The sequence below is a fragment of the Lactuca saligna genome, chromosome 8 (assembly GCF_052625555.1).
Source record: "Lactuca saligna cultivar CGN05327 chromosome 8, ASM5262555v1, whole genome shotgun sequence".
In the NCBI taxonomy this organism is placed as follows: domain Eukaryota; kingdom Viridiplantae; phylum Streptophyta; class Magnoliopsida; order Asterales; family Asteraceae; genus Lactuca; species Lactuca saligna.
In genome coordinates this window covers 13,733,806-13,805,894 of record NC_136424.1, presented here as the reverse complement: position 1 = coordinate 13,805,894, position 72,089 = coordinate 13,733,806, and the positions used below count along the sequence as shown (strand labels likewise).

At 34.4% G+C, this 72,089-nt stretch overlaps 4 protein-coding genes across 4 annotated transcripts; 2 read left to right on the top strand and 2 right to left on the bottom strand.

The window, feature by feature from the left end:
* The first annotated feature begins 757 nt into the window (after nucleotides 1–757).
* Nucleotides 758–2,075, top strand: LOC145008788 (large ribosomal subunit protein eL33w-like). Its single transcript, XM_078967398.1, has 5 exons — nucleotides 758–903; nucleotides 1,007–1,042; nucleotides 1,126–1,354; nucleotides 1,443–1,485; nucleotides 1,861–2,075. Exons 1-4 carry the CDS (start codon nucleotides 872–874, stop codon nucleotides 1,482–1,484), a joined length of 339 nt encoding a protein of 112 aa, XP_078823524.1. The 5' UTR covers nucleotides 758–871; the 3' UTR covers nucleotide 1,485; nucleotides 1,861–2,075.
* Nucleotides 2,076–39,237: 37,162 nt separating this feature from the next.
* LOC145008786 (Nucleotide-sugar transporter family protein) lies at nucleotides 39,238–41,071 on the top strand. The gene is made up of 4 exons (XM_078967397.1): nucleotides 39,238–40,011; nucleotides 40,082–40,185; nucleotides 40,262–40,490; nucleotides 40,574–41,071. Exons 1-4 carry the CDS (start codon nucleotides 39,556–39,558, stop codon nucleotides 40,721–40,723), a joined length of 939 nt encoding a protein of 312 aa, XP_078823523.1. The 5' UTR covers nucleotides 39,238–39,555; the 3' UTR covers nucleotides 40,724–41,071.
* Nucleotides 41,072–41,560: 489 nt separating this feature from the next.
* Nucleotides 41,561–43,402, bottom strand: LOC145012885 (DNA sliding clamp PCNA-like). Its single transcript, XM_078971682.1, has 4 exons — nucleotides 42,987–43,402; nucleotides 42,486–42,638; nucleotides 42,293–42,390; nucleotides 41,561–42,212 (listed from the first exon to the last, which is right to left on the bottom strand). The coding sequence occupies exons 1-4, from the start codon at nucleotides 43,303–43,305 to the stop codon at nucleotides 41,733–41,735; spliced, it is 1,050 nt and encodes a 349-aa protein (XP_078827808.1). The 5' UTR covers nucleotides 43,306–43,402; the 3' UTR covers nucleotides 41,561–41,732.
* Nucleotides 43,403–59,875: 16,473 nt separating this feature from the next.
* On the bottom strand, nucleotides 59,876–62,005 carry LOC145011150 (LIM domain-containing protein WLIM2b-like). The gene is made up of 6 exons (XM_078969788.1): nucleotides 61,797–62,005; nucleotides 60,893–61,079; nucleotides 60,668–60,767; nucleotides 60,562–60,596; nucleotides 60,386–60,475; nucleotides 59,876–60,260 (listed from the first exon to the last, which is right to left on the bottom strand). Exons 2-6 carry the CDS (start codon nucleotides 61,025–61,027, stop codon nucleotides 60,021–60,023), a joined length of 600 nt encoding a protein of 199 aa, XP_078825914.1. The 5' UTR covers nucleotides 61,028–61,079; nucleotides 61,797–62,005; the 3' UTR covers nucleotides 59,876–60,020.
* Nucleotides 62,006–72,089: the final 10,084 nt, after the last annotated feature.

The following is a 72,089-nucleotide window of genomic DNA, read 5'->3' as shown; positions in this document are numbered from 1 at the left end:
TTATTCTGTTTTTTTGGACTATTCGGTTCTTACTTTATAAACTAAAACCAATCCGAAATCCAAAATAATAATTCGGTTTCGGTGAAAACTAATCAAAAAATCCGAATATCCGAACCAAATAGTCTAATCCAAATTATCCAATAGGACATTTCGGTTTTATCCAAATAGTGAACAATCCTAGCGGCGATGACGACTTTCAGGTGGTAGAGAACGATAGCGAGGGTAGGAGAAGTTATGAGGTGTTCGTTAGTCGATGACGGTGCAGAGAGGGAGAGAGAAGGGGAGATGTATTTTTATAGGTGATTGGAAAACGGCAGGGGAGGTGGCGGCGTCTGGCACGACGATAGAGACTTTTTCCTGTGGTGGAGGCTGAAAATGAGTTTCTTCGGAGAGAGAGAGTGAGCGAGAGGGAGAGAGGTGAGTCTTTTTTAATTTTAATTAATAAAAAATAAGATAAATAAATAAATAAAACAAATATAAGGAATATAATTATAAGAATCAAAATCGCTAAAAATATATGAAATTAGACCATGACACACTACTAAACCTTTTTTTTTTTTTTTTTTTTTTTTTTTTTTTTTTTTTTTTTTTTTTTTTTTTTTACCAAAACCATATAATTTATAATTTTGGAAACTATAGGAACTATTAATTTTGTCATGAATTATAAGTCCACTAAATTGTGATGTGGGCCAAGAAAAATAGAAACGTATCATCGTTCGACCCAAATCTCAAATCATAAATCAACAATCCCAGCCCATCTATCATCCATCAATATATCAAGAATCGTAACAGATGCAAGATTAGGGTTCGTAATCATCTTCTTCTTCTTCCTCTTCAGCGCAGACGTCGGCAACTCTTTGGTGAAGCAAAAATGGTGAAGGGTCGCCAGGGAGAACGTGTCAGGTATAATGTTCTCCAGGAATACCGACTCCTAATCCTTTGTGTTTAACAAAACTCCGCTTTTGCTAACATTTGTTTTTGTTTTTGTTTTTGTTTTCTTCTTCAGACTCTACACTAGAGGAACGGTTCTCGGGTACAAGAGGTAAAGTTCGGATCATCATTATTGTTATTGTTTGTGTTTCTATAACTTTGAAATCAGCTGATTTTTTTGACGATTTTGGGTAGGTCGAAGTCGAACCAGTACCCGAACACATCGTTGGTTCAAATCGAAGGAGTTAACACGAAAGAGGAGGTAGCCTGGTATCAAGGAAAGCGCTTGGCTTACATCTATAAAGCTAAGGTGAAGAGGGATGGATCACACTATCGATGCATTTGGGGAAAAGTAACCCGGCCTCATGGAAACACTGGTGTTGTTCGTGCAAAGTTCACTTCCAATCTTCCTCCTAAATCCATGGTAAGTATTCACCAGTAGATGGAATTTTTCATCATTTTGTTTGTGTTGCTAGCGAACTTCTCAAAATCTTTGCTTTTTCTATTTGCAGGGAGCTAGGGTTAGGGTGTTCATGTACCCAAGCAACATCTAAGGTAATACATTTATTGTTGTAACCTATATATATATATATATGTGTGTGTATATATATATATATATATATGTATATGTATATATGAAGGTATTGCTATGTCATACAAGAATCCATGTAGTTTATTAGGTTACGCATCATGGAATATGAGCATACATATATAGATTTGAAAGTCTTCTGATGAATGGAATTTGCTTTCTTTGTGACTTTTGAGACTTTATTTGCCATGTCTTTTACTCCCTAAAATTATGTTTGTTTGGGACCTTTTCTTTTGTTTGCTACATTAATTTTTGTGGTAAAATGCCATTTGAAATACCAATCTGATCATTCATATTAATTCTTGTAATATCTGAATTTTTTTTCACATTATTTGTTGCAGTTTATAGGAAGGGAGAAGAAGGAAAATGTTATTGGTGGTGTTTAACATGTTTTGACAGTTTTGTGATATTTTCTATTTGTTCAAGTTATTTGAATTTATGTTGGAATTGGTAACTGAGCAGACATTGGAATGAGTTTTAGTCTTTTAGAAAGCTTTGTCACCATGGTTGTCTTCTGTTTGTAGATTGTGAATCCGAAGCCTTTTATTTTTGGTAATTGTGGATCTGAAACCCTTCTTTGCCTATAAAGTTCACAGATTCATGTCCATTGATTTTAAATGGATCAAGTTTATGGATGGGTTTGAAGCTTAAGCATTCATTTAGAATATACAATACTCAAATACAGTGAGCAACAAGTCTTTTGTTTGGGCTTTTTTCTACTTCAAATGCTCCTTCATGGGCACATGAACTTCCATTTGCTATTTCTACCAAAATCATACCTTATAATGAAACAAATTGATTATGTAATCTGCTAGCAAACAATGCAAATTTGGTTCGTGCGGTATTCAAAAAACTGTGGATAGGATTTAAAAAGTTTCCGATTTGCATGAAAGTCCAAAATAAGGATTTTTTATGATTTTTGTCCAAAAAAACGTGAAAAGATGGTCATGCCTTTTAATTTTCTTTTTTTTCTTTTTATAATTATTTTAATATCATTTTGATTTAAAAGAAAAAACAGAAAGAATTTGCTACCAACCACCCCCACCATTCTCTCTCTTTACATCCTCACCAAAAAAGAACCATCTCAAGAAGAATCTCAAACAAAAAAAGTATTGCTAATTAGACTCCAAGTAGTGTTATTGATTTTGAAGAATTCTCCACTATTTTTCGATTGACTATCTTCTTGGAAGCGTAGAGCCAAATCATACATCAGCCAAGGAGGTGGCTACATATTTGGTGAACCATGATCATCTTGCCAGCAGCACCAATGAGCCACCTCCTAAGCCTAAAGCTACTATCCTCCAGCCAGATATCACAAAACATATAACATCCGAGATTCAGAGTGACCAAAATAACATATTTCAATGTCTCAAAGGTGGGATAAAACTCTAGTCGTTTCTCCATCAGCCTCATCTTTGAAGACACTCACAATGACTCGACCCGATCAACCTCTCTGCCTCTCTCTAAGAGCATTCAGCCAAGCTCAAAGATCTGCAAGAGCTCAAGGAGCTGCTTAATCCAAATCTCTAGGATCACAATTGATGCATCTAGATCTCTTACAATTTTTTAATATTTTAGTTCCAACTCCTTAATTGTGTTTTCCTATCTCTATACATCTTCATCTATTTGTTGAATTGGATGTCTCAGGAAAGAAAATTGGAATCGTATACTTCCAATGTTGATAATTCTAAATAAATAAATCAGAAAATGAAGAAGGAAAACAATGCACTCCAGGTGCTCGGTGAAACACCTGAAAGAAATGTACCTTTAGATATTTCAATATATGAAAGAAAAATACCTTTCTGAGGTTCTGGAAATGAAATACTTCTAAAATACAAACACATATTAGTAAAGAAAAGTGAAGGAATCAGGAATGAGTTCATTGTTCAGCTAAGAAGGAATCTGGAGTGAGAGCCACACATAAACAAGAATTTCAATGGATATTGCAGTCATCAAAAATAGATTAGAAGAAGTTTAGCCTTATTGAACCTGTTGAGAGGAATACAATTGGTTTTTGAAGCCGCGCAAAAAAAATTGAAGAATCTGGTTTTTTGGGTCTCTTTATGCGTATAAACTATTAGCAAAATAGTAAAAAATATGGTTTTTTCCCTGATTTGTAGATGATAGATGAAGAAGACAATGATGGAAGAAAGAGAGTGAGAGTATAGTGGGGTGGTAGGTAGCAAATTCTTTTATTTTTCATTTTTTTAATTCAAAATAGTATTAAAATAATTATAAAAAGAAAAAAAAAAGAAAACCAAAGGGTATAGCCGTCTTTTCAAGTTTTTTTAGACTAAAATCACAGAAAATTCTTGATTTTGGACCTGTAATGCAAGTCGGAAACTTTTTGGACCCTATCCAAAGTGTTTTGAATACCACATAGACCAAATTTGCAGTTTTGTCAAGATGAAAAATATCATTCTTGCTAGATCGTCCTATCTTACCAAATTGTAACATTTGTGGTTTTTGATATTGGAGTGTTTGTCTTTGGTTGGTTTGCACATGTAATCGTGATATCATGTATCGAAGTATTTCTGAGCATGTGTTGTTCTTTTTTAACTTTAGGTGTAAGTTTTTCTTCAATATAACTAGATATTTATAAGTAATTTGAAGGGTTAGGGTTGAAGTCATAAATTTTGAACTTAGATTTTGACCTTTCAATATTGGGGTTAAGATCCTTGAATTTGACATAACCTTTTTTTAACATATGTTAGAACTTGATTGTATAAATCTTTTATATTTGGGTTAAATTAGAAGTTAGGGAACTTGAATTCCTACAAAATCTCAACTAGGGTATACTTTGCAAAATACTCAAGTTGAGGGACTAGTCTTTTCAAAATTGGAAAGATTTAAAGACTTGTAGTTCAACTAACGATATTAAGAGTGGGAATAAAACGGGGGTGCTTCATCTTCCCAAGGAGAAATCGATTTGGTAAATATATATTCTTTATTATTTTCAATTTCTAGCATCATTTCAAGTAGCAAATCACTTAAGGTAATCTCCTTACTCCTTTGAAGCTTTAATAGGAGTTTTGAGTTGCCAACATTCATAGATCCACAACCCACATATCTCGAATTTTTGTGATTCAATGTGTTTGAAGATGGATTCTAGTGTTGCATGTCTAATTTATTGATGTAAATCTATCTTGGGTGATTAAATATGAAGTTTTGGGGCTTTGATTTGAATTTTGAGCCGCCATTTATTTCATCTAAGTTTCAAATTGATAACAGATTTGGTGATCTAATGTGGTTTGAGTGTTGATTCAAGTGTTCCACATTCAAGTTATTGAAGAAAATCCACTATAGTAGTTTGAAGTTTTGATTACTAAAAGTGACGATCTTTCTAATAGATGGATTAGTTTTGTCAATTATGTTGATTAGGATGCAATGATATGTTTAAACAAAAATTTAGATCATTCAAATTCATCCTAAGTCATTAGAATTCGAGTTTGAGGTGTTAAGATCTAGTTGTATAGCTTAGCGAAGTTTGTTTGTTTTTTGCTTATTTTTTTGGTGAGATTTTGCTCGTAATGAACCGGTAAGCCAATCGTTTTCAAATACCAACTATTTTGGTGTTAATCCTTTGTATAATTGGTTGCTTATGTAGGTTCCCATTAAACATGATCTGATATCACAGTATAAAAGAAGATGTTTAAGCTTTGTAAACCTAATTAAAAATTCCATGGTTAATTAGTGTTTTAAGACCATCTCCATTTTTTCCCTTATAAATGGAGTAAAAAATAGAGTAAATAGTGTTTCATCTCCAACCCTACTCCATTTTCTACCCCATTTTTTACCCAAAAAAGTATATTTCTAGAATATTCCAGTTTTATAACTTATATATATTGTCAAATACACCCCTCTACTAATTAAACTCTATATTTATGATTAATTAATATAAATTAGTATATAACATGATATTATAAATATTAAATATTGCATTTAAATTATAATTGGTAGATAAAATAAACTAGAAATATATAACATAAAAATGAGAAGGACTAAAATTGGCAACCAAACTTCACCTTAATTTTTGGAGATATGAATAATATGTTGGGTTTTGATATAATACAACATTCTATGGTGCACATACAACCCTAAATACATTGGATCTATGTTTTCACTAATTATACATGCAAATGGTTTCCAAGGCATTAAACCTATAACTAGCATGCATTTGACATAAACCATATAAGATACTAGTTACGGTAACATACCTTTCATGTGGCTTAAAGTCTTGATGTATTTGGCCTTAAGAGCTTAGCCCCAATAGTGTGGAAGCTTCAAGTGGAATCACAACACACCATAGACAAAGGTGGAACTTGAGAGAGAATTCCATGCACCTAAAAACACCAATGAACTCCAAGAACTTCATGTGTAACCACCAGTGGCGTTTTTAGGTCATGATGCATGTACTTATATGTGTGATATTTCAGAGTCATGGGTATAACCCAAATCCATACCCATAGGTTTTATGATCCATGGTTCATGTGGCCTAACACTTTATGTATCCATACATAAACTTGGTCCAACATGGATCATAAGCCCAACACATATAAATATAACTAATTAACATAATTAGTCCCCATAGATTTAGTTAGTCTCTTTTGATCACCAAAATAATTCTTGATCAATATTAATTAACTCATATGATTTCATATTAATATATTATGATATATAATATATTAATAAATCATATATAACATATTCTCTCAAAAGTCCATCCTAACAAATTGTCCTGATGATATGCAACCCAAATGGACCATGCTACTCTCGGGTCAAGTACATACCAATAATAGTTATGGGCTTACACATCTAATCCAACAGTCTCCCACTTGGATAAATCTAAAACTAGTATTGCAAGTATGACTTCATAACCCGACTAGCAATCGTAGCTCTTAAAGCCGCTCTCGAACTTTGAACAAATCAATGACGCGTCCATTAGATAAGGGATCATATATTCCTCCATTCTAGATATCATATGGACTGAGACATGGATTATAATCATTTTCTCTGTCCATTTGTTGTTTCCCGATTTTCGATTTATGACGACTGGCTGATTGAACAAACCAAATCAGTCCAGGCTTGGCCAAGCACTTAGGGCTGTCATCACTAAATCATCGAGGGGCCCATGGATATCGCTTTTATCCCGAAGGTAAAAGGAATGGATAAATTTCGACTCATATGGCTTGTTCTACTACTTGTTGAATCATACACAAATGCACGTTTTATAACATGGAGTTACCAATGCGTTTTCGTGCAATCAATGTATAACCAACTCATAGTAACAACTCATATCTCTAGGTTTGAAGAATATAAGATATTATCGTCTCATGATCACTCGTGATAAAATCCATGAAGCGATTCAAATGAGCGTGGGTTGAATCCAATACTCAGAACTTATGAGTACTCATGAGTGTTGTAGCAACTCTTGCTATGTCCAACATCTTAGACATCTACAAGCCAACTCATGACAGTCTTGATTCATATCTACTTCCAACATATGACCGGCTGTGGATGGTTTGAATAACTTAGTCATTCGGGAAGAATGACCTAGTTTATTCTGGAAGTCAAAACATGCAAAGTGAAACACAAGAATAATACTAATCCTATATGGCCCCCAACACTTTGAGCGTAAATAAAAACACCTTTTATCTAAGCACCATATTAATTACTCATTATTTATGTTTCGATTAATCAACTTAATACTTGAATACAAACAATGGCCATGCCATGCTCCAAGCATGCAAAATATGTTTCTCCAAGCAATAGATATGCTATACTCCAAGTATGCACACTATGTTTGTCTATGGTCCCTACTTTGTGAAATAGATCAATTGAACATGATTCCAATGATGCTCATATCACAATACCAATACTTCTTGTAAATGTAAGAATGCCAAACTCTTGCCATTACACTATACTTCCAATTGTCCATGAGCAACCAATCTTTGGTAGACCTCAGATTGTCCTCGACAATTGCTTAAGCAATTTAGTTATATGGGACACGAGTCATGATACAAAAAAAATTATTTTCCATGTTCTCACAAGTCGAATTATGAAGAGGTATGCCGTAATCATAATCAAAATTTGAGAACGCAGCATAAATAGAATTTCCTTATGTTGAACAATTCCAACATAACATTCATATATATCCTTGACTAAAGTGGATTAAAATATCAATCTAAGCTTTTAGAATTGAAATGAAGTATATCATCTCCCTTAATTATAGCAAAACAACTTTTCAAAACGAATCAAAACTTTTGTTTTCTGTAATTAACATTGCTAACTTGCAACACTTAGCATAATAATCATGCTCCCACTAGCACAATGATTATTATCTTACTAGCATAACACTTATGCTCCCACTAGCTTTGACATGTACCCAGAAATCAAATGAACTTCTAGAAATCAATACTTTATTGACTTCCTTACAAAAGTTCAGAATTCTGATACAAGATTGCTTTGACAAAACTTTATCAAAATCATACACCTTATCTTAGATAGCTCACAGGTTTGTCTAAACAATTTCAGATCTATGAAAAGGGATGTCGTAAGCATAGTCTCAATTGTTTAGACCTTTTTCATTTCTCATAAGTCTATGTTAGTGTGTCGGTTAACCACACACGCTCCACTAACAACTTTGAGAATGCAAAGATCACAATTGCTATCTACTTAAAATCTACTTAGTGAAAGTGTTTCCTCACCATCATTTTCATGAATCGGAGAGAAATCTTATGACACTTATATTTTATGGTGTATGTGTTCCTATTCATGTGAATTTATCAAAACCATAATCACAAAACTAGGTTAGTGACAAATCCTAACTCATATGAACTGAACTTGTACAATCTTAACTTCTTGCCACTTGGTAGCACAAGACCTACCATTGCTTCCAAGTAGTTATGCAAACAACTGAGAACATGTAGAACTCAAATGCATAGCCAAATTTAACTGGAATGGACACATAAATAAGAATATGTCAACACAATAGGTTATAAACCTCTAGTCGTGTGCTAGTGATGAAATACATGTTTTATTCTTGATTAGTTCTTGAAACTATTTCAGGATATTTTAGACTCCCATTGTTCTCTTGACATATAAGACTCTCTTGCCAAATATTTAAGAGATAGTGTGGATTCTAATCAAGACAAACACTTCACACAATTGGCATTAGTTGTCTTTGTTTTATCCAAAACAACAAAACTTACCAATTCCAAATGTACAAGAATAAGAAACATGTTACTCTACATTTGAAAAGTGTTATAAACCTTTATTAAAATCATGTCACTCAAGTTACAATCTTAGAGTACGACTCTAAGACTTGTTTTTTGGAACGATGTATGATTTATCTTTTGATTTAACCATTTCAACAATTCATTATTCCTCTCCTTAACCAAACAAATGCACTAAGGTGTCTTCTGAGGATCAATTGTGATATGGTTTTATAATCATTAAGATAATCATAAAACAAGATACTTAAAGTACTCTCCCATCTTTTCAGATTTGAGAAACTTTTATCTTTCTGCCTAATTTGATTCTTCTTATTCGTTCTGCCAATAATTAAAACTTTTCTAATGCTCAGAATTATACTTAAAGTTGTAAGCATAACTATATTTACTAAACATTAGTAAATCATAACAAATAATCATATTGACCTTTGTGGTGAACGTGATCAACGCACAACCAAGTGTACCCAATCCTTTAGTCCTTCACTCGACTCACACATACATGTGAACAAGGTCTTAGTCTTAATTTCCCAAAGATAAAAATTCTCATTCATCACACAATACAACTTGCATGATTCCAAGTTTCTATCCAACTGAAACTTGGGTGATGAGAATCTTTCCTTATTTGATAAATTATGACACTACCATAAATGAAAGAATCAAATTTTATTTTCCAATACTACTTTCAACTAGATTATAACCCGCGTTAAACGCGGGGTACGTATAAAAAAGATACAAATGTCTACAGATATTACATAATAATTATTAAAAAAAGTTATGGTTATTGGTATTCTTAAAATGTATAGATGATACAATGTAATCGATAAATATCTATAATCGTTGAAGGACATCTTTGTACACAACATTTTTTGTTTTATTAGTTGAACGACATTCTTCGTCACATATGAGTACCTTCAAAATCATATATAATTACATTAGTGTAATTTGAAGAAATATTGACGGGTAAAACATTAGGGACAAAACTTTTAGCGTTTTTTTCATAAAGAAGATGAATCGTCACCTGAATCCATCACTTTGTTTTAATGTTAATGTTGCTTATAAAAGTGTTATATATATATATATATATATATATATATATATATATATATATATATATATATACATATATATATATATATATATATAGGCATATTGGAAAGTTTTATTATTTTATATGAGGAAATTAATTATTATAATGGGGCAACACTATCTAAAAAACTAAATGCTTGAAATATGTTTGGAGGGATAAAATCGGGATCATTAAAAATTTTTATATAAGGCAATTATTGAAGAAAATTATTTTGGAGGTAATTATACTTTGTAAGGTATAATACTATGACAAAATTCGAAATATGTATATTTGTTGTGTAAATTTATAAATTTTTAATTTACTATATAAAGATAAAGCAAAGTAGGTTGATATGTTATATAAATAAAAAAAAATTAATCATGTTATTTTAGTGTTAATGTTGCTTATTAAATCGAAATATATGTGTATGTGTGTGTGTGTGTGTATATATATATATATATATATATATATATATATATATAGACATATTGGTAAGTTTTATTATTTTATATGAGGAAATTAATAATTATAATGGGGCAACACTATCTAAAAATAAATGTTTGATATATTTTTGGAGGGAAAAAATCGGGATCATTAAAAAATTTTATATAAGGCAAATACAAATTTAGAATGTGTGAAATTATGGATGAAATTATTGAAGAAAATTATTTTGGAGGGAAATGTACTTTGTAAGGTATAATACTAATTCGAAATATGTATATTTGTTGTGTAATTTATAAATTTTTAATTTACTATATAAAGATAAAGCAAAGTAGGTTGGTATGTTATATAAATAAAAAAATTAATCATGTTATTTTAGTGTTAATGTTGCTTATTAAATCGAAATATATGTGTATGTGTGTGTGTGTGTGTGTGTATATATATATATATATATATATATATATATGTGTGTGTGTGTGTGTAGGCATATTAGTAAGCTTTATTATTTTATATGAGGAAAGTAATAATTATAATGGGGAAACATTATCTAAAAATAAATACATGAAATATTTTTGGAGACAAAAAATTGGGATCATTAAAAAAAATTATATATGGAAAATACAAATTCAAATTAGGTGAAATTATGGATGAAGTTAATGACTATAAATTGGTAGGTTACGATTGAATCTGATTTTGAAAAGTTTAAATTTGATAAAGAAAACTTGTAAGTTATTAAAATAAATTTTTTTACGGATATAAGGGAAATACAAATTTAAATTTGATAATGGAACACATAAAAAATAAATGTTGGAAATATTTTTGGTGAGAAAAAATCTAGATCATTAACAAAATTTATATAGGGGAAATACAAATTTAAATTGGGTGAAATTATAGATGAAATTAATGACGATTAAATTGATAAGTTACGATCGGGATCCGATTTTGGAAAGTTTGAATTTGATAAAGGAAATGCGTAAGTCGTCAAAATATAAAATTTTAAACGCAGGAAAACATATTAAAAAATGCATATAAAGTTATGAAAAGTCGACACAGTAAAAAAAATCAACCCTAATAAATAAGAATCATTTTGCCACATGTCTTTTTCTCATTCATTTTATCACATATCAAATTTTGGTAATTTTGAATTAACTTTTTTTCACTTATCATTATTCTATGTTTTTCAATTATTTAAAAACGTTACTTAATTATATTGTTATATAAGCATAAACATTCTAATTAGACAGTTCCTTCCATAATAAGATTATTTAATTTAAACAACCAATGTATCAGTTTTTCATTGCATTAAATATTGACAACTATTTTATTTATTCAAATAAAATTATAGAGTATAATTTATGGAATGTTAAATGTTATATGAACTTAATTTTAGTATATAATCAATGTGGATTGTTTTCTAAATTATGATTGATTTATTTTAAATTGATTACAAATATAAGTGCTAACTTTTATGTTTGTTCTTATTTACTTGGTGTTCGCAAAAACTTTGCATTAGACTTGGCACAACTTTGAATAATTTTGGTATATCATCAATTTAATTTGATATATATCTTTTAGTTATACGAAATATCAAATAATGACATTTCATTATTATTATGATAATTTAGTTTATATATTACATTTTTACTAATATTAACGGTCTTATCTTTTTTTTTTTTTTTCTAAAAACCATAACGTTTTTACTAATTGTACTTTTTACAAATCTCCTAATATCTTATAATTTTTATCTTAATTTATAATTTTTCATAACTATGCTATTTTCAAGATTGACTGTGTTAAATAACAAACTTTATTCACTAATTTCGACTAAAAAGGGTTTATCATGACCGAGATATGACCTTTCAAGGATATTGACAAATTAGGGAAAAATGTTGAAATAAAAGCTTTGGCTTTTTAAATAAAAAAACACATATGCACTTTGCTATTAACTAAATATGTTAAAAACAAAATAGAAATTACAATGCACTTTGTATTCACTGAACACAATTACAACAACTCAAAAGAAATTTAGAAAAATTGCAATTCAAAACATCATAGATTAAAGTCAAAGTATATTTTTATTAACTAAATATGTTAAAAACCAAGAATTATGGACAAATATATCAAATTAATAGCAACATAATATTGATAATTAAAAACACTGAAGGATAAATGGTAGTTTTCAATCATCAACTACCGGGCAATCCAAACAATCTCAAAAAAAATTAAATACGTAAGACACACATACATACATGCAATTAATCAAAAGTCACTATGCTTTTCTCATGTGCATTTTTATCAAACAAGTAGAGTGCAACATCAAATGCAAGGTTAAAAAGAAAAAAATAAAAGATTGAAAAACTAATACTAACATTTATAATCAAGATTATTCATGCATTCAAAGATCACAGTCAAATACAACACTAATGAGAATCAAAAAATCAAATAAAATTAATAAAAATTAAGAACATCATATTAAAGAAGGAACCTGGATGACGAACGTGATGCTACAAAGGGTGATGTTGTTCGAACGTAAAACTGCAAAGGGTCTGAAGAAAACATAATGTACGAACAGCAGCACAAGATTTATACATAACTTTCAACAATGAATATGGAAAGGATATCAAATTTTGAATTCTTTGATTCTTTAAAATTGAGCAATGATATCCCGTAATCTTGTAGATACTTTTCATATAATAGATGTGAATTAAAAGAATATATGAAATGTGCCAGCTAAGAATATGATTTTAATTTGGAAGGAATGAAATTTACTTTCAAAAATTATGTTGAGGTTTAAATGAGTTGAATATATTCCTTTTATAAATTACATGATTTTAATTTGCAATTACACATTTACCCCTAATTATTATTATGATAATTTAGTTTATATATTACATTTTTACTAATATTAACGGTCTTATTTTTTTTTCTAAAAACCGTAACGTTTTTACTAATTGTACTTTTTACAAATCTCCTAATATCTTATAATTTTTATCTTAATTTATAATTTTTCATAACTATGCTATTTTCAAGATTAACTGTGTTAAATAAGAAACTTTATTCACTAATTTCGACCAAAAAAGGTTTATCATGACCGAGATATGACCTTTCAAGGATATGGACAAATTAGGGAAAAATGCTGAAATAAAAGCTTTGGCTTTTTAAATAAAAAAGCACATATGCACTTTGCTATTAACTAAATATGTTAAAAACAAAATAGAAATTACAATGCACTTTGTATTCACTGAACACAATTACAACAACTCAAAAGAAATTTAGAAAAATTGCAATTCAAAACATCATAGATTAAAGTCAAAGTACATTTTTATTAACTAAATTTGTTAAAAACCAAGAATTGTGGACCAATATATCAAATTAATAACAACATAATATTGATAATTAAAAACACTGAAGGATAAATGGTAGTTTTCAATCATCAACTACCGCGCAATCCAAACAATCTCAGAAAAATTTAAATACGTAAGACACACATACATACATGCAATTAATCAAAGTCACTATGCTTTTCTCATGTGCATTTTATCAAACATGTAGAGTGCAACATCAAATGCAAGGTTAAAAAGACAAAAATAAAAAAATTGAAAAACTAATACTAACATTTATAATCAAGATTATTCATGCATTTAAAGATCACAGTCAAATACAACACTAATGAGAATCATAAAATCAAATAAAATTAATAAAAATAAGAACATCATATTAAAGAAGGAACCTGGATGACGAACGTGATGCTACAAAGGGTGATGTTTTCGAACGTGATGCTGCAAAAGGTCTGAAGAAAACATAATGTACGAACAGCAGCACAAGATTTATACATAACTTTCAACAATGAATATGGAAAGGATATCAAATTTTGAATTCTTTGATTCTTTAAAATTGAACAACGATATCTCGTAATCTTGTAGATACTTTTTATATAATATATGTGAATTGAAAGAATATATAAAATGTGCCAGCTAAGAACATGATTTTAATTTGGAAGGAATGAAATTTACTTTCAAAAATTATGTTGAGGTTTAAATGAGTTGAATATATTCGTTTTATAAATTATGGTAACATTAAATCACTTTGTCAAACTTTCAAATTTAATCAATATTAATATTATTTTATTTTATTTTGGGATGACATCATTAAAATGATCAAAGGGTGGAAATTAATCAAGAAAACACAATGAATGACCTTGATTGTTGAAGGCAATATCATAAGGTTTCTCTTTTAGTCTATATAAAGATGGAAACATATAAATAACAATTTTTCACAAATGCTATTGTAAGGATACTTAAAATAAATAAATCAAAACTTTTGTTTTATTATTTTAAAACTTGCGGAAAAATCTTATCCTTACAATGCAAATACATATGAAAACTATGTTGATATCTATTCCTAAGCAATCTATCATAACTCTTAAGCAGGTGCCCAAAATTCTGATCACCGAACCAACTTCGCGATCAGAATCAACATACTCTTTCTTTAAGCTTCCTTTGATTCTCTAAAACATCAAAATGTAATTAGTTTACATTATGTATTAGGAATCTCCAAAGGATACTTAGAGTTAGATAATGAACTTTACCTGAAGTAGAGTCAAACTTTTGGCTTTTCCATATCTTTCAGGTAAATCTGGCAGCTGCGCAACCAATGCCCCCTTATTTTGGCAAAAGAAACATATAAACTCTTTGGAAATGGTACATAAGACTATCTCAGACTTATCTTTTCTCTTTACCATTAGGTCAAATGACTTGACCATGGTCGATCCCTTTCCATTGGGAAGAGAAAGCTTTTCTAAACTTTCAATGTTACCATTACCAATGTCCATGGAAGCGTGGGAAGTAGATCTTCCAATCAAATTTGATTTACCATTGCTCAAAATCATTGCTGATTTTGCAGCATCAAGCAAAGAGGTAAGATCATTAAGGGTCATGTCTTGATCTGTCATCAGGGTGTGATTGAAGAACCAAGTCAACAACCAGCTACCTCGAGACTTCGACACCCGACTCTCCCGGCTTTCTAATGGGGATTGAGTGACCTTGAACTTTTCAAGTATTTGATCTTGTGGGATAGAGAGAATAACTGGAGGAGGTGGAGGAAGTGAAGCATGATTTTCAGTCCCATTAATGCACAACAAAGGGATTAATCTTTCACCTTGATTGCCATGTGAGATATCATCTTCATCAGGAAAGCTTTTCCCTAAAGATTTGGGAAGACCATAGTTGTCTTAACTAGACATCTATAATGGGATAAATTGAATTTTACTTGATTTAAAGTCATTAATATAACACCCAATATGAAATATTAACGCTAGGACCCAACAACCTATTTATAACTGGAAGACGAATGTCGTAATCCATGTTATAAAATAGTTGAAGGTAGGTAAATGACTATTTACCAATTTCCACCATGAAAAACGAAATATAATTAAGTTTTAATTGGATTTGAAACTTCTAGATCTTTTGAGATACATTGAACTTTCAATGGCATGTTTGAATCTCGATTGTGCCTTCTCAAGTTTGTGACTGGGATGCCGAGGATCACAAACAAAGTGTAAATAACAAGGCAAATTAACTTGGTACCCATAACTTTATCACCTAATTGATGTGACGATTAACCACACACGCTCCACCAATCTATGATAAATTTAAGTTAACCTTTGCCACACATTGTCAGTCCTATGTTAGTGTGCCGGTTAATCACACACGCTCCACTAACGACTTAACAAAGGTGCAAAGTGCAATTTCATGGGTTAGCACCATTTCACATTTTCCTAAGTAAATAAGATTGGGAATTTATACGTGTTTAGATACTTAGTATTTATCATTAATACTTTTAATGAAGGGATAAATATGGTCCTGTCAAACCCGTTCGGCTAACGACCCTCCATCAGTCAAGGAAGCGGTGGGTGAGAGTGGACACCCATTAAACTGCCATTTTATAGGCAGTAACCTTATACCCCCCTTATAGACCGACTTCGTGAATGAGGCCTACTAACGGTAAGACCGACTTGATCTTATACATATATTTATTATTAACTTACAATACTATAAAGTATAAGGGTTGAATTTTAACTTTTTAAATTATAAGGGCTAATTTGGAATTAAAGTATTCATGGGGAAAAATGTACAAATTCCAAAACTTGAGGGCAAGTTTTGAAACTATTCAAAACTCTTAGATTTTCATAACTTATGAGTTTAATTAAAGTTTAAAAAACTTTTAATGAATAGACTCTTGAACATCCATAACTTGAGGACAAGTTATGGAGTTCATAAAACTATTTATGACAAAGATGACTCTTTAATTTTGTAACCTATGACACTTTTATGAGTTTTGAAATTCATAAATGTGACTTTTCATATAACTTGAGGACAAGTTAAAAAAAAAACATTTTATGAACTATTTCTAGATCAATTTGGATTGAAAACAAATAACAAACAAATTTTTTTCCATTAATCTAAATTAACTCATAAAACAAGGTAACACAAAAAAATAACTTTTGGATTTAATAACATATGGAGTTTAATGTTTGTTTTATGATGAAACTTTTCATGTTCCATAACTTAAGAACAAGTTATGGAATTCTTTAAAACATTAAGACCAAGTTGTGTAACTCCATAAAAAAATTTGAATCATTTTTTTAAAACCTTTTCATATCCATAACTTATGGAGGTTTCAAAAAACTCTTTAGATCAAACTTTTAAAACAAATAAAATAATCATATCATTCTATCTTTTAATAAATTGACATAATTCAACTCTTGTAGTAAACTGACTCAAATTTTACAAATAATTAGTTTTTCATAAAATCAAGTAATTATCTTAAAATTTTACAAACTTCATGTTTTTTTCTTTTTTTTCTTCAAGTTGAAAAAAAAATACATTTACATCAAATATAATAGAAAACAACCCATGGCTCTGATACCACTGTTGGGTTTTGGTATAATACAACATCCTATGGTGCACATACAACCCTAAATACCTTGGATCTATGTTTTCACTAATTATACACACAAATGTTTTCCAAGGCATTAAACCTATAACTAGCATGCATTTGACATAAACCATATAAGATACTAGTTAGGGTAACATACCTTTCATGTGGCTTGAAGTCTTGATTGTATTTGGCCATAAGAGCTTAGCCCCAATAGTGTGGAAGCCTCAAGTGGAATCACAACACACCATGGATAAAGGTGGAACTTGAGAGAGAATTCCATGCACCCAAAAACACCCACGAACTCCAAGAACTTCATGTGTAACCACCAATGGCATTTTTAGGTCATGATGCATGTACTTATATGTGTGATATTTCAAGAGTCATGGGTATAACCCAAATCCATACCCATAGGTTTTATGATCCATGGTTCATGTGGCTAACACTTTATGTATCCATACATAAACTTGGTCCAACATGGATCATAAGCCCAACACATATAAATATAACTAATTAACATAATTAGTCCCCATAGATTTCATTAGTCTCTTTCGATCACCAAAATAATTCTTGATCAATATTAATTAACTCATATGATTTCATATTAATATATTATGATTTATAATATATTAATAAATCATATATAACATCTTCTCTCAAAAGTCCATCCTAACAAATTTTCCTGATGATTTGCAACCCAAATGGACCATGCTACTCTCGGGTCAAGTACATACCAATAATAGTTATGGGCTTAGACATCTAATCCAACATAGTATTCCCCCACATATGGGGGATACTATTCATATCTCCAAAAATGGAGGTGAAAATGGGGTAGGGTTGGAGATGAATGGGGGAAGAAATGGAGTTTGGGGGTGGGTTGGAGATGCCCCAATATGGTTTAATAATATTCATATAAGTGATTCATAACCCCTTAATAGCTTAGACAAAAACTTGTTGGAAGATTGCTTACATACCGGAGGTAAGTACGTGAACATATGAATACATGCCCTCCTAAATAACAATGTACTTTGAAGTTTTCCTTTGTGTGAAATATTATATGCATATCTTGCTTTTCTACTATATATACAATGTGTTAGAATTTATGTTTTAAGACATGTTGAGTTTTAAATATTGTTCATGGCCATCTATACATTGGTAGAATTTTAATATTTTGGTTTAGAAACTTTTGAAGAACTTGGATGTCCAACCTTTTAGGCTTTGGAGTAGCTAGCCTTCACGGGTGTTGGGCCTTACAATGTAACGTCCGTAGATCCGGGCTAGTAATATTGAGATAATAGAGACTGAAAACGACTTTTCGACAAACGATTATTTAGAATAAATAATCTTAACAAAGTTGTAGAATATATCTCAAGGGTTCCGTACATATAAACAATGCCGAAATCCGAGTTATAACGAAGAAGTTATGACATGTCGAAATTTTAAGGTAAAACCGGCACGGCACCGGGAATTATAAAAAGTGAATTTACGATAAAATACTTTCTAGCCTTAGCAATCTAAACGAAATTCGTAGTATATGTTAAACCGAGAGTTTGCACAAAAAGAACGTCTAAATCTGACTTCGTATAAGGAAGTTATGAATTTTCTAAGATTTAGCATAGCAGTGCGCAACCCGGAAATTCAAATTTTAGATCGGTCGATTTTTAGCCAAAATAATCTAAAGCAGAAATGAAGATGTCGTTAATAGGAGTTAAACTATTAAATGAACGTTGAAAACGGAGCTCGTGTGCGAAAGATATGGACGAAACTTAGTCCTTATACCATTCGAGCGCTGTGAATTCGATACAGTTTTGTAAATCCGAGATAGAATGAGAATTAGTTGACGGGGTCTAAATGAAAGTCGTAGTACTCATAAATACCAACACATGGATATAAATAACGTCAAGAATAGAGTTTGTATGTTAAAGATATGGACGAAACTTAGTCTCTACTTTTCAAGAGCGTCGAATTCAAATATAGTTTTGTAAATCTGAGATAGAATGAGAATTAGCCGACAGGGGTCTAAATGAAAGTTCTAGTAATCGTAAATACCAATGTGTGGATATAAATAACATAGAAAATGGAGCTCGTACGTGGAAGATAACGACGAAGCTTAGGGGCTATTCTACGATAAAATCCTTATAAATAAGAGATGAACTTTTCATAATTTCTTCACACCATAAACCTTTCTTTCTCTCTCTAACTTCTCTCTAGCCTCCCTAAATCCCTCCTAAGTCTAGGGAACCTCCCTAGCATGAGAAGGAAAACCCGGAGCGCCCGATGGCTCCGAGAAGAAAAGTTTTCGGCTCGGAAATGTTGCTCCAGCGAAACCCGATTTTTTTTAATAAAAACTCGTTGTAAGTGAGCTACGCCTACACTATTTCTAATATAGATTTTATTTAAATATAGTAATGTTATTAGGAACTTATAATAATTATTTGGGCTATTAATATGTGTTATATAAGTGTCGTTATAATATCTTTTTAACCAATCACAGTACGGGGAATCTGGTTTAAAGGGTCGCATAGAGTTGTTGGATTTCAGAAGTGTTATATGCCAAAATGGTCCTGCCCTCCGGTGTTTTATGTCTGGCCCCTGTCTGTATATAGTGGTTGGAAAATATTATTTAAACGCTTATATAATAATAATAATGCTAAGACTAATAATTAGTTACAGTAAATATTAGACTAAAATCTAGTGGTAATAATATTAGGTTTCGTTGAAGGAAATTATATTATTAAGACGCGAAGCGTTGTACGGGTTTGGAATCATTGCTTTAACAAGTGAGTGCATAGTGACTTTCATATTACACATAGATATGAAGTATTTTATATAAACTATGTGCTATATGTGCATATTATCTGTATACTTGCTATTTATGTTGGATGGACGATTATATACAAGTTTTAAATAATTTAAACTGTATACGTATTTTATATCCACAAATATGTTGGGTATAACATAGGTAGATGAATGATGAGAGATAAAAGATGATATGAGTGAACATTGGCAGCTATGGACTTAGTGCCTATTGAATAAACGTTGGTAGCTATGAACTTAGTACCTGATTATTTAAATGTTGGTAGCTATGGACTTAGTACCTGATAGATAAACGTTGCTAGATATGGACTTAGTACCTGATAGATAAACGTTGGTAGCTATGGAATTAGTACCTAAACACTGGTAGCTATGGATTTAGTACCCGATGAATGAACTTTAGCAACTGTGGAATTAGTGCTTTACGAACGAGCATTGATAGCTATGGACTTAGTGCCAATCCTATAACCCTGGAAGCAAGGGACTTCGGAATGAACGAATGCAGGATAGATGAATCTTAGGGTAGACTCTTAAGAGTAAGGAAGATAATGGGGATGGGTAATTTGGTTGATTGTTTGATGTTTAAACATAATAATTATATTATTGTGTGTTGAAAACCCTGTGTACTCACCACATTTCCCAACCTGACCCACTCAAACTTATTTGTATCACAGGTGTCGATACGAAGCTACTTTACATTGAGAGATTAAAGAAATGTAGATAACTAGTGTAAATGAATGTAAGTTCTGTTTATGCTTATGTTTTTGTATTGACGATGACATCCCAAATGTTTTAAAAATGAATAAAATTACATTTCTTTAGAAATGCTTTGATAACGTATTTATCATGTTTTCTGGGAACAAATTCCGCAACATTTTATTAAAAGAGTACTCTAATTTTTATAAAGCACAAACAAAATCGGTCTTTTCTGGCCGTGAAAATGGATATATCACATACAAACTCTAACATGGTTCATTTATGATGATTCACATGTAACCTAGTATTATATTTTTGAAGTCGTGAAGTTGAAGCCGCTACATAATAATTTGGTATTATGTTATTTCATGTGTGTGTTTCAACTAACCATTTTCCTTCGAGAGCCTTAAGAGTCCCTTAAGAGTTAAAGGACATGACTTTGTGAGTTATAGACTTGGGGTTTGGAAATTATTCCATTTCACATATTATGTACTATATATGTTGTTGGCCTTTTTATGATTCTTTGAAGTTCTAAAGTTAATAACAATGTACTTTACTCATTGCAATGTTTTCCTCTATTAATGAATTTTTGGTTATATATTGGGGTTTTAAAGGAAATAAGGTTTTGATTATGATATATAGATGGTGTTTTTTATATTTTGCTTATACTTGTTTGAAACTGATATTACTTACTAGGCTTCACAAGTCTAGCCTACTATTTTGGCATGTATTCAATTTAGTAGCAATTATATATTGACATTGTGGATATCAAAGAGTTTATGATGGTTTTTAGAAGACTTTATGATATGTTTGAAATAGCTAAACTTGATATAGTTACCTAGTCTCTTGCATTAATTGATATGTTTTTGTAGCAATTTATTTGTTAAAAGATTTTAAAGTTTGGGACTTTTTCCTCACATTATTATTAAATGGTTTACAAACCCAATATTATGATGTTTTAAAAACTATCATATTTCCCATACAAGGGGTTTTTCAATTGATAAGAAGTTAGGTTTAAGTAAAGAAAATATTTAGAGTAATAGTTAGACTTAAACTACAAATGTTAGAGAATATGTAGATTTAAGTAAAAATGCATTTATGTTTTTACCTAGCATCGACTAGTAGGGTATTATATCTTTAATATCTTAATATATGATCTATTTTTTAGGATTAACATTTAAACTTCCACTAAATATGGTAAATATAAGAAGGCCCATGACAAACAAGTAAAAAAAGGTCCTTGTCGGTATTATAAGTTGTTATTTTTAAATAAAAATATATAATAAAAAAAATTGGCTCTGTGCGGCTGCCCACTTTGCCCTCCCTCAACACCCCCATGCTTGGAAGTATGATTGAGCTTGATCAATTTAGTTGTATACTTGAATGTGATTGGAATTATAATTTTTGATATCCTTGAAGGGAGCCCGCAAGGGTGCACGACCCCCTTGAACCCCCGTCGTTTGTCGTATCCGGATCAAATTCATCTTATACAAGTGTGTACAATGCACCATCTAACTTGTATTGTATCATAGTTTGGATTTTTTTTTTTTTTTTTCGCACTTATATAAACCACAATCACACCAGATGATTGGATGACACTAAAAACCATTAACAATTTCAATATGTTTTATTTATTAACTATTTGAGTTTTGGCTCTCTTTACCTTCAGATAAGTAAAATAAAAAAGGGAATGATCAAAAAAAATGTCTTGAAAGGCCTAATATTGTTTTGGTCAACCCTACACTAAAAATGCACACAACTCACAACTCCATTATTATATTTGAAAACTTTAGATTATAGTTTCAATAATTATATGGTACACATTAACACGTTCGACCCATTTGTTATTATTTTAACACTCACGATCTAACACTTACGTTAACTAGAAGTTATGGACTTATAGTTTACGTATGATTTTTCAAAAGGTTAAAGTTTTTCCTAATATGCATCAAGTGAACACTTTTCTTCGATAGAAAGGCAAACCACGCCCTTTGACTTTGATAAATTGCTACAAAATATGGGTTAAGTTAAAAGTGCACTAGTCCTCACGATCTATTAATTTTATTGTGTCAAACTTTTTATGCTCATGAAGAAATATTTCATCATATTAACAGCTATGTAATTAGCATATACGAGGGATTGTGATTATGTAAATGTTATAGCACAAATAGAGTTATCATTAATCATCTCAAAACATATTTAAATTCTACGATTAGAATTTTGCATTAAATTGAAATTGTTAAATGTACAATCGACAATTCATATAGTACAAGTATATTCAAACATGCATGTGCATATTGATTATTGAAAAGGTAAAGGGTTATTGTGATGGAAATATTCCACTTTTCCATGCAATGGCCAATTATAAAATTGATTGATGATTTCGTACACAAACATAAAAAGTTTTCAATTGAGTGAAACACAATGAGTTGCTATTAATTCTTTTAAAATGTTAAAAATTATATGATATTTATATTTATAAATAAGTCAAGTGATGTTTTTTTTCTTGAACGTTGGTGTTTATGGACAATAAAAAGTTACACAAAACAAGTAAACAATAGTGGTAAAGATGAAATAAAACGATCATGAAATTGGAATTTGTTATAAACAATCAAACGAAGCCATATCCATATATAATGCAATCCAACTTATATAGGTTTAAGTTTCCACAATATCAACGACCAAAGTAGTTCACCTCCATCGATAGCCAACTTAACATGTGAATATTGATTAGATCTAAAGGAAAACCTTAAAAAAAACTCAATGTATTTTCACCAAATGCTTAGAAAAAACCACTATATTATTTTTTACTACACTAAAACCCTTATGGTGCATTTAGTTGCGAAAAAATGGATCGTTTTTCGGATAAAAATTTCAAGAAAAATGAGAATTTTGAAAACGCGTTTAGTTCGTCTATTTTTCTAAATTTTTTACGGAAAATGAAAATTTTCCGTTTTCTAAAATTACAAAAAAGTCGGAAAATTTTGGAAAACCAATAATCATTGTTTTCCACATTTTTCTAATTCCATTTTTTTTAAATATAAACACATACTCACTCACATCTCATCCACCTCTATCTACCCTCACCTTAATACCCCCAACCCATCATACCCCTACGTACCTACACTCACTCCCAAACCCACCCCCACCCCCACAAACACACACACACACACATCCGCCCACACCCCCACAAAAACACACACAAACACCAACTGTAACACCAAAAATTTCAAACTAATTTAAACTTTATAAAACATGTCAAGTTCATCAAAACAAACACCCATCAAACTCTTGAGTCCTCAGTAAGAGTCTGGAATGCCTACCAGGCCCTCAGCTCATATCTGGAATACTCTAGGGTTTTTTGGCTACCGCATGAAGCAATACAACCTCAACCCAACCCACCTAACATATAACATAACTACTGAGCATGCAATAATCATGTAACATCACAGGTAGTCCTACAGATCTACCTACCTGGCGTAACCACTAGCATGCAACAATAACTCATACTCAACATTTAACACTACTAGGATAACATATCAATGGGCCGGCCTTGGTGACTTAGACCCCTTAGTATAGTGAGGATAACTCACGTCGTAGATTTCAACTCGGTAGATAAATCCCAACTCTCGGATCACTTGCCAAAGACTCCACCACCTATTACCATAGTACTGTTGGATTAGTGTCTAAGTCCATAACTATTTTGGTATGTACTTGACCCGATGGTGCATGGTCCTTTTGGGTTGCCTTCACAAAAGAAACTTGATAGGATGAATTATGGAGAGAAAGGATTGATTATGATTTATTAATATATTATGAGAATAATATATTAAAGGAGAAATCATATTGTTTAATTAATATTAGTCAAGAATTAATTGATAATTAATTTTGTGACTAAAAAAGATTAATTAAACTTAAGGGACTGGAACTGTAATTATAAGATAATTGCATTTGGGCTATGGATCACCTTGGAATAATAGGTTGGACGAATTCTATGGGGGAACCCATTAGAAATTGTCCAAGGGATATTCTAAAAGGGTTCATGGGTTGCTTAGGGCTTAAGCAGTCAGTTTAGGGTTTCCTAGTTGAAAACCCTAATAGCCTACATGTATATAAAGTACCCTTAAGCCCCAAAAATAGTAGGAAGAGTTCCACTAGGGTTTCTAGATGTTTTTGGGCAGCCTCCTCTCTCCTTATTCTTCATCCTCTTGCTCTTGGTGTTTGTGTTTGTGATCCATTAGAGGAGTGACAATTGTGACTCTAAGCTTTCTAAAGTCATTACAAGGAGGAATTGAGATTGTTATTACTACATAACAATCAAGGTAATATTTTAAACCTCATTCTTATGTTAATATGATTAATTGTATGCTAGAACTAGGGTTTAAAGTCTTGGATGAGTTGCATGTACAATAGAGAAACCTAGATCCAAGCATTAGGGTTTGCATGAGCACATAGGATGTTCTTATGGCTAAAACCCATCAGTGGTATCAGAGCCTTGATTGGTTTCTATTGTATTGATGCCTAGCATATTCATTCTTGTTAAAAAAAAATCGTTTTTTGGCCCTCTGACTGGTGAACTCGGTGAGTTCCAATGTGGACTCGGCGAGTAGGCCTCAACTCGGCGAGTCCATAGAGGAACTCGGCGAGTTCGAGCGTCAGAAGGAGGTAGTTTCGGGATTTCTTGCTGTTTTACTTGAGGATACTTGCCTTAACTGTTTTGGGTCATTAAAATCCAATTTTAAACATATTTTGAGTATATCCTTGATTAAACAAAAGATAATTACCAATGGATTAGATAATAACTTCCTTATATGATTAAAGTTTGATTATTTGTATTAATTGGGTAAATTATTTTGCAAGAAATTGATTTTAGGTCAAATTTAGATAATCATTAAATTAATTGTTTAATTTAAATTATTTGCTATTTGATCCGTTGTGTTTTGAAAAGTTTCAAAACTTGCCCTCAAGTTTTGGAATTTAAAAGTTGATTAAAAGTTTAATTTAGAAATGTTAAATTCTAAAACCCTAGTATTGTTTTGAAAAGTTCAAGTTACACCCTTATGGTTTTATTAATTAATTAAGGTGTATAATTAAAAGAGATTTAATAAACCCATAGAATTTTTGGTTTACATTTAATTAAATTAAAAGTATAATTTGTTAAATTAGACCAACTGGTATTTTAAAAGTTTAAAATATACCCTATACTATATGTAACATTGAAAGTCTAATATTATATATATATATATATGTATGAGTAAAAGTCAGTCTTACCGTTAGTAGGTCTCATTCACAAAGCTGGTCTATAAGGGGTGTTTAAGGAAATTGCCTATAAAATGGCGATTGAATGGGTATCCACTCTTACCCACCGCACTCTTGACTAGTGGAGGGTCGTTAGCCGAACGGGTAGGATAGGACAGAATCCTTTCCATTAAAAGTATAATGAAGTACAAAAGTAACTAAATGCTTTCACTAAATTCCCAATCTTAGTTACTTTAGGCAAAAGTGAATTGATGCAATTCCATGAAATTACACTTTGTGCCCTTGTGAAGACGTTAGTGGAGCGTGTGTGGTTAACCGGCACACTAAATCGTTCTAAGAAAAGGTAGCAAGGGGTGACTCAATGTTTTTCATAGTTTGGTGGAGCGTGTGTGGTTAACCGGCACATCAAATAGGTGACTGTAACATGTGGGGGCACCATGTAAGTTTGCATGGTTATTCACACCTTGTTTTGTGATCCTCGGCATCCCAGTCACAAATCGAGGGGCATATCGAGATTTAAACATGCCATTGAAAAGTTCAATGAATCTCAAAGGATCTTGGAGTTTTCAATACATTTAAAACTAAATCTGCTTCTTGTTTTTCATGGTGGAAAATTAGTGAATCGTTATTCACTTACCTTCAAATGTTCTGCAATTTGGGTTACGGCATCCCTCTCCCGAGTTGTGGAATATTGTGTTGGGTCCTAGCCTTAGTATCTCATTTGGGTGATTTACTAAGGACTCAATCAATCAACTAACTTGAATTTATTTTCTCCCGTTTTGTAGATGTCAAAATACGACAACTATGGTCTTCCCAAATCCCGTGGAACAAGCTTTCCACATGAAGATGATATTCCACGATTCGATCGAGGAACAAGAGATCATGCTTCACTTCCTCCACCTCCTCCAATTATTCTCCCTAACCCATAAGTTCGAAGGCTTGAAAAGTTCAAGCTCACTCAAGCCCTTTTGGCAAGTAAACATAAAGAAGGAAAGTCGGTGTGTGCACACATCCTAGAGATGAAGTCACACGTTGATAGGTTAAGGATGTTGGGATCCATTGTTTGTGAGGAGCTAGCTATTGACTGGGTTCTTCAGTCACTCCCTAACTCATATAGTGAGTTCGTAAGAGAGTACTATATGATGAACCATGATGTGACCCTCATCGATTTCACCTATATGCTTATTGATGTTGAATCAGCAATGATTTGGCGCACTAGAAAAGCAAAGTTGATTGGTGAATCTGCCTTCCAAACCTCTATGGATATAGGTAATGGCAACGAAAGGCATGCCATGATCGAAAAGTTTGATCATAAGAGAAAGGCAAATTCTGAAGTAGTTCCATGTGCTGTTCCAAAAGAGTCAATTTGCTTTTATTGCCAAGTGAAGGGGCATTGGAGACGAAACTGCCCTATTTACCTAAGAGATCTAAGATATGGGAGAGTCAAAACGTATGACTCCACTTTAGGTAAAATCCATTAACTAACTCTTTTAAGTTCCTATTCTAGATTCTTAATAAATGATGTGATAAGATTACATTTGATGTTTGTAGGATCGAAGAAAAGAAAGGAAGCTTAAGGGAAGAAGTGAGCTAAATCTAATCATGAAGAAATGGATTTCGATCGCATTGCTTGAAGATTAGAATTTCAAGCTACTACTTGGAGTTAGAATAAGATTGCTAAGAAATATGTATTAACATAGTTTTTCAATTGAATTACATTGTAAGGACAAATTATTCCACAATAAAATAAATTTTGATTTTATATTATTTATTTATCCTTGCAATGGCGCGTATGAAAAATTGATATTTGAATGTTTCTATTATTAGCAATAATGGATTTGATTCTTAAGTATGTTATTTGTGGAAATATCAAGAATTTACCAAATAGGGAGAGTTTCTCATCACCCAAGTTTCAATTGGACAAAAACTTGGAATCATGCAATGAGTATTGCATGATAAATGAGAAATTTCATATTTGGAAATTAGACTAATTCGTTGACAAAGTGTCAAGTGAAGGACTAGGAGATCGAGTACACAAAGTTGTGTGTTGATAAAGTCCACCACAAGAGTGATAAAGATATTTGTCATGATTTACTAAAGGTTTAGTAAATATGATTATACTTATAAGATTAAGTGTAATTCTGAATTGATTGAAAGAGTTTAAATCAATATTAGAACGAATAAGAAAAATCAAGTGGGCAGAAAGATAAAAATTTCTCTATTCTAAGAAGAAGGGAGAGTACCTTTTATTATGTTTTATGATAGGTCTTAATGATTAAGAACCATATCTCAATTGATCCTATAAGTGAGTCTTAGTGCAGTTGTATGTCTAAGAAGAGGAATCAAGAATTGAAGAAATGGTTAAATCAAAAAGTCAATCATACTTCGTTCCAAAACAAGTCTTAGAGTTAAGATTGTGACATTGAGTGACAAGTCTTAAGAAGGTTTATAACATTCATCAAATGTAGAATTTAGAAAAAGTTTTTCTTATTCTTGCACATTTGGAATTGGTAAGTTGTGATGTCTTGGAGAGGACAATGACCAACTAGGACCAATTTTATGAAGTGTTTTGTCTTGATAAAAGCTACACTTACTCTTGAATATTGTTTTGTCGAGAAATGTTTATTGACAAGAGAATATTCTATGTCAAGGAGTTAGTGGGAGTCTTAATGATCTCGAAAAGTTCAAGAACTAATCAAGAATAAACCTTGTCAATCATCACTAGCACACGAGTTGAGGTTTACGACCTATCGTGTTGACACTATCTTATTTCTGTGACCGTTCCAGTTGAGTTAATTATGCATGTGAGTTCTATGAGTTCTCATTTGAATGCATAAAAGGAGAGCACCTTGATCAATGAAAAGTACATTGATAGGAAAGGGTGAGCTGCTTAACTACTTGGAAGACATGGTGGGCACTCGTGCTACCATAAGACAAGAAATCAAGATTTAGAGTGTTCAGTCCATATGAGTTTGAATTTGTCGAAAACTTTGGTTTTGACAAATTCGCATGGATAGGAACACATACACCGTTAAAATCTAAGTGTCATAAGATTCCCTCCTTCATGAAAATGACTGTGAGGAAATGCTTTCGCTAAGAGAAATTTTAAGAAGATAGTGATTGTGAAATTGTATTCTCGAATTTGATTATGGTTACGGTATCCCTTTCCATGATTCGAATTGTGAGACTTGGAAATTAGTCTGAAGTTTTTAGACACACATATGAGTTATCTAAAAGAAAAGGTGTATAAGGTTAAGAAGCTTAGATAAAGGCTTATCGAAGCATCTGGTATTAGAAATCTGAAAGTTAAGCTGTTTTTTGAATACATGTCAAAGTTAGTGGGAGCATAAGTGTTATGCTTATATGATAATTATCATCATGATAGTGGGAGCATAAATGTTGTGCTTGTTTGATTATTAAGGCAAGTATTGCAAGTTAGCAATATTAATTATAGAAAACAAGAGTTATACTTTGCAAAGTTGTAAAGATTGAATAGTTGTTTTGCTATAATTCAGGGAGAGAATATTATGCTTCATTTCAAATCTAAAGGCTTAGGTTGTGGAATGTTAATAAATTTAGTCAAGGATACATAGTGTGTTCTTAAATTTCGATTATGATTATGGCATCCCTCTTCATAGTTCGAATTGTGAGAACGTGACACATAAAATATTATGGCAGAATATTGATAAAGAATCAAATCTTCATGTAAGACATTATGCATCGTGTCCCATATGCTTCGGGTAAAGGATCGATTGCAGATACTATAATATTTGACCATTCTAAAATTTTCCAAATGTTTGGCGCATTAAGAGGGAAAAAGCACAAGAATCGGTTTTTGACTAAGATAATTAAACAACTATCAAAGTACGATCCAAAGCTCGTTGAGGATTGGTCGCTTGTGAGTAGTTGGAAGTATGATATTGGATGGACCATATCGACATTATTATGAATAGATAAGATTCTATTAAGAATGAGTTGTCATATGGTAAGTATGGAAATGTTTCCATATTGGGAGTTGGATAGATTAGAAACTTTTATGCAAAAGGATGTTCAAAGGAATGTACTTTGAGTGAGAGACATCACATCTATGGAATTGTCTTGTAACAATATCCGATAGAGAACTTTGTAATTTCATTGGCAATAGTCATTGTAACTTTAGTGCAGTGACATTACGAAAGGATCATTGCATAAAATGTTAGAATCTAACATATTCTATAAGTGGCAAGAATTTGATATTCTTACACTTGTGATAAGGATTGGGAATTGTGAAATGAGTATGATTGGAAATGTGTTCATTTGATCTATTTCACAAAGTAAGGACCGTAGGTTAGCATTGTGTGCATGCTAAGAGCATGGAACAAGTGTAGTTGTAATTCAAGTAAAACGTTGATTACCCAAAACAACAAATAATGAGTAATCGATATGGTGATAAATAAAAGGTGTATTATTTATACTCAAAGGTTTGGGGCCATATGGGATTAGTATTATTCTTGTGTTTCACTTTGCATGTTTTGACTTCCTGAATAATTTAATTGGTTCAGAACAGTCAAATTATTCGAACGGGCCACATTCGTTCATATGTTGGAAGTAGGTATGAATGAAGACTGTCGTGAATTGGTGTGTGGATTGTCTAAAGTGTATTAGACATAAGCAAATGATTGCTGCAACGCTCATGAGTGCTTATGAATATGATTTGAGCATTAGATTAAACCCACGCTCACTTGGATCACTTCATGGATTTTATCACGGGTGATTAGTGAGACGATAACATTTTATATTCTTGAAACTGAGATGTGTGAGTTGTATCTTGCGAATCAGTTGCACATTGATAATATGTAAACGCACTAGTAACTTGGTGTTATAGAACATATTGTTGTGTTTGATTCAGTAAGTGAGTGCAAGCAAGCATTGAATCAAAGTTTATTCATTCCTTTTATTCAAAGTAGGAAAAAACGATATCTTTGGGCCACTCGATGATTTAGTGATGACACCTTAGCGCTTGGCCAAGCCGAGACTTGTTTGATGTGATCAATTATAGTCTGATGTCAGTCGTCATAAATCGGAAGTCGGGAAAGAGTATAGAGAGAATGATTAAAATTCATGACTCATATCTATACGATATCTAGAATGGAGGAATATATGATCCCTTATCTAAAGGACACGCGTATCTGATAAGATCAGAGTTGACAACGGTTTTTGAAAGCTACGATTGCCGATCAGGATCTGAAGTCATATGCAGAATAGTTGTTAGACTTATCCAAGTGGGAGACTCTTGGATTAGTGTCTAAGTCCATAACTATTTTGGTATGTACTTGACCCGATGATGCATGGTCCTTTTGGGTTGCCTTCACCAAAGCAACTTGATAGGATGAATTATGGAGAGAAAGGATTGATTATGATTTATTAATATATTATGAGAATAATATATTAAAAAAGAAATCATATTGTCTAATTAATATTAGTCAAGAATTAATTGATAATTAATTTTGTGACTAAAAGACATTAATTAAACTTCAGGGACTGGAACTGTAATTATAAGATAATTGCATTTGGGCTATGGATCACCTTGGAATAATAGGTTGGACGAATTCTATGGGGAAACCCATTAGAAATCGTCCAAGGGATATTCTAAAAGGATCCATGGGCTGCTTAGGGCTTAAGCACTCAGTTTAGGGTTTCCTAGTTGAAAACCCTAATAGCCTACATGTATATAAAGTACCCTTAAGCCCCAAAAATGGTAGGAAGAGTTCCACTAGGGTTTCTAGACGTTTTTGGGCAGCCTCCTCTCTCCTTATTCTTCATCCTCTTGCTCTTGGTGTTTGTGATCCATTAGAGGAGTGACAATTGTGACTCTAAGCTTTCTAAAGTCATTACAAGGAGGAATTGAGATTGTTATTACTACATAACAATCAAGGTAACATAGGATGTTCTTATGGCTAAAACCCATCAAGTACGAATATGCTCATAAGTCCTCATCCTCACAAAGTACTCCATAACCCAACTAGTTAACCCCCGGTCAAAGTCAAACTCCTCAGTCAAGGTCAACAATCCATGTTGACCTTAACTCGTCGAGTACCCTCGGCTACTCACCGAGTTCCTTGAAGTTCTTACCCACTCGCCGAGTCACCGGGGTGACTCATCGAGTTCTTACGATTTTCGATTTAAACCCTAAGGCCACCCGTCGAGTTTCCTTCTAGCAACACATCGATACACACGCGTTCCTAACTTGGGGAAAACTCATCTGACTCGCTGAGTTGTTCTTTCAACTCGTTGAGTCTATGGCAATCTTCATCGGACTCATCGAGTTGTTCCTCCAACTTGTCAAGGTCACGGCCATCTTCATGTGACTCACCGATTCGACCTTGCGACTCGCCGAGTTCCTTCAGTCCTTAAGCCATACAGACTCGTTTAAGCCATGCAATGGCTCCAAATTACAGATCCAAGCTTCCAAGGCGTGCCTTTCACGTAAAGTTGCAAACTTTACGTGCATGCATGGCTAAAAAGGTTCTTAATGCCAAATCTAAGCTCTTAATGGGGTTTCATGCACAAGGGGGGCCTCATCCACAACCAAGACAGAAACTTTATGACTCTAGAACTTGAGAAGGGTCCAGATATGAAGTTACAACTTCAGATTTAGCTCATATCTTGCAATATCACCTTATTCAAACCATAAAAACCCTAGATCTCCACCATATGAGGTCTAGAAGGAAAAGAGATAAAGATTTCGACTTGATACCTTCAATGGATGCTAACTGAGGTAGATCTCGGATTTCCACTCCTTCCTTGCTGCTATCCTCTTGTTCTCCAAGTTCTTCCTCCCACAAAGCTGTAACATCCATAAAATTTACGCCAAATTTAAACTTTAAAAAAAAAAAAAACCAAATAGTAATTGTTTACAAAACATTTCCAAATCAATAGTCATCAGAGTGTCCCAAAAACAGATCATAACATAAGGATGAGGAGCGGTACGGCCACGCCTTCGTCTTGCCATGATCTCCGGAAGTACCTGAAACATTTAACTGAAAACTGTAAGCCCGAAGGCTTAGTGAGCTACCCCCAAAATACCAATACCCCGCTGATAGTACCATATCAGCGACAACAATCACAACATGCATACTGAGCCATCGGCCTGACTGGACCGCCCTACAGGGCCTACAGTCTAACAGAATCTATACCGAGCCTTCGGCATGACTGGACCGCCACGTGGGCCTACAATCTCCCCGGACCGCTCATAGGGTATGTTGGCCTTCAGCACAAAGCAGGACCGCCTCAACCCAACCCACAAACAATTAACCATGTGCGCATAAATAACATATACTGGCATATACAAGTATCAACATATCTATCATACTGATCATCGATCATAGCATCCTCACAAAACTAGAGCACCGAGCTAACAGGTCACTAACATACCAATCCCTACGGATCATAAGAACATAACAAAATGACTATCCTGTCACCGATCTAACAGATCATAACCACATACATCTTACCATCATCCAGATAACAACTAAAGGGTCGGCCTTGGTGTCGTAGACCCTATCGATATAGTGAGGATAACTCACCTTGCAGATGTCAACTCGGAAGGTAACTCAAACTCTCGGATCACGCGACACAGGATCCACCACCTATCATCATAGTACAATATACTCATAAGTCCTTAACCTTATAAGGCACTCCATAACCCACTAGTCAACCCCTGATCAAGGTCAAAGTCCTCAGTCAAGGTCCACAGTCCATGTTGACCTCAACTCGTCGAGCACCCTCGGCTACTCGTCGAGTTCCTTGAAGTATATTCCAACTCATCGAGTCATTGGGGTGACTCGTCAAGTTCCTTCGATTATTGATCAAAGTTTAAGGCCACTCGTCGAGTTTCCTCCTTGCAACTCGACGGATACACACGCAAACATATCCTGGAGTAAACTCATCCGACTCGCCGAGTTGTTCTTCAACCCGTCGAGTCTTAAGGCAATCTTCATCGGACTCGCCGAGTTGTTCATCCAACTCGTCGAGTTCAGGGCCATCTTCATGTGATTCGTCGAGTCAACCTTACAACTCGCCGAGTCCATTCAGTCCTTTTTCCATACAAACCCATTTTTATCCATGCAACGGCTCCAAATCGTAGATCCAAGCTTCTAAGGCATGCTTATCACGTAAAGTTGCAAACTTTAAGTGCATGCATGGCTTTAAAGGCTCAAAATGCAAGTCCAAGCTCTTAATGGGACTTCATGCACAAGAGGGACCTCAATCACGACCAAAACTGTGACTTTATGCCTCTAGAATCCAAGGAGGGTCCAGATCTGAAGTTACAACTTCAGATCTAGCCCATAGCTCATCTTATCAACTTTATGTTCCACAAGGAACCCTAAAACTCAACCAATATCAGAGATTTATAAGGAGAATGACAATTTGAGTACCTCTGAAAGATGATAACCGAGATAGTGTTGATTCCCACACTCTAATTGCTCCAATCGCCTTCTCCTCCAAGTCTTCCCCCTCCAAAGATTCTCCTTTCAAGCTTCACACACACAAGGCACACACACATGAATAAGGACTCTTTAGAGCTGTAAAGGGGTCCAAGGGAGGCTAAGGTCCCTTTAAATAGGGGTGCAAACCCCGGGAATTAGGGTTTCACCTGCCAGCTCCTACTCGTCGAGTCTCGAAGGTGGACTCATCAAGTAGGTCACTTAACCCGCGATCTCACCCCGCTGCTACTTGACGAGTAGGGCAGCCAACTCGTCGAGTAGAGCTTAACACCATAAATCTTGTTTAAAACAATACCAGAGAATTGGGGCATTACAAAAGCCTTCTTTCCAAGCTTACAATACACAAGAATGAAACACTACACAGGTTAGGGTTTCTATGAGCTCTCAAGGACTGCAAGGAGGCCAAATGAGGCTTACGCTCCCTTCAATAGAGTGCAGAACCCCAGGATTTAGGGTTTCATCTGCCAGCTCCTACTCGTCGAGTCCCTTTATGGACTCGGCGAGTAGCTCACTAATTACACGATCCTGCCTCGCTGCTACTTGACGAGTAGGGAAACCTTAACTCGTCGAGTAGGGCTTGAATCTAAAGAAATTCTTAATTAAATCAATACCTGAGAATCGGGGCGTTACACCAACCCCCACAAACATCCACCCCCACCGCCCACCCCTACACACACATACACACCCACAAACACACACATACCCCACCAACATCCTTGTAAACACACACACACACACACAATACACCCACAAACTCACGCCCACACCCACACACACACACACCCACCCACCCAACACCACTACCACAATCACCGACCTACCATCACCATCACCATCACCACCACCACTGCCCATCACCATCACCACCACCACTGCTATAATTGTTGCCGCCACCACCACCGCCTATCATCACCACCACCGCTGTCACCGCCACCACCACCGCTACCGTTTCCATCATCGACACCACCACTACCCCCCGTCACTGCCACCATCCCCACACCCACCCTACCACCGCTACCATTTTCTAAAAATAAAAACCGATAGAAAAACACACATCTAAACATGTTTTCTAATTTCCTAAAACTGAAAATGAAAAATGAATAAGTTTTAACTAAGCTTAGGTACTAAACCTCATGAAAATACGTTGTTCTACTATATAAAGATTGCGGTTATGAGATTCACGATTAACAATTGAAGATGTAGATTCAAGATCGACACAATAGTTTTGATAAGGAAGCAAAGAATATTTATTATCTTAGATCTTTGTGACATTGGAAAAAAGTAATGTTCATTGAGGTGAAGTAATAAACGATAATGGTGGAAAGAAAATAAGGATGGTAAAACGATGATGGAGGAAAGAAATGTTATCGAGAATGATATATTTACCAAGTGAAAACTAAATCGGATATATTTACTAAGTTAAAACAACATATTTTATAGGTTTAGTACCCAAGCTTAGGTGGGGTTGTAATGTATATTTTATATATATATATATATATATATATATATATATATATATATATATATATATATATGCAACATCCTGTTTATTAAATAAATAGATAGATAAAATGGATGAACGAATAGTCGCCCTAAATCTATATTATTTAGTGGAGTGTTGGTTTTGGGGGGCCGAATGCTATAATTGGGATTATTCGGGGGTTAAAGTGTAACTTTTGGGACTTCATTTGAAGAGATGTTGGAGGCTTAGAGGCTGTTTGGTAAATTAAGGATTGAATTTGAGAGAAATTGTGGAAGCAGGGGTGTAATTGGTAAATATTATACCTGAATTGTAATGGATTTTAATGTTGAGGGCTGAAAGAGTAAATTAATGGGTTAGTTTTGAAAATGTTTCTGAAGGGAGGGGCCATTTGCATAATTATGGCAAAACATTAGGATGGAGGCGGGTATATAATTCGTCCATAACCCTAACCCTAGTTATGTTGTTCAGCCGCCACCATCTCACGACCATCCTCTAGACTACCGGACGCCACCATCTCACGACCATGTCGAGGACTACCGCTTCTATCTTTTAGTGGAGGCTGAAGACGGAGATCGATGGGGGTAGCGTCATTTCAGTCATGAGTATGGAGGAATGCACCACTGCCAGTCAAGTTCGAGTACCGCTATTACGACCTCATTGTCGGAGGTCAAGGGTAAACGGAAGACCGTCGTCAAGCTGAAAACCACCGATAAGGCATCGTTCTGTCGTGGATGTTGTCATTTTCTCGTGGATAACCTAATCGGAGGTGATGTCGTGTTCGTGTGGTGTCATCTCACCGTGAGTTGCTACCAAGTATTATGACCGTCGTCGTGTACCGCTGCAAGCCGCCGTGAAGGACAACTGGATTTGGTTTTCCCCATCGGGGGTGTGTGTTGGTTGCTGTTGTTAGTCAAGTTGCGTGTGTGTGTTTTCGGTTGGCCAGAAAACCCCGAGAAAACCACTATGGCTGCCAACCATGGTGGTTGTCGCGTCTATTTTTGTTCTGCCACCATGTATCACTGCCGACCACCACTAGGGTGGTTATATTTGTGTGTTTACGTTAGTGAGTGTGTGTGTTGTTGGGGTTGGTTTTGTAAACTGTAATAATGTCGGAATAATCAATAGAAAAACCCATAACCACCACCGTGAGGTGGTGGCTGCCGCTATCAGCCGCCATTTTGGGTGGTGGTGTGCCTCGTTTGCGTTTTGAATCGTTTGGAATGCTTGGACAAAATGGACCCAATAAAACCATAGTGGGCCCAATGAAACCCTAATGGGTCGAATGAAGCCCTAATTGACATTAAAGCCCAAACATGTGATTAATGGCCAAGTATTGGGTTGGAAATCCTAATTAGGGTTTGGAAAACCCTAATGTCATGAAACCCTAATTTTGGGGATTAATCGGGACCCGCACTGGAAATGATTAATAAACTTGAAATATTAATTAACAATCATTGGTAAATTAACCTAAGGCAATGTTGGACTTAATGGATTAAGTCCTTAATGGGTTAAGTAAAAACACTTAACCATAATCGTCGTTTTATGTGAAAACCCTAATTTCACTTCGGCCTTAAGTTGGGCCTTTCTATTGGGCTTTGGTGATTGGGCCAATAATAAGCCATTCAAGAACATCATTTGGACTAGAATAATTGGATGGGCTTTAGGGTAAGGCCTATATGAGGGGTTGGGCCCAAGAAATGCCAAATGATGGACTAGACTAAATGGTTGGGCCTTTGAATAAGATTATGTAAAGGTTTGGGCCTAATTTGGAAAATTGGGCCATATGTTGGGCTTTGGTCCATGGTTTGACTTTTGGGCCTTTGGATTGGGCCTTGGACTAAATAAAGCTAAGTTAGGGGTAAAGTAGTCTTTTACCCCAAGTATGGAGTTGTGGTTATGCAAGGAACCCAATTACTGATTGGGTGTTATTTTGATGATTGTGCTAGTTGACTCTGTGTTGCTTGCATGGAAGACCTCGGGGGGTGGAGGCTGTTGGATATAAGATCATGTTGGGGTTCCCATGGCATTCCAGGCTAAAACCATATAGGGGTTCCCATGGCATCCGGTGTAAGACCATGGAGGGTTTCCATGGCACCTTTATATGTTGTATGTATGGTGTATAGGGTTTGTATATGTGTACTGTTAATTGATTATGTGTTATGTTGATATGATATTTGTATGGAAGACCCGGGGGGTTCTTGAGGCAGTTGTATATAAGACCATGTGGGGGTTCCCATGGCAGTGGGCTAAGACCACGTGTGGGTTCTAGTGGCACCCGGTGTAAGACCTTGGAGGGTTTCCATGGCTTCTCTATATGTTTATATGCATGGCTTGTGTAGTTGATATGATTTATGTGAGTATGTGAATAAGACCTTGGAGGGTTTCCATGGCATCTTCATATGTGTATATGCATGCTTATGTGATTGTTATGGTTTATGTAGCAATTATAGCTGATATGGATTATGTGATTATGTGGATTATGTGGAGTGTGCTTTGGGGAACTTACTAAGCTTCGTGCTTACAGTTTTGTTTATGGTTTTAGGTATCATGGGTTTGGAAAGGAATGGTTCAGCTTGATCGCATTGCACACACCCATGTTTTCCGCAACGAATTATTTTGATATGAACTCTGATAAATGTTTTAATTAATAATGTTTTGGAATGTTTGGAATAAATATTATCTATGGTTGGGTTATATTAAAAATGAAATTTTAACCCTTATTTTTGGGTCGTTACAAATGTATATATAATCAAATTATAGGTGAGTAATTAACCATTTAACTATATTTTATATTTTATATAAACATACAAATGTATATATCTATAAGGTACAAAAGGCTATTAACTTTTTGTGATGCTATCCCTTGTTTCCACTCTTCTATGTTTGTATTTAGTTGTTGTGTCATGCTAATAAATATTCGATGATCAAGTACATGAAGAATCACATATATTTCTATTATGACATTAAAATGATATCTAGTTATCTAGTATACATAAATCTACACCATCAATTTGCCAAAACTTTGTACTAGTAGTACTTTCATTTTTTATAACATCCTTTAAATGGCTCGTCTTTAACATTAGATTTGCCTGTTTAGAGAAAGAGTTCTAGAATATGAAGTTGTCAAGACTGAACTTTTTCATTATCTAGAAACTACTTAAATAAAAGTTATTACATGTGGGATTTTAGATGAAATTTCGTAATTATTAAAGTACTTGTTATGTAAATTCGCCGGAGAAGAATTAATATTTACACTTTAGTGCACTATAAATATAAGTTAGCTCTTATTACACTCGTATATAAATTGCCTCCTCCCAAACCCCTTCTCTCTTCCCTGTGCAAGGAGACAGACTAACTAGTCGCCGGTCGTCGATCGTCGAGTGTCGATCGCCGGTGGTCCTCCTCAGAACGCGAGCGTCACCTCTCTTCTTCTCTATCTTCAATCTGGTAAACACGCGGTTTTGTTTCGATTCAGTTCATCCTCTGTCCAGATTCCGTAATGCTTCTTAGATCTCCCTCAGATCCAATGCAGTTCTTGTTCTAATTGTAGAAGCAGAGGGAGAAGAATCAATTATCATCAATCAGATTGAAAAAAATTGGTCCAGTTTCGATTTTGTTAAGAAATGTCGGCAATAAAGAGCCCGTCTCCCACCCGGTTCTTCACGATTGGGCTTGTAACGTCGTGGTACTCATCCAACATTGGGGTTTTATTGCTCAACAAATATTTGCTTAGCAATTACGGGTTCAAGTACCCGATCTTCCTCACTATGTGTCATATGACAGCTTGTGCTTTGCTAAGCTACATCGCTATCGCATGGCTAAAGATGGTTCCTATGCAGACTATCCGATCTCGTGTTCAGTTCTTTAAGATCTCTGCTCTGAGCTTAATCTTCTGTGGATCCGTTGTAAGTGGCAACATTTCGCTTAGGTATTTACCTGTATCGTTTAATCAAGCGATTGGTGCTACGACGCCGTTTTTCACTGCCGTGTTCGCGTATCTCATGACTTTGAAGAAGGAGGCTTGGCTTACTTATATCACCCTCATTCCTGTTGTAACTGGTGTTATTATCGCTAGTGGGGTATGCTTCTTTCAGATATTAGCTTCCAGTTTATGTTTCCTTTTTCTAATTATTCCTAATCTGGTTTTAGGGCGAGCCTAGTTTTCATCTGTTTGGGTTTATAATGTGCATTGGTGCTACTGCTGCAAGAGCATTAAAAACAGTTGTTCAAGGGATCTTGCTTTCTTCTGAAGGGTATGAAATCATTCGAGATTCACGATAGATTTCCATCATCTATTCAATTAACATTACATGTCATATTTTACTTCAGGGAGAAGTTGAACTCCATGAATCTCCTTCTATACATGGCTCCTATTGCTGTCGTATTCCTGCTTCCTGCAACATTATACATGGAAAGGAATGTCGTGGGTATAACAATAGCACTTGCAAGACAAGATTTTGGGATTGTTTGGCTATTGCTTTTCAACTCTGCGCTTGCATACTTCGTGAATTTGACAAACTTTTTGGTCACAAAACACACCAGCGCTCTTACACTTCAGGTATGTCTGTAGTATCTATTCAATCTCTAGCTTCAAAGAAAAACATGATCTTGTTTGTAACAAATTAGGGTTTGATATTTTAGGTTTTGGGAAACGCAAAGGGGGCAGTTGCAGTGGTTGTTTCGATACTAATTTTTAGAAATCCGGTGTCTGTGACTGGGATGGCTGGATACACATTGACAGTGATTGGAGTTATTCTTTATAGTGAAGCCAAGAAGCGTAGCAATAAATGAGACCCATAATTATTATTTATAACTTAATTAGTTAAAGATTACAAGCTCACCATGGACAACTTGAAGCAGGTTAGGCTTTATGTGCTGTTGCTTGTTGCTGCTGATCTTGCCCTCTAAATTCATATTTTTTATATATATATATTTTATGCTCATAAAAAAACCTTGAGCTTGGGGACATTGAAGCTGCATATGTGTAACAGCAACATGAAAAATCAAAAGTAAGCCATTAGTTACATCTGTGTTTAGGGTTCATAGTATAAGAATTGTAGAATTATTTTGCTATGAATTATGTTATATTCAAACTTCTTATAGATTATTTATTCAAGGCTATGCCCATTTATCCTTTCATTGTCCGACTTCTTACATTTTTAATAGGGTTAATGTCGATTAATAGCATTTAGTCGGTTATTGTAATTTTGGGACTCAATAGTTATTAAACTTTTTGACTTAATCTAAAAAGAACAACTTAATGGATTCAGCCACAAATAACACAGCTTTAATTATATTAAGACACTATATCTAATTATCTTTACTTATTTTTCCTCACAGCTTCTTTCAAGTTAAAACTGAAAAAAAAAGAAGAATATCTTGAATAATATTTCTTTGACTTTTAAGAGTAATACAGTAATTTAGTTTTACTCAGACTGTTTGTTTGGTTTAAAAAATAAACAAACATGTTATATAGCAGTTTATTTAGTCTTAAAAATATTATAAGTTACACAGTTCTTTATCTAGACAAATATCTTTACCCATTCAACCACTTTATGAAAGACTTAATGACAGGTTTATGAAGCCAAAATTAGGACTATGAACTTAATTAGTCAATGTGAGTAGCTATTTAGTGGCATTAACCCTTTTGGATAAAATGATTTAGTTAATGTTAAAACAAGACACCAATGCTCTCGTTTCTACTTGAAAACACTACTCAAGGGTTTACATACATACTTTCATATTGCATAAACAAAATTAACCCCAACAACTTAACTTCATAAGACTTTTCATCACTAACCTACTCAACATCCATTACTTCAACCTCTGTTTTTGGCTCAATAACACCAGTTCCAGCCTTAACATCCAAAACTTCAACATAATCACCATTAACACCATTCTCACTTCCAGAATTCTTCACAACCTGTGGTTTAGTTTCCTCTTCTTCTTCTTCATCAAGATCGACCTTCAAGACACGTCGTTTAGGAGCCCCTTCTCCATTTGATTTAGGCTCAGTCTTTGGCTTCTTCTCTGGTTGTTTCTTGGGCTCAGCCTGATGACCACCACCCATCTCCTCATCTTCTTCGATCTTTGGAGCCAAATAGAATCTCAGATAACCCATTTCTGCAATTTTGTATTCCACCACTACTGGCAGCTCAGAAGACAAACTCACTGTCACTTGGCTTGCTAATGGAGTCGCCTTTGTGAAGGAGTTCATGTACCTTAAAGCAAATGTTAAGGAAACTGGTGTCTCCATTTCGATTATAGTTGCTTCTTCTGGCTGCATAAGTTTTACACAAAAAAAGTAAGTAAAATTTCATATCATTTGTTTTCAAAAAGGTATGTAGTTAGTCTACATACCTTGTCAACAGAAGTATTTTGTCTTAAGACGATGTTTGCAGTCCCAATGTCACCTCTGGTGGAAAATTTTACGCCTTCTTTGGTGACAGATATCACAACTACAAACACCAAATTGATCATGAATTAGCACTAGATTTTGAAAAGTAAATAGAAGTGGAGTGTTTTAACCATAATGAAAAAAAAAAAAGAATACCAGTGTCTCCTATGGTGCTAAGATCTTTGCAGATTCTTGCAAACTCTGCAGATGGCATTCGGACAATGGCTTCATATTCTGCTTCTGGTATTCCAAGATGTTCACTATCGATATCCATCAGCTTCATCTCAAAATCAGCAATCTTATCTTGATCTGAAACATTTCAATCGATTAATTCAGTATCATAAGCACATACAAGTAGCAAATTTAAAAAAGAAACAGAGGATGAGCGGGGAATCATCATAAAAATGTAGCATATAACTGTAATAGATTTATCAATTAGATGTAACGACCGAAATACCAAACGACAATCCTATATTTAATTTTGATATGCACATATAACTAATAGTCTCCTGTAAATTCAACAAAAAGCATTTAAAAAACCCTAAAAGCGCATTATTGATGCAGATCTTTGTTAAATTCAAAAAAATCTAAAATCGCCTTCAAAAAACCCTAAATTCACATTAATGAAAGGTAGAAACTAGAGAACAGAAGTATTACTAGGGCTTTCAAACATGAAGGTGACGCAATCGCCGCCGTCGTCAGCCTTGACGGTGACAATGTCGTCATTGCCGGCGCATTTGAGCATTTTTGCCATGTTACCGAGATTCATTCCCATTGAGAGGTTACGATCACATCGGTAGTGCTCGAAACCCTCGGATCTGAGTAGGAGTGAGACAAGCGCTACATGGCTTGAATCCATGGCCTGCAGTGAGAATCCCGTCGCCGAACAGTCAAAGTTGGCGTCGTTCACCAGATCCTTTATGGATTCCATCACTTTCTTCAAAAGACTGCCCTGAACCAACCTTAGTTCCAACATTTTCTCGTCTGTGAGAGAAACTGATGTTGATTCTTGCGAGAGAGAGAGAGAGAGAGAGAGAGATGGAGGTGTACAGAAGCTATGCCGAGTGAAGAAGAGGGGTAGAAGATAATGGGGTTTTGGCGGGAAAAACTTGTAATCCCGCCAGAAGTTGTCGTCAAAACACAAACGGCGTCCTTTTCCGCTTAATGGGATTTTTAAAATTCAAAGTTTATTAAAATTGCAACAAGCTTTTGATTTGTTTATTGTTATAACATTAACAACCAATAATAATTCATTAGGTTGTTTATTTTTTTAATTGTATTTAGTAGGTTATTAATGTTTTTAATTCTTATTACATAATTTGAAAATATTTCAATAAAGTAAACAAAGTAAACTGTCCACTATGACAGTCAATAGTACAAACGGTACATTTAGGTCGACTTAACGTTAATATTGTGACAAATGTGGCATCCGATATTAGCAACAATACTCGGTTGAAATGCACTATAATGTTGTAGAGAAAAACAGAAAAATGTTTACTAACCTATAGAATACAATCAAAAATTTAATGATAAAATATAAAGGGTAAATTACACGAATGGTAACCTATAGAACACAATCAAAGATTTAATGATAAAATATAAAGGGTAAATTACACGAATGGTCACTGTGGTTTGGGTAATTTGCATTCTTTGTGTGTAACTTTATTTCTAGAAAAATGAAACATTAGTTTTATGATGTTTTTCATGTTTGTTATTCAGTCTTTTAATTATTTTTCGTGTTTTATGAGGGAACAAAATAGTTTTGGGAATAAGACTAATTAAGGTAATTAACTTTTCGGTTTGTTCGCATGTACGTAACTATCTTTTTTTTGTACACATGTAGGTAACAAACCTTTTGAAACTGTTCACATATGACCATTATGACCTGCTGTAGCAGGTTACATCCGACTACAGTAGATCATAATGGTTACATGTGAACACTTTCAACAAGTTGTTACCTAGATGTATACAAAAGAAAAATAGTTACCTAAATATGAACAAAACCAAAAGTAATAGTAAATTACACGAATGGTCCCTGTGGTTTGGGGGAATTTATGCGTTTGGTCCCTAACTTATTTTTTTAATTCGGATGGTCCCTACTGTTTTGTTTTGTTGCGTTTGGTCCATGTCTTACCTAAAAAAAACTAGTGTGTCCTTATTAATTTAATTCTTTTAATTAATATTTTTTATTTATGTATTTTTTTATATGTTTAAAAAAACTAATAGACCTCACATATTTGTATCTCCTCACCATCCCATCTTTCATCATCTTCAACTTCTATTTCTTTTTCATCTTTAATGACAACGAAGTCTTCACCATTTATTCTTTTTCGGTCCTTCAACTCCAGCGAACCAACACCACAACCCAATAAAGTGAATAGATAGTGGGTTATGGTGTTTGTTCGTCAGAGTTGAAGGACCAAAAAAAAAGGATGGTGAAGACTTCCATGTCACTAAATATTGAAAGAAAATAGAGGTTGAAGAGGATGCAAGATGGGATGGTGACCGGTGGGACCCAAATTAAATTTCTCAAATGTGGTTTCAGGTTTACAATGAGGAGATATAGATATGTGGGGTCTATTAATTTTTTTAAACATATTAAAAAAACATAAATAAGAAAATTAATTAAAAAAATTAATTAATAAGGGAATAATAGTCTTTTTAGCTAAGACAGGGACTAAGTGCGCAGCAAAAATAAACACTAGGGACCATCCGAGTTAAAAAAAATAAGTTAGGGACCAAATGCACAAATTCCCCCAAACCATAGGGACCATTCATGTAATTTACTCTTACTTTTGGTTTTGTTCATATTTAGGTAACTATTTTTCTTTGTACACATGTAGGTAACGAACTTGATGAAACTGTTAACATATAACCATTATGACCTGCTGTAGCTGGATGTAACCTGCTACAGCAGGTCATAATGGTCATATGTGAACAGTTCAAAAAAGTTTGTTACTTAGATGTGTACAAAAAAAAGATAGTTACCTATATGTGAACAACCCGAAAAGTTAATTACCTTAACAAGTCTTATTCCCAATAGTTTTTGACATGTTCATATGGTTATCTAACCTAATACAACCAGTTTACTATACATATGACAATTTGTTTTTTATTGGCATGTCCATCTCCTTTAGCTTAATACCCTACGTGCCTTTCAAACCATGAATTCTACTATTCACATCTCCTCACCCGATTGGCTCTCATCTAAACACCCTCCACTGACATGAAGGTCCGCATGCAACGTTTTAGTTTCCACTAATCACTTCTCTTTCATCGTCCAATATTTGTCATCACACTTGGCCCATCCGTTTCTTTACATATGTTCGCCTAGTCTATCCTCCAACAAACGTCCGTCGTGTTAAAACAAATTCTAAAAATACTCCTCGAATAAGGTGTTGGTTTGTTGTAATTTTGACCGAAAAATGAACGGTTTGGATGGTTGTTTTATTGCAAGGCATGCAGGAGGTGGTGGGATGTACGACGTGTCGAAGGTGGTGGGGATAATGTTAAAGTATCAGTCGATGTTGGGTCAGGTTTATGTGGTCCCACGACAGAGAACAATGATAGGTACGTTAAGTGTGGAAGAGGTAAGAGATAGTATGTTAAGGTTAACGATAACAAAATAATTCGAAGCTACGCAATAGTGAAAACAAAAAGGTGACGTCGTCGTTCTATCAATCGCCTCCATCTACCAGAGAAGATAAGGTTATGACACTTTTTTTTGTCGGAGACTCCAGATCAAAAACAGAACTCTTCACCGGTTACAAGTTTTATAGATTTGTTATGGTCAACCCAAATAAAGATGTGTAGTTGCAATAACAATAAGAAATCAACATTGACATCGTTTGGTTAGGCTTTGACAACAAAAACCCATTTTATATTCGTATATCTCACAATAGTTCTTGTTCTTTCACTCAATTTCTTGATTAGTGTGTCTGCTAGTGAATAATCTAATGACATTCATGAACTTATTGCATTAGACCAAGAAAAAGAAGAAGATGAATGCAAAACCTACCACCCAAAAACTGTTATCTGAGGTGGAGGTGTTGACTAAGGCCCAACAAATAGTTCTTGAACTCAACAATGATAATACTCAAAAGGGCTATTGATGGAAATGAGTTTGTTTTGCTTCTCTTCGTCAATGTCACATCTCCACCTTAAACGGGTGGATTTTCCACGTAAAATTTCGTTTCAATGTTAGGTTTTTACGATATTTGGTACTTGTTGACTGTAATAAAGAAATTACATTTTGAATTATGGAAGAAATTATGATTTGAGTGAGGAATAAAGATACAATTCATATGGTATATGTAACGTCTTGTTCCGAATAGTTTCCTAATACGTGATGGTGACCCAAAGACCGAGTATCATCGGTCTTAGGGCCTTTGAGGAAAATAAATTTAGACCCATCTGTTGTGGGTAATGTAATTTGGATGGTTCGGGAGTTTGGTTTGTGTGTTGGAGCCAATAAGTATTTCGGTAAAGTGTCTGTTCGGGCTTTTATGGCAATTTGGATTTTTGATCGGTGAGTTTTAAGGCAAGTATGAGTTAATAGAAGCGTAGAGATTCTCATTACCTCTCCGTGGATATAAGGATCGTCGGAATCGAACTTACAACGAAGAAGTTATTGCCTTCAGAAGATTCATAGTGTTAGGGTTAAAGCAAGTACGTGGGCGTACACATATGTACACATGGTGTACTAGTGCTAAGGCAATACACGGGGTGTACTATGGTGTACGTTGGGCGTACTAAGCAATTTGGTCGCGAAGTACTCCAGTTATACCCAGACCTATTTTAGGGTCTTGGACCCTATTCAAGCTCCTTATCTCATCACCTAACCATAATATCTTCAGCCTCCATCCCTCTAAACCCTATAATTGAAACCCTAACCCCCCATTTGAGTGGTTTTTGAGATTTTGATGGTATTTCATGCTTTTTCGTGTTCATAGAAGAATGAGTAACTTCTTGGAGAAATGTGGGATTGCTTGAAGCTTTTAGATCCAGGGTTGTTGCATCTTGATCTACATTTTGAAGGTATAAAGCTTTTATCGTGATGATCTTATATGTTAGTTCTAGTTTATGGATTATTTTGTGCATTTTGGAGTCTTTTGTGATAAAGATGGGTTTTGATCTACTCCATAAGCAATGAGTGTTAAATCTTAGCTTCATTCAGTCCCAAGGTTTATAAAAATGCAAGCTTTATGGTGTATAAAGGTTCATGCAAACATCAAGACCTTTTTTAAGTCCTTATTGAGCTTTTGAGTCCCTTTTTGCCATGCCAACACATAAAGTTACCAACTTTACGTGATAAGTAGTCTTATAGAATCAGATATGAGAGTTTGGCACTTTGTCTTAACTGGTTAAGGGCTTATTGGAGTGAAAAGGTGGTTGGAGGAGTATGTGGGGTGTACTTAAGAGTACGCTCAACGTAATGTTGAGTTTGTGCATTATGGACCTGTACAGTATGCTTCGAGAGCGAATAAGCGGGGCGTACTCCTCAGTTTGTATTTTGGGCTTTTTGAAGATCTGGGCCTTGTTGGGCTGCTGGGCTTCTGTTTATGGGCTATGGTTATGATGATGATATTCTTGGTATTAGTCTCATGCGAATTTTTAGTCCCAATCAAGAAGGTGGGCCATATTGGGCTTAGGTTGCCATATTGGGCTTTTTTATGCATTTTGGGTTGGGCCTTGATTATAGAACAAGTTGTTGGATTAATGTCTAAGTCCATAACTATAATTGGTAAGACTTGACCCGACCCGGCATGGTCCATTTGGGTTGCATACCATCATGCACTTGGATAGACTAAATGAGAGAAATAAGACATTTATGGTTATTAATATATTATAAGTTCTAGTATATTAATAATAAGAATAATGAGATTATTTAATTAGTATTGATCAAGAATTAATCTAGCATTAATTGAGTGATCAAAAGAAGACTAATTAAATATATGGGTTGATTGTATAAATCATCCATACTTGTATAGTGGGCTAATGCTCCATGGATTATCTAGTTGGGCCAAAACCCATATGATGCTCCATGGATGCTCCATGGTGTATTTGAACCCATGGATCCAAGGAAATGGAAAGTCATGACAATTAGGGTTTACCCTAATTGTATAACTATATAAGCATCTTATTCTTGAGGAAAAATCGGCCACTAGTGAGAGTAAGAAAGGGCTAGCCGATTTCATGAAGTGTAGAATTCTCTCTAAGTTATTCTAAGTGTTTTGATGATTGTGAACCATTTGAGGTGTCACACTTGGGGCACTAGGCACTCAAGCTTCATGAAGACATTCTACATCAAAGAGGTATGTATTCTATCTTGTTATATTGATAGTTTTGTATGCTAGATTAGGCTAATACCTTGGATGTTCATATTTGCATGTATAATAGAGAAAACATAGATCCAAGGTATTTATGGTTGCATGTACACTTAGGAGTGTTAGAATGCTCATAACCCAACAGTGGTATCAGAGCCTAGGCTTGTTTTCTTGTTATACTTGCAAATGGAGCTGAAAAATCGAGTTTTGATGCTGTCAGCCCAGCAGACTCGCCGAGTCCATGAAGGGACTCGACGAGTCCAAGGCAAAATGCATCCAACTCGCCGAGTTTTGTTCATGCACTCGACGAGTTGGACCCTATACATCATATTTTCGAGGTTTTTGGCTAGAAATGGACTAGGAACATTACCCTAAGTTGTTTTGAACTTATAAACTTGTTTTTTTTAATGTGGTAATGTTCATGCTAATCCATTTTCAAAGATAATTGTCAATAGATTCATGTTTTGTATTAGTTTAAAGGTTAGACTAATTACATGAAAATTTTGATTTGAATTATCTTGTTCTTATGAGTTGCTTAGATTAATAGAAAAGTTAATTGAAATAGTTGTTTTCAATCCATTTTAATCTAAGAGTTGAGTATAAAATGTGTTTGTGTAACTTGTCCTCAAGTTACCTGAAGAGTCACATTAAAGACTCATAAAACTCATAAAATTGGCAAAGGTTACAAAAAAATGAAGAGTCTATTTCTAATTAATTGGAGTTATGACTCCATAAGTTGTCCTCAAGTTATGGAGGACCAAGAGTCTCTTCATTAAATAAAAAAAAATAAAAAAAATAATGTAACCTTAATTAATTCCATAAGTTATAAAAAAAAAATAAAGGAAAAAATTAATTATTTTATTAGTTTAAAGTCTTCCATAAGTTATGGAACTTGAAGAGTTTTTGGATTAAAACTACTTTAAACACATAAGTTATGGAATTAATTAGTTTTGAAAAGTTTCAAAACTTGCCCTCAAGTTTTGGAATTTGTAAAGTTTTCTCATATGAATACTTTAATTCCAAGTTAGCCCTTAGAATTTTAAAAGTTAAAATTCAACCCTTATACTTTATAATATTATAAGTTAATAATATATATATGTATAAGAGTAAAGTTAGTCTTACCGCTAGCACGCCTCATTCACGAAGCCGGTCTATAAGGTGGGTATAAGGTTGTTGCCTATAAAATGACAACTTAATGGGTGTCCACTCTCACCCACCGCTTGCTTGACTGGTGGAGGGTCGTTAGCCGAACTGGTTTGACAGGACTATAATTCTCCCTTCATTAAAAGTATTAATGATAAATACTAAGTAACTAAACTCTTAATAATTCCCAATCTTAGTTACTTAGGAAAATGTGAATAAGGTGCTAATCCACGAAATTACACTTTACATTTTGTCTAAGTCGTTAGTGGAGCGTGTGTGGTTAACCGGCACACTAACTTGGACTTAACAAGGTAGGTAAAGGGTGACTCAATGTTTATCATAGTATCGATGGAGCGTGTGTGGTTAACCGGCACATCGATTGAGGGGTAATTTATTAAGGGTACCAAGTAATTTGCATGGTTACTTCACACCTTGTTTTGTGATCCTCGGCATCCCAGTCACAAAACCTGAAGGGCACACTCGAGATTGAAACATGTCATTAAACAGTTCAATGAATCTCAAAAAGATCTAGGAGTTTCAAAACCAATTAAAACCTAATAATACATTTCGTTTATCTTGGTGGAAATTGGTGAATCATCATTCACCTACCTTCAAATTGTTTTATAGCTTGGATTACGGCATACCTCTTCTAAGTTATAAAATAGTCTGTTGGGTCCTAGCCTTAATATTTCATATTGGGTGTCATATTAAGGACTTTAAGATCAACTATCTTGAATATCTCCCAAAACATGTCTGGTTTAGACATTTATGATCTTCCCAAATCTCTTGAAACTAGCTTTCCTAAATGAAGATGATGTTCCAATGGAAATCATACTTCACCTCCTCCAATTATTCCCCCTAACCCACAAGTTCTGAAAAGTTTAAGGTCACTCAAGCCCTATTGGCAAGGCAAGGTCTAGGTGTGATCACATCTTGGAGATGTAGTCACATATTGACAAGCCGGGAGAGTTGGGTGTCAAAGTCTTGAGAAAGTTGGTGGTTCAATCACTTTCTAAGTCACATAGTGAGTTCTTTTGGAACACCTATGAAACAGACTATGACAAGACCCTTAATGATCTTATCTATTTGCTAAGATCAACTTTCTGAAACTTTATGGACATTGACAATGGTGACACTGGAAATACAGAAAAAAAAAACATTCTCTTCCCAAGGAAAGGGATTGACCATAGTCAACTAGGTTGACCAAATGGTAAAGAGAAAAAGGTTAAGTCTGTAATAGTCCTGTGTACCATTATCAAAGGGTCCATATGTTTATATTGCCAAAGTAAGGGTCATTAGTTGCGAAGCTGCCAAATTTACCTAAGGATGTTAAAGTCAATAAGATTGACTCTACTTCAGGTAAAGTCCACTAATCTAACTCTGTTAAGTTTCTATTCTGAGATTCCTGATACATGATGTGACTGGGTCACATGGTAATGTTTTAAGAATCAAAGAAAAGTAAAGGAACTTAAAGAAAGAATATGCTGAATCTGATCGCATAGATGGATTTCTATCGCGTAGTTTGAAAATCGGATTCTTGAGCTACTTCTTAGGAGTTATGAGATATTGCTTAGGAATAGATAACAACAAGTTTTCATATGGAATTGTAAGGATAAGTTTTTCCGCATAGTTTTAAAAATAAAAGAATGTTTTTTTTTATTTTATTTATTTTAAGATATCCTTACAATGGCATTTGAGGAAAAATTGTTGCTTATATGATTCCATTAATAGCAAGAGTGGAAATATGAAATTGATTCCTTCATTTGTGGTAATGTCTAAATTTACCAAATAAGGAAAGATTCTCATCACCAAGTCTCAATTGGACCGGAACTTGGAATCATGCAAGGTGTATAGCATGATGAATGAGAACTTTCAAGTATTGGAAAAATTAAGACTAATTACTTGTTCACATGGATGTGTGAGTCAAGTAATGGACTAAGGGATCGAGCACATAGTCATGTGCACTGATTAAGTCCACCACAAAAGATGTAAGGCTATTCGTCATAGTTTACTAAAGCTCAGTAAATATGATTATACTTACAAGATTAAGTGTAACTCTGAGACATTGGAAAAGGTTTCAATGCATAGCAGAGCGAATAAGAAGAATCAAATTAGGCAGAAGGATAAAAGTTTCTCAAATCTGAAAAGATGGGAGAGTACTTTAGTATCAGCTTTGTGATCATCTTAATGATTAAGAAACCATATCAAAATTTGTTCTCTAAGGAAGTCTTAGTGCATTCTTATGACTAAGAAGAAGGGATCTTGAAATTGTTGAAATGGTTAAATCAAGAAGATGAGTCATACTTCGTTCCAATACAAGTCTTAGAGTCATACTCCAAGACTGTAATATGAGTGACATGTCTCAAAGAAGGTTTAAGAACACTTATCAAATGTAAGAGTAAAAGTTTTCTACTCTTGTACATTTGAAATTGGTAAGTTGTGATGTTTTGGATAAAACAAAGACCAACTTAGGCCAATTGTGTGAAGTGTTTGTCTTGGTTAGAATCCACACTATCTCTTGGATGTTTGAAAAGGGAGTCTTATAGGTCACGAGGACAGTGGGAGTCTTAAAGGTCTTGAAAGTCTCAAGAACTAATCAAGAATAAAACCTGAAGTTCTTCACTAGCACACGACTTGGGGTTTATAACCTATCGTGTTGACATATTCTGTCCCCATTCCAATCAAAGTTGGCTTTGCATATGAGTTCTTAGAGTTCTCAATTGGTTGCACAACAACTTGGAAGCAATGGCAGGCCCTTGAGCTGCCAGGTGGCAAGAAGTTAAGATTGACTTCAATCCATATGAGTTTGGATTTGTCATAATTCTTGTCTTGTGACTATGGTTATGACAATTCACATGGATAAGAACTCATACACCATTAAATCTAAGTGTCATAAGGTTTCTCTCCGATTCATGAAAATGATGGTGAGGAAACACTTTCACTAAGTAGATTTTAGCTAGATAGCAATTGTGATGTTTGCATTCTCAAAGTCGTTAGTGGAGCGTGTGTGGTTTACCGGCACACTAACCTGGACTTGTGAGAAGTGGCAAAAAGGTCTAAGCATTATGATTACGGCATCCCTCTTCATAATTGTTTAGACACACAAGTGTGCTATCTAAGGGAAGGTGTATGTTTTTGATAAAGTCTTATCAAAACAATCTAGTATCAGAAATCTGAACTTTGGTAAGAAAGTCAATGAAGTATTGATTTCTAGAAGTCCAGCTGATTTCTGAGTACATATCAAAGCTAGTGGGAGCATAAGTGTTATGCTAATATTCATTATGTTAGTGGGAGCATGATAATTATGATAAGTATTGCAAGTTAGCAATGTTAATTATAGAAAACAAAAGGTTTCAATTGGGAAAAAGTTGTTTTGCTATAATTAAGGGAGAGGAAATTATACTTCATCTCAAATCTATAAGCTTAGATCATGAGGTTTTAATCATTTAGTCAAGGATATATATGAATTTCATGTTGGAATGGCTCAACATAAGGAAATTCTGTATATGGGTCCATTATTTGCGTTCTAAAATTCGATTATGATTACGGCATCCCTTTTCATAATCTGAATTATGAGAACTTGGCAAATAGAAATGGAAATGTTATAGCAAAAGACTGGTTTAGTCTTTATGTGAGACATCATGAATCGTGTCCCATATGCTTCGGATATAGGATCGATTACATGTGCTATAGTTATCTGCTCTAAAAGTTTCCAAATGCCTAGGGCATTAAGAGGGGAAAAGGTTTAGAACTGGATATGACTAAAAGGATTAAACAATTGTCGAAGACAATCTAAGGTTTACCAAAGATTGGTTGCTCAAGGATAGTTGGAAGTATAGTGATAATTCTGGAAGGACCATATTGACATAATCTGTAAGGAGGCAACTCTTGTTCAGAAGTGATAGTCAAAATGGAATCTGGAAATGTTTCAAAGTCAGAAATTTCAATCTGTGTAAGATTAAGGAAACTTAATGCAAGAAGGATGTTTCCAAGGAATTGATCTCCTTTGGAATACTCTGTAATGATTGTTGCCAAGTCTTTGTGAATTTGTGCATAATCGTTACAAGAGGATCAATGCATATAAGTTTAGAATCTAACAGATTTCAGTAAATGGCATGAATTTGGAATTCTTGCATTTGCAGTAAGGATTTGGGAGTGTGAAAAGAGAATCATTGAAGTTATGTTCAATTGATCTAGTTCACAAAGTTAAGATAATAGACAAACATAGTATGCATACTTGGTGTATGGCATGACTAGTGTTTAGAAAAACATAGTGTACATGCTTGGAGCATGGGACAACTATTGTTTTAAATTCAAGAATAATGTTGATAGCTGAAACAGTATACAATGAATAATGTGTAATCATATGGTGATAAATAAAAAGTGTTTTATTTATATTCATAAGTTCTGAGACCATATTGGATTCAATTATTATTGTGTTTCATTTTGCATGTTTTGACTTCCCGAATAAACTAGGTTATTCTTCCGGAATGACTAGGTTATTCAAACCATCCACAGTCGGTCATATGTTGGAAGTAGATATGAATTAAGACTGTCATGGGTTGGCTTGTAGAGGTCTAAGGTGTTGGACAAATGGCTGCAACACTCATGAGTGCTCATAAGTTCTGAGTATTGGATTCAACCCGCGCTCATTGGAATCACTTCATGGATTTTATCACGAGTGATCATGAGACGATAATATCGTATATTCTTCAAACCTAGAGATATGAGTTGTTACTATGAGTTGATAGTACATTGATTGCACGAAAACGTATTGGTAACTCGATGTTATAAAACGTGTCTTTGTGTATGATTCAACAAGTAGTAGAACAAGCCATATGATTCGAAGTTTATCCATTCCTTTTACCTTCGGGATAAAAGCAATATCTGTGGGCCCCTCGATGATTTGATGATGACAAGTGGAAGTGCTCGGCCGGGCCAGGACTGATTTGATTTGTTCAATTAGTCAGTCGTCATAAATCGGAAATCGGGAAACAACAAATGGACAGAGAGTGATTATAATCCATGTCTCAGTCCATATGATATCTAGAATGGAGGAATATATGATCCCTTATCTAATGGACAAGTCATTGACAAGATCAGAGTTCATCTACAAGGTCAGAGTTCGACAGAAGCTTTTGAGAGCTACGATTGCCAGTTGGTTCCTGAAGTCATACGCAATAATAGTTTTAGACTTATCCAAGTGGGAGACTGTTGGATTAATGTCTAAGTCCATAACTATAATTGGTAAGACTTGACCCGACCCGGCATGGTCCATTTGGGTTGCATACCATCATGCACTTGGATAGACTAAATGAGAGAAATAAGACATTTATGGTTATTAATATATTATAAGTTCTAGTATATTAATAATAAGAATAATGAGATTATTTAATTAGTATTGATCAAGAATTAATCTAGCATTAATTGAGTGATCAAAAGAAGACTAATTAAATATATGGGTTGATTGTATAAATCATCCATACTTGTATAGTGGGCTAATGCTCCATGGATTATCTAGTTGGGCCAAAACCCATATGATGCTCCATGGTGTATTTGAACCCATGGATCCAAGGAAATGGAAAGTCATGACAGTTAGGGTTTACCCTAATTGTATAACTATATAAGCATCTTATTCTTGAGGAAAAATCGGCCACTAGTGAGAGTAAGAAAGGGCTAGCCGATTTCATGAAGTGTAGAATTCTCTCTAAGTTATTCTAAGTGTTTTGATGATTGTGAACCATTTGAGGTGTCACACTTGGGGCACTAGGCACTCAAGCTTCATGAAGACATTCTACATCAAAGAGGTATGTATTCTATCTTGTTATATTGATAGTTTTGTATGCTAGATTAGGCTAATACCTTGGATGTTCATATTTGCATGTATAATAGAGAAAACATAGATCCAAGGTATTTATGGTTGCATGTACACTTAGGAGTGTTAGAATGCTCATAACCCAACACAAGTAACAAAAGGGTAAATGGTATTTTACCCTTTAGGGAGTTGGTTTGTGCAGGGGGGCTCACATTTTGGGTTATCGGGTTAATTATTGATTAAGATTATATTTACTGTTAGTTAGCGCGAGGCTATCCGGTTCAGCGGTCCAAACAGTTATTTTATTATCAACTGATTGATGCGAGTCTTCTCACCATATCCATGGGTCGAAGACACCAATGCCGACCCATTACTTGTCATGTGGAATGTTAGTTGTCTTTGTGATACTTGTTTGGAAAACCCCGGGTAACCCGTGGCATTTATATGGAAGACCATGGGGGTAGCTCATGGCACTTGGATGTCAGACCATGGGACAACCCTTGGAATTTCAAGGAAATACCATGGGGTAGCCCATGACACTTGGATGTCAAACCATGGGGGCAACCCATGGTATTTCAGGGAAAATACCATAGGGGTAGCCCATGGCAAATGTATGTAAAATATGTGGTATTGGGGGGAATTCACTGATCTTTGTGCTTTCGGTTTTTATGGTTATGGTTTCAGGTACTTCCGGTTCGAAAGGGAAGGTCCACGCTTGATCGCAGCGCATCCACCCATGTTTCCGCATCATGAGGATTTTGGGATTGTACTATGATAATTGTTTTCTTATAAAAGTACTTTTGAGTATTTGTACAAGCAATTATTGAATGTTGACTGAAATATAAATAATGTTTTGGTTGAAGTAAAAATGAAATTTGACCTCAAAATTTTAGGATGTTACAAGTTGGTATTAGTGTCTTGGTTTAAAGGACTCATGCACACTTTCAGGTGTGACTGGACTCAAACTGAGAAATTGGTAATTTTTCCTAAAAGGAAAACAAGTTTTAACAGATTTTTGTAAAAGGAAGGAAAATTCTAAAAGGATTCTTGTAAAGACAAAGGGGGTGTGATGTGGGCAACCGGCCAAGCTCAAGTAAGTGATTCCCAGAATATTCATACAAGTTTTTTTATGATTATATGTTATGAGAATTGCATGGTAGGATGAGGCTGGGGATACTTTCAGATATTGCATGATAGATTTGCCTGATATATGATGCCTTGTAGCCTAGGAAGCATTGGATGTTATGCTAGATTGGGAATATGTATCGGTATCAATAATTGCTAAGTGTATGCTTTAAAAACTATATACGGTTAGGATCATATAGCCCTGGAATGATCAATTTGGCTTTATTTTCTATTTCTCGTTTAGTTATGGTCATATGGTAGGTTCTTTTAGTTGAGAGTCTATTTAATCACGTATTGAATATAACTTGCATGCATAAGGCAACCGGTAGTGAGAGTGAAAGTTCATATCATGAGTTGTAGTACGTGAGCTTGAATGTTTTTTGGTTCCTAGAAGACCATAAAGTGTTACAAGTGGTAGAAGGGGTGAACTGGGTCATGGGTTTTGAGGAGAAACTAGGGGTCAAGTCAAAAGAGGTGGGGGTTTTCAAGGTTAAAATCTATGTGGCAAAGGGGAACCGGGTTACCTCCTCAAGTTGTTCAAAGTGATCAAATAGACACATAAAAAAAAACAAGTTTATTCCCTCATAAAACACAAAAATAAGTCAAGGGACTAAATGTGCAAATGTGCACTATATTGTAGGGTTTACTTTAACCTCAACCCTATACCCACCTCTCGTCATCCTCTTTATGTCTCATTAAGTAACATTGATACCTACATCCCATCCTTCTCTTACTAGGACAATCACTCAAAACCCACCGATTTACTTTCGTCGACAACCTCTAATAACTACATCCTTTCATAGGCACTGCCGATTAGAGCTTCATCAAAATCGTAGTTGCTTGGAAACCATTATCAAAAAATCCTAAGACTAAAGATGCCAAAGCCATGATTGAAATGTGTTCTTGAATAATCGAATGGAATCAAGGAAAAAGGAAGATGACAACACTCTTACTTCAACGTATCCATCATGTAACCCTTCTATCCATATTTCTATCTTCTATTAGAAGAAAATATAACCCATCACGACATTTGCAACTCTAATGGCTCAACCACACCATCGCCGACTTGCCGCTGACTCCGCATATTAAAACAAAGGCTAAATTTTTTGTTGGGTGGCAGTAGTGTTGGACAGTAGTAGATGGTAGATTATAGAAGAAGAAAATAAAATGGGGTAGATATGTATGGTGAGACCTTTCTTAATTTAATAATGAGTTTTTTTAACATGTGTTATCAGGATACAAATAAGAACATTAATTGTGAGAAATATTATCATAATACAATGTGAAATGCATTAATTAAATGTAAAATACATTAGTCATAGATAATATTTCTATATAATTAAGGGGTTTTCTAATATATGTCTAAGGATATATATTAGAAACATTAATTAGGACAAATATTATCATAATTAAATATTAAATGCATTTATTATTAAGATTATTAATGCATTTCACATTTAATTGTGTCAATGTTCCTTATAAGTTATAACAAATGAATTTCACATTTAATTATTGTAATATTTGTGATAATTAATACTTCTTATATGTGTTGATAATGCATATATTAAAAAATCTTTATAATTAATGTATTTTATATTTAATTATGGTAATATTTTCCATAATTATGATTGTTATATGTGTCCTTATGACACATGTTAGAGGACTTTTTAATAACAATATAAATATTAATATAAAATTATATATATATATATATATATATATATATATATATATATATATATATATATATATATATGGAAATGAATCTTAGAAACAGTAAAGTTCCTAAGATGTTGACATAAATGGTCCATGAACTATAAACGTACGTTTGTCACAGTTTTTAGTTGATTTCCAGTTTCGTCAATCTTAGATCGATTAAAAGGGCTTACCAACAAAGATAAAAAAAATAAAAAATATTTCATATTTAATTATGATAAACATCCATGTAACGAAAAAAAACATTAGAGATAAAACCAAAAATCTAAAAAAAAAAAAGAAGACAAAAAACACATAGATCATTTATGTAGTTTTTTCTATTATTGATTATGAAAAAGTGTGACAAAAATACACACCATCCATTCTTTGATGACAACCGTATATATGTTGCCACATGATTTAAATTTGTAATCACAATAAAAAAAATCATTAAGTTATATTTTAGTTATTTTTATATATGTTCAATTGTGTTTAATTAAATTACTATATTATATGTTCGTTTATATTCATGTATGTTTATTTATCTACATTCGTGTATGTTTGTTTGATATTTTTAGGAACATTGGACTCATTTTCTCATTGAGCGAAGGGTACGAAATAAATCAGATTGATTAAAAACACTATGTGAAATATTCGTTTTTTTCCTCTTCCTCTATCCCATAGATATAATGTTTGAATCAATTAAGAACCTTTATGAATCAATATTATTCCATTTCAATTCCTTCCTGATAAATCTCAAGGAAAATCTCAAATTTGATCCTAAATTGACGGGTTAGTGTGAGCTTATCCATGCAGTTATACACTCTTCGAATAGGAATCCATTTTTTGAAAGATTCTGACTTTCGTGCTTTGGTGGGTCTCCGAGATCCTTTCGATGACCTATGTTGTGTTGAAGGGATATCTATATAATACAAACAAATGAACATAAACAATATAATTTGTTAAATGAACAAACATGAATAATAAAACACATTTGTTTATTTGGTCGTATTCGTTTTTTATTTGTTCGGTTAGTTTAAACAAACAAACATGAACATGCTTTTGTTCGTGTTCGTTCGATTCGTTTACGATCTTGATGCTTTGATACCAAATAAATTGAAAAAAATTATAACATACCCTGATTAAAATACGAATGCAAATTGATTACTTGTTTATTTCGCCTTTTTGTGAGACAATCATGTATGCAATATCGATTACTCTCTAGTTTCTTTCTCATCCAAGATCAAAGACTCCTTACAAAATAACATCAACATGCCTTTATAGTCCCTTTGGTGACGTTATGAAACTGTCACGACTGCCACAAACTGCTCACGAGCAGTTATAAAACTGTCAAAAGATTGACAACAGTTAATAATTTTGTAGTCGGGTCCGGGTCAAGAATTCCCTACAATTGCGTCTACCAGAAATGCACAAAATACATCTTTGGAAAATACAGTCATTCGTAAATATAATCAAACGAGTTTCCCACCGAAATCGATCATCAACGATTGCCAAACGAAAAACAAAATAAAAACAAATCAATCGTCTATTTGTAAGATCATAGATTTCAAAATCCTATTTCAACTTTCAAGCTTCAGGAACAGCGGTGGCTGCTACGGCCGCTGCAGCTGTAGCTGCGGCAGAGCGTTTGACGGAGGCGGACTTAATAAGATGATTGTAGCTGCCCTTCTCCTTGAATAACTGCGAGAAATGGTGTTTGCAGTATAGAATCCCTTCTAGCGCTGCGTAATTTGATGGAGATAACGAGCATCCCCCATGGGAGCACTTGAAACAGGACTTATGGTACGCTTCGTTCTCCACTGTCACCTGAACCCAAAACCCTAATTATTCCATCACTTTTTAACACGGTTAGGTTCGATTCGTACCTGAACCCAAAACCCTAATAAATCTATCACTTCAATTTTAACACGATTTGGTTCTTCGATTCATACCTTTTCAAGAGGATAAGCTGTTTTGCCACAAGTCGCACATTTCTCTTGGGTGCCGGAAAACATCCCAGCAGCTTTACTTGGTGATTTCGTCTACAAAAACGGGAACAAACATTCATGACTTTAGGTCCATCTTCGCTACATATCCAAATCAAACACGAATTTGTGCGAAAACTTACCAGATGTGGTGTTAAATTCTCAGCAAACCTTGCAGCTGTCAGTAGTTTCAAAATTTATCAGAAACTAACAAGCAAAAAGGGGGAAAGAATTGAAGAGATATCATACGTGATTGGAAGTTCTTGTTGAAATTTCCACTCTCCTTGAACAGCTGATCGAAATGAGGCTTACAGTATAGTACACCTTCCATTGATGAGTAGTTGCTAAGCTGAAAGTTAACTGTAATTACTTAATTAAACTCGAATAAGAAGAATGTATGAATGCATAAAGAGTAGAGGGTTAGTATCGGTATTTCACATGTCGATGATTGTATCTTCATGATAGAAAACATACCTTAAGGGTACCTTTGCAATGGCTACACCTGAAGCATGACTTGTGATAATCAACACCATCAGCAGATAAAAGTTCCACCGGATAAACTGTTTTAAAACAAGCTTTGCATTTCTGCTGTGTCCCAATAAAAGACATAGTTACCCTTTTCCCCTTCTTGATCTATTCCTCAATGCTCTTCAATTTTCACCTGCAAATCCCCAAAAAGATTGAAATCTTTATAGTTGGTTATAAGTTATAACCCCATCTGTGTCAAAGGTGCATTCTTTGATCTTGATGTATGTTTTCAAGAAAAAAGTAACAAATTAATAGTAATTGTGACATTATTTTGAAGAACATATGAACATCGATTGCTAAAAGGATCTAACATCTGGAAAACCCAACGAGAATATAAGATTTTTATAAATCAAGAAACTCAGATGGTTTTATCATAAAATTCAAGAAAATATGAACATAAATAGTTAAAACATTCTAACTATTGGGTAATAGGATTTGCATGCCTAAAAAATCTAATAGTTTATCATTAAATCAAGAACATATGAAGTATTAACATAATTTATTAATTATTAATAAGATCTGTTTTTGGGAAAACCAAAGAAACTGAAGTGAAATTAGAGTGCTACATAACGCTTCTCAAGAAATCAGAACATATAAGATTAATTTCAAGAAAATTATGAACCTAGATTATTCAATGTATATGTTTCTTGGGAAACCCGGTGGAAAACAAACATCAAAAGAGAAATTTTATAGATAATTCCAAGAAAATTATGAACATTGATTTTAAAGAAGATCGAATTGTTGAGGAGCCGAATGAAATGCAAGCATCATCAGAAACTTTAGTATTGATTTAAAGAAGATGCGAAACATAAGAATGTAGAAACTAGAAAGTATGTATTAGGATGAATACCTTGATCAATACAGAGACTTTACTTGAAAACTGATAAAAGTCGAAGGGTTTTTTGTGGGTGGGTTTGTGAAGATGAAGAAGGAGAGGTGGAAATCTGGGGAAAAAAAAAGGGTTTTAGGAGCTTTTTGCAGGGTAGCGGATGGAGCGAAGACGATGACGTGGAGAGAGAGAGAGAGAGAGAGAGAGAGAGACTTAAAAGGGAATATTTTTTTAGCCTGGAAAATTCATTCCATTTGGAATGGAAAATAAAAAAAATAAAAAATACGTATTCCATATTTTTCATGATATATTTTTGAGAAGAATAACCTTACATCGTTATTTATTCATTTGAAGATAAATCTAAACACGTATAAATATGAGTTTTTTACGAGAAGGGTGTTTTTTAAAAACTTATATACCAAATAAGTGTGATATTAAACATATTTACCCTTTAGGGTCAAAATTTAATACCAAATAAAAAAATAGAGAATTGAACTACATACTCTCAAGTCTAAACCCAATAAACCCCCGACGTCGATGTTCACTCGATTGTTTCTTCGATTCCAGCCATAGTGACGCCGAAGAGTCCGATTCCGGTCACATCTGACGCCGGCGAGTCCGCCTCCACGACAGAAGACCCCGACGAGTCTGCAACTGTTCTTCGATTTCGGTACTGCCACAGCCAGGTAGCTTATCAATTGCTGCATTCGTTTTTTTTCCTGTAGTCTGCTTTCATTCATTTTCCTGCTATTGGTTTTATTTCTTTTGATGTGGTCTTCCTTCTTTTCCCTAGTTTATGGTTCCTGTTAGCATATAACACAACTGTTAAACCAGGTAGCTTATCAATTGCTGCATAACTCACAACACAAAATAGAAACAACTGTAATGAATGTTGTTACAATTCTTTGTTATTGTATTATATTTGATTTCTGTTTTGTAATGAATGTTGTTACAATTCTTTGTTATTGGATTATATTTGATTTCTGTTTTGTTAAAGCTGTTAAATAGCAACCAATGGTTATGTTCAATTTTGATTTATGCATTATATTTTATCTTTAATTTATGTTTTGTTCAATTTGCTAGATGGATGTTGTTACAATTCTTTGTTATTGGGCAGGAGAACTTGTGATGGTCGGATAGTATGAGTTATAGTAAAGCTTAAAAAAAGCAATCAATGTTAATAGTAGAATACATTTCTTTGTAATTCTTTGTAAGAAATCATTGTTGGATTTATACCCAAAAAAAATATTATATGTTTGATTTTGGTTTTATTTTAAGATGTCTAACATTATTATTTATAAATGAATTTTATTAAAAAATTAGGCCATTTAGTGCGATTAAATCAATTTCTTGTGATTATGAAATGAGATATAATGTTAGTATTTTTTTTTATATAAGTATAGCAAAGAGTTAAAAAAAGGTCAATATATGTATATTCAAAAACAATAAAAATTAGAACAATATCTGAAAATATTAAAAAAGTAAAAAAAAAAAAAAAAAACATTGTTTTGGTAAATATTTTGATTACTATATTCTTTTGGTAAATATAAAAAGTAAAAAAAAAAAAACATTGTTTTGGTAAATATTTTGATTACTATACTCTTTTAGTAAATATAAAAAAGTTAAAAAAAAACATTGTTTTGGTAAATATTTTTATTACTATACTCTTTTGGTAAATATATTAGAAAGTACACCTATTTGGTAATAAAAATATTTACCAAAGAATGTTTTTTTTTTCAAATACACTTATTTGGTCAAAAACTCGTATAAATATTGATTCTAAACATCGTTACATCGTTATTTATTCATTTGAAAATAATTCTAAACATCGTATTTATTCATTTGAAGTTAATTACAACACTAATTATGTTTTCTTTTTTTTAAAATAGTAAACAAAACACACTTCCCTACATTACTTGTAAACTATTCATTTCGTTTCCAACAATACATGAGCCTTTAACATTTGGTTGAAAGCCACATTTTCACAAACATATGATACCGTTGGACTACAAACCCTTTGATAATTACATTTATTGAAGTTGATTTTGGAAGTTGGACTTAGATCCGTGGACTTAGGCCCTGTTTGTTACCGTCTGACTGGGACCGAGTCAACGATTTGGGTTGATTGGTCAGACAATATGTGTTTGATAGAAGCTTTCTCAATTAGATAGTCTTACCCATATCACTTTCGCGGTCAGACTTTAAAATAGAGCTGACTGAAAAAATTACGTTCATACCCTCTCTTTTCTTTCTTCCCAAAGCGATACCAGCAATGATCGCCATCGACGTTGCTCGCCATCGACAACTCTCCATCGTCTCCACTGGACATAAAGATTGTCCCTCCGTTCGATCTCTGGCGAGAAAGACGTCAAGACAGGTAAATACACAACGCTTCCTTTTCTTTCTCATCTTTCAATGAATCGTTTTTTCTTTCGCAGCCAGCAATCATCGACGAAGCTGCTTCCTTGTCTGATCATGTAAGCATCGATTTTTCATTCCTTGTCTCATAAATACTTCTGATTTCTGTCATCATCGACTAGCAAGCATCGATTCATGCAATAGTTTCGATTCCTGCCATTATTTCTCTAAAAGTTTTGATTTTTACTTCTCGATTTTTGTTGTTTCGATTGTTGTTGTTTCCGATTTCCGCCATTATTTCTCTAAAAGTTCTTTTGTTCACTTCATGTGTGATGTTGAATGTGCCTTTGCTGATTTTATTCATACCTGAATAGATACATATATATGTTCAAGTGATTAACACAGATGCCTTTGTTGATGCCAATACCAGGGTATCATCTCTTGTCTACAAATATATCATTCGAGGGTAAAAATGTCATTCTACTTACTCATGAACATATTGCATTTCATTGATTGTAGGGTTTGAAATCACAAAAGAGCAGTGATTTGAAGTATGATATATGTGGATGCTTATTCTTGTTGTATCCATTGTGGTGTAGATAGGATTTGCAATGATATCATAAGCTAATATACCTCCACCTCAGGTTCAATGATATAATAATCTCATTTAAGGCCATATATGGTGGTTTTAACTTATAAGCAGATATAGGATTTGATTTTGAGATTAGTGACACAATCATACAAACATTCAATCAAGAAATCAATTTAGCAAACTTTATTGGTATTTCTAGTATGTTTTAACTCAGACAAAAATCACGTTTTTCTTATGGAACACACCGTGTTGTGGTATGACCACGCTGTGCTTAAGGTTCAGATCGTGATTTTTATTCTCTTTTGCTTCAGCGTTGATTTCTTGGTCAAAGAGGGTGTTAATGCAATACACCTCTTTATTTCTTCTGTAACGTGACTCCCTTTAGCAATTATAATCACCATACTCAAAAATGTCGCTCAAAGTCTTCTATTCTCTCGTTAACAACTTGACCCCTCACTTGTTCCTCTCACCCTTTAAATAGTCGTTCTATTCTCAACCTAACTTATGCAAATATCATAAACAAAAACTACATAATTAAAGGAAAACAAACATTAATTTAAAGTTCCTACATTACCCTAATTAATATAAGTTTTAAAACAACCAAACCAAATAAAACAAACAAAAAGAAAATTGTTTTAAACACTTAAAACACAAATAAAATAAGATTGAAAAGTAGAAGAAAGATAAAGGAAAAGGAAATGCAAACTCAAATGACAGGTTACCTCCCGTAAGCGCTTATTTTTGTGCGAGTCTTGATCTGGACTTTTAACTTAATAAACTTCTAATAAAATCAATGACAATCCATCTGTTACATTGAATATTTTTTTTGGACCAATTTGTAAAATTCGGCTTTTTGCTTCTAAAATTGGCCAAACGAGCATGAACTCATAAAACCCAAGAATCTTGACAAGGGTTGGAACCAGTTGGGTACTAATCAGAACTCGGGATGATTGCAGAGCACACACCACCTCATTTTGCATTTTGTGATTTACTTTGATATTTTATGATGTAGTGATACACTTTGATCCATCTTGGTTGTATGACAATGTTTTAGATTACCGTTTTATTAATTCTAAAAATTAAATTTTTGGGTCTATTTGGGACGTTACAAGTTGGTATCAGAGCCTTAGTTTGAGGGATTCAGACATACTCTCAGGTGTGTCTGAACTCAAACTGAGGATTTGGTAAATAAAATTCAAAAAGGAAATGTTTTTAAAGAAAAGGGATTTCTAATACAAGAAAGGGTGTGGTGCATGCAATCGATCAAGCTCAAGTAAGTTTTCCCAAAATACCCATACATGATATCTGATATGGTTTGATTTGTGAATCTGTGAATCGCATGCTAGTAAGGGCTAAGGATATGCTAAGTGTTTTCATGATAGGATGCTAAGAGAGATGCCTTTGTATGCCTATTGTATGAGCGTAGGATTGCATGTTAGTAATGATCAGTCGGAAATAGGATGGCCTAATTAGGTTATGCTTAGTTTGATTACTCGATGCTTGAATGCTACTTGCTTTGTGCTTTTAGGAGTTCTCACTAACATCAGCTAACTAGTAAGCATGTATGTTAAGTTACATATTGTGGAACTAAATAATTTTAGAAGGTTAGGTTTTAACTTTATTGTGTAGCTCTTGTTTGAGTTCAACCATTGTGGTGTGAGACCTTTTATTCAAATAATTATTTGGTGTCAGTGATATGTAATTATATTCGTGAGCTAGTTAAAGGGTGTCTGTAGGAGTTCCTTCTGCAGTTGATGGCGAAGAGTGATGTGGTGGTTTCCTTAGGAAAACTTAGGAAGAGATTTAGTGTTGGGAGCCTTATATTGTTGAGGGTTACTTGTATGGATACAGAGTAACTTGGCGGATTTAAGGAATCCCTTGTGGAAAGTACAGATAGATGTGGAAGGTAGTATGGGCTCGTACTACTGGAAGCAGAGGATCTGTACTCGAGTCAAGGAGAGTTGCGATGAAACCAGGAAGCTTGTAGAGTATGTGATCCCTCGATATATATATATATATATATATATATATATATATATATATATATATATATATTGATGTGTATTCAGATGGTTTATATGGTCTATTTTTAGTATGGTGATTCTTCGAGGCATACTGGTTAGTAGTTCTGGTGCTAGTGAGGGCTTGGGCTCAGGTTTTGGAGTCGGGTAGTTGGATGATTAGACATGGGAGTTCATCACGTATGATATTACGCGTTGCCTTCTCGAGCAAACTCCTGTGATATTCGATATGATCAAGGAGGGTATTGTGGAGTGTTGGAAGAGTGTTTGAGCTCTTTCCGTTTTAACATGGTGGCCTTGATAGGGGCATTCATTGACCTTTAGGGAGTTCCAGGCATGTGGGGCTACGGACTACTATGGGAGAAGGACCCGATAGCGAGTAGGCGATGGTTAGCAGATGTTGCTTACTTATTCTGCACTAGCAGTTGTCCCGATGGGGGAAAAGGTCATAATTGCTTCATGTCTTTTGAAAGACAAAGCTCGGGACTAATGGGAGAAGGTAGGGCATGCCTTGGGAGGCGAGGCAATTGAGTCCATGTCATGGGATGATTTTGTGACTAAATTTAGGGTTGAGTTTGCACCAATGATTGAGGTGCAGTAGTTGGCGCAAGAGTTTCAGGATCTCCACCATACTACTGAGGCAATGGCTAAGATCGCCACAATATTTTGCGAGGGGGTGATTTTGGTTCCGCAGTATGTGGTAGACGAGGAGATGAAGGTCGGGTACCATGAGATGTTGAGGAGTAATATCCAACTGTTTGTGAGCCAAACCAGTTGCAAGACACCGGAGGATATGATAGCGATATATATATATATATATATATATATATATATATATATATATATATATATATATATATATATATATCGAGATGGAGAGGAAGAGGAAGTCGGATCAAGCTCAGGTTTCAGGGGGATCGGGAAAGAGGCCCAAGGTTCAGGATTCAAGATCGAGAGGCCAATAGGGCCGGAGCCGATGTGGGAAGTGTGGCAAGATGCACGAGGGATTGTGCAAGGTGGGTGGTTCGGGTGCTTCAAGTGCGGCCGGATGAGTCATTTTAGCAGGGATTGTACTGTTATCACCACCACCACAGGATCTGATCTGATTTACTTTCATTACAATAATAGTCTCCTATTACAATAATAGGAGACTCTTCGGATCACTGATGGCCGCCATGGCAAGGCGGATGCACCTATGGTGAAGAGCTGAGCTTTTCAGTTGACGGTCGAGGAGGCTTGTGTGGCACCTAATGTGTTGATGGGTATGTATTTTCTCCTTATCTCTTTATTTATATTGAATTGCATGCTTATATTCCTATGTTTTATTTTAGGATCGTTCGTCTTGAACAATATTTCTGCTTTGGTGTTGTTTGATTTGGGGGCTACCCGATCATTTATATCGCTTGCGCCTAGCAAGAGGTTTGTTGGAGCTCCGGGGGAGCTGGATTGTCCTTTAGATGTCGAGATTGTAGATGATCGATATGTCTGGGTAACAATGGTTCATTTTGGTTGTATTCTTCAAATGTTCTGCAAGCAGTATCCGATTGATTTGGTTCCCATTCCTTTGCCTGGGGACAAGGTTATTGTGGGTATGGATTAGCTGATCCCTAATGGGACAGTGATTGATTATGAGCAACAATTAGTTCAAATTCGAACCCCAAGTGGGGGAGATTTAGTGGTTTTGGGAGAGAGAGCTCAACGCGGGGGGGGGGGGGGGGTTGTGTTCAGCATCGAAGGCCAGATGTTATATTCAGCAGGGTTGTTCTGGATTTGTCGCGTATGTTATGGATACCCGGGATAAGGGTAAGGTGACAGTGGATGATGTGTCAATTGTGTGGGAGTATCCGGATGCGTTTCCAAAGGATTTGAGTGGGGTGCCTCCGGAGAGGCAAGTGGAGTTTAGGATTGATCTGGTTCCAGGTGCGGCTCCAATAGCCAAAGCATCATATCGGTTGGCTCCTCCTGAGATGCAAGTGTTATCTACACAACTGTAGGAGTTGTTAGATAATGGATTCATTCGACCAAATAGTTCGCCATGGGAGCATCGATCTTGTTTGTGATAAAGAAGGACGAGTCTCATCGTATGTGCATTGACTACCGGGAGCTGAATAGGGTAACAGTGAAGAACCTTATCCACCATTGAGGATTGATGATCTATTCGACCAGCTTCAGGGTGCATCTTGGTTTTTGAAGATTGACTTGTGTTCGGGTTATCATCAGATGGTGGTTAGAGGTAAGGACGTGCAGAAGGCAGCCTTTCGGACTCGTTATGGTTATTACGAGTTCATGGTGATGCCTTTTGGGCTCACCAATGCCTCAACCGTGTTTATGGATCTCATGAACTGCGTATGCAAGCCGATGCTGGATTGGTAGTTATATGGAAGCCATAGAACTCAGATGGCATGCTAACTCTACTAGAGCGACGAAGAGGTAATGAATTGTCAACTGGTTCAAACGGAACTTCTTCCTCTGGTTGAACCTTAGTGTCTTCAGAGGTTCCTTCACTGTTTGACTCTTGAATATCTTCAACATCAATGACACTCCTGTTGGATTAATGTCTAAGTCCATAACTATAATTGGTAAGACTTGACCCGACCCGGCATGGTCCATTTGGGTTGCATACCATCATGCACTTGGATAGACTAAATGAGAGAAATAAGACACTTATGGTTATTAATATATTATAAGTTCTAGTATATTAATAATAAGAATAATGAGATTATTTAATTAGTATTGATCAAGAATTAATCTAGCATTAATTGAGTGATCAAAAGAAGACTAATTAAATATATGGGTTGATTGTATAAATCATCCATACTTGTATAGTGGGCTAATGCTCCATGGATTATCTAGTTGGGCCAAAACCCATATGATGCTCCATGGTGTATTTGAACCCATGGATCCAAGGAAATGGAAAGTCATGACAATTAGGGTTTACCCTAATTGTATAACTATATAAGCATCTTATTCTTGAGGAAAAATCGGCCACTAGTGAGAGTAAGAAAGGGCTAGCCGATTTCATGAAGTGTAGAATTCTCTCTAAGTTATTCTAAGTGTTTTGATGATTGTGAACCATTTGAGGTGTCACACTTGGGGCACTAGGCACTCAAGCTTCATGAAGACAAGCTCCATCAAAGAGGTATGTATTCTATCTTGTTATATTGATAGTTGTGTATGCTAGTTTAGGATAATACCTTGGATATTCATATTTGCATGTATAATAGAGAAAACATAGATCCAAGGTATTTAGGGTTGCATGTACACTTAGGAGTGTTAGAATGCTCATAACCCAACAGTGGTATCAAAGCCCAGGCTTGTTTTCTTGTTATACTTGCAAATGGAGCTGAAAAATCGAGTTTTGATGTTGTCAACCCAGCAGACTCGCCGAGTCCATGAAGGGACTCGACGAGTCCAAGGCAAAATGCATCCAACTCGCCGAGTTGTGTTCATGCACTCGACGAGTTGGACCCCAGACAACATATTTTCGAGGTTTTTTGGCTAGAAATGGACTAGCAACATTACCCTCAATTGTTTTTGAACTTATAAACTTGTTTTTTGATGTGGTAATGTTCATGCTAATCCATTTTCAAAGATAGTTGTCAATAGATTCATGTTTTGTATTAGTTTAAAGGTCAGACTAATTACATGAAAAAGTTTGATTTGAATTATCTTGTTCTTATGAGTTGCTTAGATTAATAGAAAAGTTAATTGAAATAGTTGTTTTCAATCCATTTTAATCTAAGAGTTGAGTATAAAATGTGTTTGTGTAACTTGTCCTCAAGTTACATGAAGAGTCACATTAAAGACTCATAAAACTCATAAAATTGGCAAAGGTTACAAAAAAATGAAGAGTATAGTTCTAATTAATTGGAGTTATGACTCCATAATTTGTCTTCAAGTTATGGAGGACCAAGAGTCTCTTCATTAAATAGATAAAAAAAATAAAAAAAATGTAACCTTAATTAATTCCATAAGTTATAAAAATAAAGAAAAGTTAATTCTTTTATTAGTTTAAAGTCTTCCATAAGTTATGGAACTTGAAGAGTTTTTGGATTAAAACTACTTTAAACACATAAGTTATGGAATTAATTAGTTTTGAATAGTTTCAAAACTTGCCCTCAAGTTTTGGAATTTGTAAAGTTTTCTCTTATGAATACTTTAATTCCAAGTTAGCCCTTAGAATTTTAAAAGTTCAAATTCAACCCTTATACTTTATAATATTATGAGTTAATAATATATATATGTATAAGAGTAAAGTCAGTCTTACCGCTAGTACGCCTCATTCACGAAGCCGGTCTATAAGGTGGGTATAAGGTTGTTGCCTATAAAATGGCAACTTAATGGGTGTCCACTCTCACCCACCGCTTGCTTGACTGGTGGAGGGTCGTTAGCCGAACAGGTTTGACAGGACTATAATTCTCCCTTCATTAAAAGTATTAATGATAAATACTAAGTAACTAAACTCTTAATAATACCCAGTCTTAGTTACTTAGGAAAATGTGAATAAGGTGCTAATCCATGAAATTACACTTTGCACTTTGTTTAAGTCGGTTAGTGGAGCGTGTGTGGTTAACCGGCACACTAACTTGGACTTAACAAGGTAGGTAAAGGGTGACTTAATATTTATCATAGTATCGATGGAGTGTGTGTGGTTAACCGGCACATCGATTGAGGGGTAATTTATTAAGGGTACCAAGTAATTTGCATGGTTACTTCACACCTTCTTTTTGTGATCCTCGGCATCCCAGTCACAAAACCTGAAGGGCATACTCGAGATTGAAACATGCCATTGAACAGTTCAATGAATCTCAAAGATCTAGGAGTTTCAAAAACCAATTAAAAACCTAATAATACATTTCGTTTATCTTGGTGGAAATTGGTGAATCGTCATTCACCTACCTTCAAATTGTTTTATCGCTTGGATTACGGCATACCTCTTCTAAGTTGTAAAATAGTTTGTTGGGTCCTAGCCTTAATATTTCATATTGGGTGTCATATTAAGGACTTTAAAATCAACTATCTTGAATATCTCCCAAAAAGATGTCTGGTTTAGACATTTATGATCCTCCTAAATCTCTTGAAACAAGCTTTCCTAAATGAAGATGATGTCCCATGGAAATCATACTTCTTTCACCTCCTCCAATTATTCTCCCTACCCCACAAGTTCTTAAAAAGTTTAAGGTCACTCGAGCCCTATTGGCAAGTAAAGGTCTTGGTGTGATCACATCTTGGAGATGTAGTCACATATTGACAAGCCGGGAGAGTTGGGTGTCAAAGTCTTGAGAAAGTTGGTGGTTCAATCACTTTCTAAGTCACATAGTGAGTTCTTTTGGAACACCTATG

Coding starts and splice junctions, on each gene's coding strand:
- LOC145008788 (XM_078967398.1), top strand. CDS start 872: ATGGTGAAGGGTCGCCAGGGAGAACGTGTCAG. Junction 904..1,006: donor CGCCAGGGAGAACGTGTCAG/GTATAATGTTCT, acceptor TTTCTTCTTCAG/ACTCTACACTAGAGGAACGG. Junction 1,355..1,442: donor ATCTTCCTCCTAAATCCATG/GTAAGTATTCAC, acceptor TTCTATTTGCAG/GGAGCTAGGGTTAGGGTGTT.
- LOC145008786 (XM_078967397.1), top strand. CDS start 39,556: ATGTCGGCAATAAAGAGCCCGTCTCCCACCCGGTTCTTCACGATTGGG. Junction 40,012..40,081: donor GTGTTATTATCGCTAGTGGG/GTATGCTTCTTT, acceptor ATCTGGTTTTAG/GGCGAGCCTAGTTTTCATCT. Junction 40,186..40,261: donor ATCTTGCTTTCTTCTGAAGG/GTATGAAATCAT, acceptor ATTTTACTTCAG/GGAGAAGTTGAACTCCATGA.
- LOC145012885 (XM_078971682.1), bottom strand. CDS start 43,305: ATGTTGGAACTAAGGTTGGTTCAGGGCAGTCTTTTGAAGAAAGTGATG. Junction 42,391..42,485: donor TAGCACCATAGGAGACACTG/GTATTCTTTTTT, acceptor TGGTGTTTGTAG/TTGTGATATCTGTCACCAAA. Junction 42,213..42,292: donor AAAATACTTCTGTTGACAAG/GTATGTAGACTA, acceptor AAACTTATGCAG/CCAGAAGAAGCAACTATAAT.
- LOC145011150 (XM_078969788.1), bottom strand. CDS start 61,027: ATGTCTTTTATTGGGACACAGCAGAAATGCAAAGCTTGTTTTAAAACA. Junction 60,768..60,892: donor ATTGCAAAGGTACCCTTAAG/GTATGTTTTCTA, acceptor GTTAACTTTCAG/CTTAGCAACTACTCATCAAT. Junction 60,597..60,667: donor CAACAAGAACTTCCAATCAC/GTATGATATCTC, acceptor AACTACTGACAG/CTGCAAGGTTTGCTGAGAAT.